Genomic DNA, 72,089 nt, shown 5'->3' with positions numbered 1-72,089 from the left:
CTATGATGATTTCGCCGTTACTTCATATAATTTTCTCACATCATTAGAAGTTCCACGTTGCACTGACACAATCCAGTTGTATTTCAGCATTTAGCATCTCAGTTTTGGTCTTATTTGAGTTGCTTGGAGTAGCTCATTCTCCATTTAGGTCAGCTAAACTAAGACATCTGGGCTCTGAAATTATCGTTAACCAGACTGACAGGCTAAAACCGGAAGTGTCGTGGTTAAAAACAAGCACAAGTTACCCTCGGATGGCTGATCTGGAGTCAGATTACTCTACACCAAATCTAGATTCGAACACATGGGGAACAAAAAGTAAGTCTGGCTCAGGATCAGGATCAGAGCGTTGTCATTATAATTCAAACGGTTCCTCGGCTTTACGACACTTGAGGTTGGTTCACAGTTAGCTTGAATTTACGTATAATAAAGGTGTCCCTGTAATTCTGTAGCAACGTGAGCCTGTTCCCGCAGTCTGAAGTCGAGAAACCTGTAGCATGACCCTGGAGCCTCAGAAAAAGTAATCTCCAGACCATGAGTTTGAAATATGTAATTTCATAGACCACAGAACTGATCTCAGATATTTGAAACTAGGAGAGCCTAAACCTACCTAAGCCTAATAAGAAAGAGAGGACATGTTTCTATATTATATTATATGATATGATATTATAGATAGTTATAAGATATATGACTATAATCTATAACAGTTATTATAATCTATTATATATAAGGTATACTTACAGATATAAGTGTGTGTGTGTGTGTGTGTGTGTGTGTGTGTGTTGGTAGAAGACAGTAGCAGGATATATCCAAAACCTACTATAGGGGACTAGTGTAGAAGACAACCATATGTAACACTGAGATAAAGAATACTACAGTAGACGGGGCATTACCAGTTTATTACTTAGATGTTAACAGGTAAATTTTAACAGTTATGTCAGTAGACCGTTACCCTAGCCCAGGGTGTGCTTAATAGGTCGCCTATTTGTAAAACCGGGAAAATATGTAGATCTCCAGCATGTGGTACTGCGTCACGTTCATTCTTCATAAATAAAGTGACCGGTAAGTTAAACAACACAATCAAGTTTCCTATCAGATCTTGTTAATATTTTATATTCGATAAACTCACCAAAACATTAAACGACTACGTTCTGTGTCTCTTATTTCTGCAGAAAATACATAAGATGGTTCTCCAGACACAGACATGCGATGAATAATAAAGCTGAAATATATGATTGTATGGCTGTGGGCTTACACCAAAAACAGTCTCATCAATATGCAGATGCTCCTTGTTTTCTAAAGCTTTGATAGTGCAGTCTCATTATTGCCATACTATACCGCAGTATCTGTGGTGGGCAGTTTCCTAAGGATAGCCTCAAATTACTCTACGAGGCGTGGAAAGGGAGGGGAGTTTAGCGTCTCCTTTTTTGGCTTTTTTTTTTATATTAACCGGAGGAGCCCTAAACTCAGTTTGTCTTCAGTTGTGATATTCTTAAGAAAGCTTGAAAATAGCAAAGCTGGGAGGTAAAAAATGAGAATTTTTATAGTGACGCTTTTGTTTAAAATAGCTCTTTCGCTACTTCCTTTGATACTCGGCGAGAAACGGACCCCCATTCCCGAAGGTAAGACCGTGATTTAGCTATTAAAATAGACCATTTTACATTCTGTGATATATTACAGTAGGCCTAGTGCGCGTGCAGCAGGGCAGATAATAATAGGTGCTGTCGTTGCATTCTGATATTTAACAGCCTACATGATAACAGAATCTAAGTTTGCAAATATCAAGCATGCGAATGCAGAGAAAAAGTTGGTCGGCTTAAAGTGACATTCCCACGCCGCTGACGTGGACTAGCTTTGGTGTGCTGCGTTATCCGGTTCGAAAGACCGTATAACAACATTGAGATCAGTAGAGGAATAATGTCACTGTTTTAACTGCAGTGCAGTGCTTTTGTTTAATTGGCACATCGACAAACTGACATAGAATTAGCGGGCTACCGTCTTGCATGCCTCTAAGACGTTCGTATTTAGATGGGCTGAGCAACTGAACAATTAAAGAAATGCTCCGTCGTGCTAATTATGTTAGAGTGTGATTATTTTCTCGTTACCGTTTTCTCTTGCAGGTAGGAAAAAAATAGCTAAAGGCAACTTCTGTAGCAAAGACACATTACAAACTGGTGTTTTTGAAAATTTCACTAAAGCACTGTTTTTTTTTTTCAAATAACGAGTTTTGTTATATATGTTATATATACATTACCGAGATTGTCCGTGATTTGTTAGGCAAGTTCTGTTCAATTCTGTTTCAAATCGGGCAGACAAGAACTTGACTAGAACAGAGAAAACACTTTGAGAAAACAGTCAATGGACCAGCGCACCCATTAGGCAGTTCTGATTCAGCACGTACATTCCTCGGGTAGGTTAGTTCCGCGAACCCTTTTGCTAAAGTTTCTTTAACTACTTGGAGGTTCCTGTGTTGTTTTCTTCCTCACAGAAAACCTCCTTGTCCTGACTGTGGCCACAAAAGAGACGGATGGCTTCAAGAGATTTCTGAATTCTGCTCAACACTTTCATTACACTGTCAAGGTATGGATATGTACTTATCAAATCGATCTCTGAACCATGCTAAATATATGAAGACATTTCCCTTAGTTTAGTAATATCTGTATTTTTATTTCTAGTACCTGCTGACGAAGGGGGATGATTGCCCACTCTTTTAGTTTGTGGAGTGCTTTAGCACACCTCATTTTCTTCAGGAAGGGAGAGTGCTGTGAAAATGCTGAATGATGGATTTGATAACTGAAAAAAATTATTTTACAGGTTCTTGGGAGAGGAGAGAAATGGAGAGGTGGCAACTACATGTCAGCTCCAGGAGGTGGTCAAAAAGTGCGTCTCCTCAAATCAGCACTGGCAGAAATTCAGGATGAAGACAAAGTGATCCTGTTCATAGACAGGTCGGTCTAATCATAGTGGTGATGTGACCTAATCACAATCAATAGACTGATCAAACTTTGATTATAAGAGAAATTAGGATGACAGAAAAGTATACTGTAATGCTAAAATCACAGTTGAGTTCTGCAGCTTGACAAATTCTGCATTAAAGTGGAATGCTGAATGTTTGGGCTTCAGCAAAAGACAAGATGAAATGCCTGAGAAGACATATTTGTCTCAAATAGAGAACACATTGTATTGTTTTTGCCTCTGTCAGCTATGATGTGGTCTTTGCCTCGGGTCCTAAAGAGCTTCTTAAGAAATTCCAGCAGGCCAAACACAGGGTGGTGTTCTCTGCTGAGACCCTCATTTGGCCAGACCGACACTTAGAGGACAAGCACCCTCATTTCCGAGAGGGCAAAAGGTTCCTTGGAGCAGGAGGTAATGACACGCCCAGAATCCCCCAAACACAATGAGTGTAAAACAAGCATATTATAGCTTGTCATATCAGTATTAACTCTAGCTCTCAAAATCAAAAACACTTTGTACAACTTTGCAGCATTGCTACGCATTTTTCCGCTTGGTATGGCAGATCTCCATTTACGCTTTCCCTTCTTGAAGAGTGCTTTTGGAAACTTCTTTTTTGCAGAAGTTGTGAACTACTTTTCTGAGGTCACATAGTGCTCATGTAGCAAACAGTAAACACAGATTTGTGCTGACAAACAGCAGCCCTGCAGACAACAGCCAAAGCCCTTCTGTCCTGCATGGTGCATAGCAGATATTAGAACAACGCAGCTGTAAAGCAATCTGGGCAAGATTTCTCCCCTGCTGGGACAACAGATGTTTCTTTTCCACCTTTTTATGAAAGTTAAATGGCTGGGTGAACTACAGGAAGAGTTCTTGTAACATGGACTTGCTTTTTCGTTAGTTAGAAGTCACACTTTTTCATTTTATGTGTAGTTTTGGGTTTTTGCAGTTGAGTATGGATAATTCACACCACCAGTTTCTATGATATGCACAGTTAATATCTTTAGCTAGACACAGATGATATACATTTGACCAATCAGCACCCTCACTGCTAATAGCTCAACCCCATAGTTTCTAATACCCTCATTTTGTTCTCTGGAGCAGGACTGTGGATAGTCCACCGGTAATGGAAACAAAAGAGAAGCTGTGGGGTTGCTCACTGCGTACCACAGTACAGCACTGCAGAATGGCCAGTGACCTGTTCTCTTATATTCTGTGCCCCAAGTAAATGATCTCCTTGCTGAGAATTGTTTTCTTTATTTATCCACTGGCACATATAAAGCAAAACCTGGAAATTATGAAATATTTCATGCAATAAATGCATGTCTGTGAATGCTAGTTTTTGTCAACTTTTTTTATAAATTCTAATGGTTCTAAATTTAACATTTATAGTTTATAAGTTCCAGTGTTTATGGATGTTGTTGGCTCCCCTTCTGGCAATTGGTCTTTTCTACTTTCAAAAGTTTCAGAACAAATTTCTCAAATGCATACAAAATTTCACATTCTATAAGTCGTCAGGTTAGAAGAATGCACCCAGCATTGGAATCAAACTTATGTGCTGTGACAGGAGTCTGTCTGGTTGGCTTTTCTGGAAAGGATGGCAGCCTTGCTTACTTGCCCAGTAAACAATCAGAGCCCCCAGTGTGTGCAAAGCTGTGTACAAAGGCTCTTTGATAAATAATAAATATTTTGAAAATATAAAGAACTATTTGGAGACTGTATGCACTTCCCTTTGGCACAGATTCTCATTGTGTCTTGGTTGCTGTGTTGACATGGGAAAGGAGCTCATGAGACATCCTAAAGTTTACTCAAGTTAAAACAGCATCTATCTATCTATCTATCTATCTATCTATCTATCTATCTATCTATCTATCTATCTATCTATCTATCTATCTATCTATCTGTCTGTCTGTCTGTCTGTCTGTCCACCAGACAGACAAATAGATAGATAGTTCCCAACTGTAAGGCAGGGGAGAATGGCATTGCTTTCATATATTTTGAATATGAATACAAAATCTCTGAGATGCTTGTATATACCTGTCCAGATATGCACAAGGTGAGGTTCCTTAGAAGTGTCTGCAGACACCTTAAGTAGCCATTTTTCTGCTGTGTCTAGGCTTCATTGGCTATGCTTCTAACCTCAAAGAGATGGTCTCAGAGTGGGCAGGACAAGACAGCGACAGTGATCAACTTTTTTATACCAAGATATACATCAACCCAGAGAAACGGGTGAGCAATTCCTTAGTATACAGCTGTAGATTTTTTTAAATATATGAAAGTTACAATGTATAAACAAAGTGTACTGGATGCTTGCAGCATAATTAAGTATTGCATACAATCCCGCATGGTCAAATGTCATAATTTGTTACAGTCAGTATTTCTGAACAGTTAAATGTGTATGGCTACGTGTATGTTTTCGTATGTGTTGCTCTCATTGTGATTTTACCCATGCTCCTCTTCTCTTACTTTTAGAAATCTGTCAACATAACTTTAGACAACAAGTGCAGATTGTTCCAGAATCTTCATGGATCACTAGGTGAGTGTGTCATTCTGTGTCATGAGAAATGCGGGGTAAACATCTTTGGATGTGCTATTGTTAAATGCAGTGGTATAGGGCATTCTAGAACAGTTTCTGTGAAGTATAACTAAAGTCAGCAAAAAAACCTAAACTTGCTTATATCAGCTTTTTAAAGTAGTAAAACTTCTGAGAGGCTTCCTTCAAAGAGCTCTGTCATTATAGTTCTGTTCCTTTATGGGGAAACCTGCTGTGATTTCAGCACAGGGAAGTGCAAATTGAACATTTGGTTCCATGAAGTTGCTACTCAGTGCTTACTTAATAATCATTTGAGTTAAGATAATTTCCTTATGGTATCCACCCATCCTCTTAGATTTTCTAAGCTGTCTCTTGTAGTGGATGTAAAACTCAGTTCTGGTATTAGACTGAAGTATGACTGTTGAATGAAATATACGTGTCAGTGTTGCCTTTGGCTTCGTTTGTGTGTGGAATGTGTGCGCGTACTGTAAGATGTGCCTAAGCACATGCTGCCCAGAGGAAGGAGGAAAGGACACACCCCCTACCTATTCATGCTCTCTCCAGATGTGGGACATTCTCTCCATTTTATTTGAACAGAAACACCTTGACTTTGCAACAGGGATTTTGCAGTTTGAAGCAAGGCAAAAATTTTGTACCCCCACCAAGCAAACAAAACAAAGCAAGCAAAAAAAAAGATTTGATCTTCACTCTTCGGCTGTGTTTAATTTCATTTAAAATACCTCATACAGAATAGGACTGGTTAAAGTAGTCAGTTTTCTGCCTCATCAATGTGGAGAGTAGAAGTTCATTTCTGAATTAGAAATTACCATTTTAAACTGAAATATGCAAGACTAATGACATTGTTTCATTAATGGCAATATGAGAGAGGATTGACATCTGCACCGTAGGGGAACCAGATGGGCACAGAAACAGCATTCCAGTTTCTCTAGAATTTCCCCAGAATTGAGGGAAAAAAACACTATACTGCAGAACTCAAACAATTTCAATAGTAGCCACTAATTCTTGCTGAATTACACAGTCCTTAAGGGCGTTGTTTTCCTGATATTACAGAAACTTTTTGTCCAAGGATTGTTCATTTTTTTCCATGGAAATAGAAGTAGAAATAATCAGATTGTCACATGTTAGCACTCACACACTCACACCACCTCCATGGTCTGTCAGGGCAGTCTCCGTTCATGAGCCTTGTACGTCATGAGACAGCTGTCACTGAACTTAACTGGAACCCATTAGTATCTCTGCTTATTTTTTTGGTTTTGGTGAATGGAGGGGATATTTGATTCATTTTGTTTCAGTCTCTGTAGTGCCATCTTCAGCATGGCCTTGTAGTGTGTTTTGTCAGAGAGGGCCGGGGCACTTATATCTGGTTCCTGTCTTCTGGATTTTCTGAGCAGATGAAGTTGTTTTGAAGTTTGAGGATGGCCAAGTTCGTGCCAGAAACGTGCTGTATGACACGCTTCCTGTCATTGTCCATGGTAACGGGCCTACTAAGGTACAGCTATTTCCTCATAACAACAGCTTACGATGTAAAAAGCAGATGTGTTGCTAGTTTGATCTCCTTTAAAAAGCTTTCATTCTCATTCCTTTTTTCAGCTCCAAATTAATTATCTCGGGAATTACATTCCCAGTGTGTGGACATTTGAGACTGGTTGTACAGTTTGTAATGAAGATTTGCGCCCACTCTCAGGACTCAAGGTTGGTGATACTTTGAGGCCCTGCCTCGTGCTGTGGTAGATATACTGTATGTACATGCAATCATTGCAACGTAAGAAAACATCTGACTTTACTCGTAAATCCTTTTCAGAGAGTTTGTAAATCAGTTTTACAGTGGTTTAAACTGATATCGCTTTGCAGCCCTCTGTTACTCTGGCAGATATTGTTAAATCATTAACAGTGCTCATTTGCGTCTGACTTGTCAGTGAGAAGAAAAAGCTGTTGAATTGCTGAGCTTATATTATATACATATATTATATACATTTATATATTATATTATATTATATTATATACATATTTTTTTCAAACACAACCTTAAAATTGGATGGAACTTTAGCTCTAAACAGTGGCTGATACACATATGTTAGTAGCATTCATGTAGTACCTATATATCAGGGAAAATACATTTTTCAGTAATAATGATAAAATAACGTAATATATATAAAAGATTAACTATGTAACTATATATTTATATAAAATAAAATATTAATATTAATTTGTAGCCAATGACCAGTTCACATTGAAACTGACACAAAGTTCTTTTCTTTTTGTTTTCTGTAGGAGAGTGAATATCCTCTAGTGGTGATTGGCACTTTTATCCAGCAGCCCACGCCTTTTGTCACTGTGTTCTTTGAACGTCTACTGAAACTCAAGTACCCTAAGAGCAGACTCAAGCTTTTTATTTACAATCAGGTGAGATGTTACAGGACTGGCCAAGCTGTTCATTTACAATCAGGTGAGATGTTACAGGACTGGCCAAGCTGTTCATTTACAATCAGGTGAGATGTTACAGGACTGGCCAAGCTGTTCATTTACAATCAGGTGAGATGTTACAGGACTGGCCAAGCTGTTCATTTACAATCAGGTGAGATGTTAGAGGACTAGCCAAACAAAAACCGTAGTGATACAGAGTACTGACTAGTGCATGGGCAACATTCTCTGCATTCAAATTCAAGAACAGGTGAGTGGTGCACCTAGTTAAGACACCATTTCAAAATGTGGAGGTGCATCCTTATAGCTGGGATTCAGGAATCACCACCCAGGGGTGTGACACTTGCTCAGAATGAGTCTAGTGTAACAGAACTGATTGTGTTTGCTTTGACAGTAATACCAGGAGGTGTCAGCCTTACTCTCAGTGTGCGTGTTAGCTATTGTCTCACAAATACAGGTCCCCAGATTATGTGAAAATAATGTGCATTTCATGATGTGAAAAGAAACAGTGGCTTGGCTTCACATGTATTGGAAGAATCATGTGAAAGCCTCATTCATCCCGATTGAGCTTCCCACCACAGGAGTGTGGGGTCACTACTGAGAGATCATAGGTTATTGGACATTCCAAACTGGACAGAAGAAAGGGCAGGGATATGAATCAAACTAACAGTACTGATGAAAATTCATGAATGTCATTAACAGGAAGAGCACCATGAGAAGGATGTCCGGTCTTTCCTAGAGCATCATGAGAAAGAGTATGAGGCCGTGAAGCTAATAGGTCCACATGAGGGTATAGACGCTGTGACATCACGCAATTTAGGATTGTGAGTGTACAAAAATATTTCATTTTTAATTCAACATAGAATTAACATTTTTCACTGGAGTCAAACTTTGAAGTTAAAAGAATTATAAATAGCTGTTTTGTGCATGAAAATAACTGTTAGGGACCTTAACAACCTGTAACTCTTTACTAAATGTTAAGTAAAATGTTGTTGTAAAATGTCACGGTTGGCTTTGCAGACTTTAATGCTTTGGGATATTCCTCTTGTTCCTCTTCTTTTTGTGTCAGTGATATGTGTCGACAGGACACTGACTGTGAGTACTTCTTCAGCGTGGACATTGATGTAGTTCTAAAGAATGAAGATGTTCTGAGGATCCTTATTGAGCAAAACAAGTATGTGTGACCCTGGGAGAACCACTGAAGTGACAGACTTTTAACATTTTTATTTCAGTGTTTCACTTGATTTGCCAAGTTAAATTCCTTCTCTACTAAATGGCAAATAAGTCATCTGTGTGGACTTTATTGTTTGTTGATTGTAATTTGCAGTATTGGTCTTGTAGGAACTTCATAGCACCTATGATGACTCGGCCGGGCAGACTGTGGACAAATTTCTGGGGAGCGCTCAGTGCAGATGGCTACTATGCCAGGTCGGAGGATTATGTTGACATTGTTCAGGGACGCAGAGTGTAAGTCCACTCTCAGAACTTCTTTTACATAATATGTTTTTTTTTTCTACGCTTGTGTTACTAAAGGCATGTCTTTTTTTAGACAGCAGGACACTGCTAACAGGCTTCAGATATGTCGTGCTTATATTGTACTGTTGCTGTATCCAGAGCTGCACGGATACATATGGCAATGTTAACAGATATGTTTCCATTATCAGCGCTGTTCTATCAAAACTCAATAAGACTAATCAAGAAGTCTTAGTTATTTATCAGAGGTGTAAAACTGGCAAAGCTGTCAACTGTTTTCTAACTTTTTTTCATTAACTTGCATTTACTGTGAACATTTGGGATGACATCCAGTTTTAACCATATGAATGGAGAATGTTGAAAGATTACTGTGAACTGAAGTCTGTCTGATGTCCTCATTGCCCTGCAGTGGGCTGTGGAATGTTCCGTATATATCTCATGTGTACCTGGTGAGGTCCAGTGTCCTGAAGGACGACCTCAGTGCTACTGACCTCTTCTCGTATGAAACTCTGGATCCAGACATGGCCTTCTGCGCTAATGTTCGAAACAAGGTCAGAAATGCTCTTATAAAGATTAAGTGGAGGATAATGAAAGCATGTAGTGAAGAAATAATCATTCAACATTTCTATGAAGCTGCTTTATTGAATAACCCATGTGCTTCATGTTGTAGTGTAATTAACAGAATTAAAACAATTAGTGTAGCTCTGCTCCAGTGGTGTATGATAATGGAGCCCTTAACTGTCTCCAAATCACAAAATATACTTTTCAGTAAACTGATTTTTTTTCCCTTAACAAGTAGTGCTTTGATGTAATCCCTCCATTTTTGTTCCTCAGGGAATCTTTATGTTTGTATCGAATATGTTCAAGTTTGGACGAGTCCTGTCCACAGAAAACTACCAGACAAACCACTTGCACAATGATCTCTGGCAGATCTTCGAAAACCCTGTGGTGAGAATAATCCCTAAAATTACTATAAGAATTTGATTTTCACACACTCAGTCATGTACTGTCTCTTGTCCCTCAGTCATTTACTGTCTCCTATCCCTCAGTAATCTACTGTCTCCTGTCCCTCAGTAATCTACTGTCTCCTGTCCCTCAGTAATCTACTGTCTCTTGTCCCTCAGTAATCTACTGTCTCCTGTCCCTCAGTAATCTACTGTCTCTTGTCCCTCAGTAATCTACTGTCTCCTGTCCCTCAGTAATCTACTGTCTCTTGTCCCTCAGTAATCTATTGTCTCCTGTCCCACAGTAATCTACTGTCTCCTGTCTTTTTGAACAGGATTGGCAAGAAAGATATATCCACGAGAACTACTCACGGATAATGAAAGATAAACTAATAGAGAATGTGAGTAAATGCTTTTTATATTAAACACTGTTTTCTTTGTAAATTTAGTGTCTAATCCCATTTGGTGTACTCATTGATATCACCTCCTAACAGTGTTTCCAGTGTACATTGAACTAGCAGCCTAATGGGGGACCTTCCAGTCTATGTTAAATCCATGTCTAAATAATGAAGGAGATCACAAATGGGCTTGTGACATTTTACCGTGCATTGAGATTTGTGAATAATGAAGGTGTTTCAATATGCTTACAATCAGCTTTCATCAGGGCCCAGTTGTTCAAAAAGTTCAATCTGGATCAGAATGATCTGGATTTGGAAATCCCTTGTTTTGCTATCCAGGATCAGGTAATCCATCTTACTTTTGTACCGGTTTTACAAAGCAACATTGGATTGGATCGTTCTGATCCAGATACAAACTTTTCAAGATTACCAAATCCGGATTACCAGTGCTCTAAATGGGACTACATATCACAATGCAGGCTCCAAGCTATGCAAAGAACAACAGGTAGAATAGCCAGTGTGGAGTCACTTTATTTGAAGAGACAGAAAACAGCACAATAAAACAATACAAACATTCCATTTTCAATTTTTTTTAAACAGTCAGACCTCTCATCTGACTCACAACAGATAAATAAAAACAAACAAATTATTCACAGATACATTGTGGATATTTTGAATATGTGTTTTAAAATCATAAAAAGGCTAAATGTCCAATAGTTAACAAAATAAAGAATGAGGGTGTCACGGTGTGGAGTGGTGCAGGACCCAAGTGCAAGACACGATGATGAAGGTGACAAAAGGAGGACTTTACTTGGAAAATGAAGATAAAAATACAGGCGCAAACAGGAATGAAAAACCAGTAACAAAACGGTACAGCCTAACAGTGTGCATAAAACACAAACAACGATAGACAAAGGACAGATGAAACACAAGGGCTTAAATACAAGAGGAAAACTAAACAGGGCAAACATGATTGGATGAAATTAACAAGGGGGGAATGAGGTTAATAAATGCAACAAACAGGATCAGGTGAGGGGTGGAAACACACACGTAAGAGGAGCACAAGACATTTCAAACTAAAAGTCCAAAAGATGAGGTGCAGGCTGTGACAGAGGGACAGAGTGGACATGCAATAAGGGATGCAATTATTAGAGACTACTTTTGACTGGTTCATCTCTGGTGATTGTGTCATTGTAATTAATATTCAGTGATAAATGACAGTTAAAACTAAATATATTATTTTTGCTTGATATTGACAGCTGTTTGGAAGAATATTTTATGGGGGACACCCCCCCCTCCTTTTTTTTTTAACTTTACTGTACTGAAAGGCTTAGGTAGGTAGCCTAATAGGTAGCCTAATGTCTATTTCATCTACTTTATCAATGCAACAGTTAACCAAATCAAGTGCAAAATAGCAAAACAAACATATATATATACTACATGATACAAATGTTTTATTATTTGACCAATTTTAAAGTTTTATTACATTGTGTTCCTGAAATGCACTCTGAATCCACCCTTCTGCTGTGATCAGGATAATCCTGATTTTTTGGATCAAAGGTATCCCAACCCTACTGAAATGTTTTGAACAACACGTACTGAAGGTTTGATCCGGATCAAAACCAAGACTGGATTACATGATCTAATCTGATTTCAGAATCCTTTTTTTCCGTTGAACAATCTATTTCCAAGATTTGATCCAATCTGATAGCTGAAATCCAATGAGATTACTTCCAAACAACTGGGCCCAGGAGTCAGGAGTTTCTTTACCTGGAAGACTCAAATAAAACAAAAAATTCACAATAAATGAATGCATCAGAAATGAATGCCAATTCTATGCAACAACAACATTGTTGCATTTGTGTTGGTAGCAGTGGCATTTATTGCACACAATGCTGAGATTAAATCTCAATATCATTTCACTCTGTGATGCCCACTGAAGATACTGAAGCTAACTGTCCTATGGGTACTAAGACCACAAGTAAGATATGCTTCCTTCACTGACATGGAGTGGGTTTCTAACAGCCTCAAGACACTGGAGTGGTCAAGAAATAGAGTCATAATGAACAACAATTAAATCTTAAGCTATGAACTATTAAATATTGTTTGAGCACCAAAAAGTTCTCTGTGAAAACAGGGAGGAACATCCGATAATATTGTCTTAACTGATAACTGTTTTTTTTTTTTTTTTTTTAAGAAAGTTTTTTTTTTTTTTTTTTTTTTAAATAATCATACTATGTTGTGAAGTCCTGATTCTCCTGAACTGCACTTTAATTGCTTATTGGGCTGAGTTGAACATGCCTTTTCATCATCTTTTTCCTTTTTGCTGTCTGTCTCATTCTGATTGTTTAGAAATATGACATATTTCATTTAGCTGAAGAAAACCCTGGAGAAACAGGAAGTTTCAGCCACGTTTCCAAAGAGCAAGACTCACTTACACTTTGAAATGTAAAAAAAACCTTCTCAAACACATCCCAAACAGGATGGTTAAATAGACAAAAAGGCACAATCTGCTCTCTCATGTACAGGCTTATACTTTACTGTCAAGCTGGGGTAAAATTTCAACCTCTCAGCTTCTACAGTCAGAAACAGTGAAACCTGGGGGTGGTGACAGCTTCCAGTGTGCCCTGGCTCAGAGAGTCTGCTCACTGTTCATCGCTAAAACAATATCTTATCTTAATGTCCTCACTGGGAAATAATACAGATTCATTTTCTTATTGCTCAGAATATCCATGTACAAAAATCATATGTAGTTTGTGAAACAGTCTGAGAACATTAAGACATTTCAGTTTTGGTCATGAAAATCAGACTGATTAGGCAAACACTTATGTATTCTCTACATACACAGGAGAATGTAGACGTAATGAAACAAATATACACAATTTTTTTGTTTCAATATTTGAGTAGCTATCATATTGTCTGGTTTGATTTACATTCAGAAAATATCACTGAACCACACAGCACAAAATCAGTGTAGGTTCCATGGTTATACATGTTATTTTGAGATGTTGTTGCACGTGAACGACAAATTACACAAATGCCTTTTTGCAAATGCATGTGTAGTCCCACTCTACCACCTCTCAAGGTGAAGCTCCTTTCAAGGTCATTGCTGCCCTAGAAAATTCTAACAGGTTGCATGTTTTTAACCCTTCTCTGTACAGCCTTGCCCAGATGTATACTGGTTCCCTATTTTCACTGATGTTGCTTGTAATCACCTTATTGAAGAAATGGAACATTTTGGCAAGTGGTCCGGTGGTGGAAATGTAGTGAGTTTTTTTGTCATTATTATTGAAATAGTTTTCCTTCCAAGGATTCTTTCTATTTCCCATTTCTTTTTAAATTCTTTTTGTTTGTTTTTTTCTTACAGGACAAAAGGATCCAAGGTGGCTACGAAAATGTTCCTACAGTTGACATTCACATGAACCAGGTGTCTTATGAAAAGGAGTGGCATAAATTCCTTTTGGAGTATGTAGCTCCCATCACCGAGAAGATGTATCCAGGCTATTACACCAAGGTAATGCCATTAAACTATAATGACATTCAGCAGTGCTGTAGGGGAAAATGTTATCATAGGAAAGACAAAATTCATACACTCTTCTGAGAGGAAACTAAATGGGTAGTTAACAAACTAACTAGACAAGCCAGGGACGTTGTCAAATATTCCACGGCCAGTTCTTCTTTTAAGCATAAAAAACTGTTTACAGTAATGTAAATTTTATTATTTTGTCATTGTGCAGAGATGTGAACTGATCAAGATATGTTGCTGATGACTGTCCTGTGTACATTTAATGGACTAATTTTTATATAATGTTACCAGACTGTGAACATCTTTATTTTTTTGTGTGTAAGCTCAATTTAATATGGTGTTTGTTTATTACTCTGTGTGTAAGCTCAGTTTGATTTGGTGTTTGTTTATTACTCTGTGAGTAGGCTCAGTTTGATTTGGTGTTTGTTTATTACTCTGTGAGTAGGCTCAGTTTGATTTGGTGTTTGTTTATTACTCTGTGAGTAGGCTCAGTTTGATTTGGCATTCGTTGTCCGGTATAAACCGGATGAACAGCCGTCATTAAGGCCACATCATGATGCCTCCACTTTTACCATAAACATCGCACTCAATCAAGTTGGAGTTGACTATGAGGTAAGTACATTTACAGGTTTGCTTGCTTTCAGTTGGTTTTCTTTTCTCCAGCTACATCTCTCTGCATCTTTCCTCCCTCCATTCCTCCCTCCTTACATATTAGCACAAAACTCTTACCTTTATTACTGTGAGGACTCGAAATACTTGTGTATATGCTATATGCTTGGCTAATCATGTCAACTTATGCTTATCCTATTTTGCGATAATACATGATCAGTTATCAAATACACACACACACACACAGGTCTATCTATCTATCTATCTATCTATCTATCTATCTGTCTGTCTGTCTGTCTGTCTGTCTGTCTGTCTGTCTGTCTGTCTGTCTGTCTATCTATCCGTATATACATGTATGTTCATTTACATTTAGCTGCTGTAGAAAAGACAGAACAAAACCTTTTGATGTAAATACAGGCACGTCATGTCACAATACAGTATATACTTGATTTCAGAGTGTCACGAAGTCACCGGAAAACCAGACGCAAGTGCAGCGATTGTATTTTTAATCAGAACCAGGCGAATACAAAACTGAAACACAGATTCCAACACTTTCCAAAACTAAGTAGAAAACAAACAGAAAAGCAAACGGCAAACTTAAACTGGAATGTAAATCAGGACTAAGACTCAGTATAACACTTGGAACAAGACTACGAATAATACTTAGATAAATACAGAGCGCTCAGAATACACATGGTCAAGTGTAGACTTCGCGACGACTTTGGGAAACACTGAGGTTTATAAAGAGGGGGGAATCAGGGAAAACAAAGTGAACAAAGGTGTGAATGATGAAGGGACAGGCCGATGATTAGTAAACTGGCGACGCCGATCGCTGAATGGCTGGAGTCGGTGCGGGAGGAGACGAAGTCGTTACACAGAGTTACTGTCATCATGTTTGGCTTAAATGGTTTGCATAAGGGATCACAGACTTCAAGCAGGACCTGACTATGGATGTTTTCAAGTCTAATTATTTATTGCTGTCTAAACTCTGTTAATCAGTACTTCAGTCGGAGCAAAATTCAATTAATTGAAGTATCAGAGATCAGCATGCCAGAAACGCTGAGTGACAGCTGTTTTTTACAGATGGCATCACACCACTTGCATTGTCACAGAACATTGACAGTCAGTTCTGTTGCTGTTCACATTATTGTGTGTTAATTTCAAAAGTTAAAATGTTTAACTTGTAATTTAAGAACACTTAAAGACTTAGATTCTCCAGAGCAAACGATCAATTAATTGAGCACTCTTAGCCAGGTTTAGAAGAGATATGTTCATCATTCATCATCATAGACATATTATTTGTCTTTAAGATATTGTTAAAGATCATCTTCTTTAAGATAGCTGACGTGTGTGCAGTCAGTGCAGTAAAAACAGCAAGAGACATCCAGACCGTTGACAGGGTGGAGCGTGTCTTAACACGCAGCCGTCTGCAGTTACAGAGTGGAAAACTACAGATCTGCTCAGATGTTTGTCATTGTTCTAAACATCTTGTCTGCCTTTCACATGAACTTGGAGAATAGAAACTAAAACACAGCACATTCCAGAGATCTCAAAGGAGCCATTCACTTAAATTCAGCATAATATTAGTCTGAATGTTTATATTACTTTGTGAACAATAAATGCCATAGATGTGGTTTATACCTTGATTAATCTAACAGTCCTCCTCGTTTTTTGTTGCGATTTTACTGAGTTTATTGAGTTTACTTATTTAATGCTGATTTCACTCTCAGTCTTTTAATGTGTTGATTTGAATGACATTTGAAAGGTGGTTAATGAGTTAATGAGTGAACAATTTGAATTTGAATGAAGTTTTAATATATACCCAAATACTGTCTGAAATACACACTTGACAACAACAAAAGTGTTAGGGGGATGTAGAAACATTTCAATTAATAGATTCAAAACAATGAACTTAAGTGTTTATAAATTCAAATGACTGGATATTGAAACTCATCCTATCAGTTCAGTGTGTATCTGATTTAATTATTGCTGGTTTCAAGTAAACGGAACCTTAACCGTTATTTCATGTGCTGCATCTCTCTCATTATGTATACTTATAGAATGTAAAATCTAGTGTATAGAATCCTTCCTGCTCAGTTGGTAGTTGTGTCTGTTTCTTTCAGGGTGGAGGCTGCAGTTTCCTGAGGTACAATTGCTCCATCAGAGCTCCACGCAAAGGCTGGGCCCTCATGCACCCAGGCCGTCTCACCCACTACCACGAAGGCCTACCCACCACCAGTGGAACAAGATACATCGCTGTCTCATTCGTTGATCCCTGAACACTTAACTCTCTGACAGTTGGTTGACAGAGAAACCCTGCATTCTGTGTATTCTGACAAGTTATAAAAAGACAATCAGTAGGACATTTTCCTGAAGAATAACACGGCTTTAGAGAGACAAAGCCCAAAGTTGTCATGTGAATTTGTTAATGGAACTGTTGATTTTTTTTCATAGTAGAGGCATCGCCTCTGGTGTGTGTGACGGTTGTGAACTCAGGCATACCATGAAAAGCAATACACAGTGTTTAGTTCAATACTCAGTGTTTAGTTCTTACACAAATACATTTTGAAGAATCTGTCTTATTTATTAATTGCGATTTTTCTAAACTTTCCTAAGACATCTTGTCATTTTTTGAAACATGGCAAATCTGAATATCAAAAAACATGTACAAACTTTCTTTGTTTCAGTTTGTATTGGTTACCAAGTCAGCTTTGTTGTTTTTCATGTTTTTCTTCTAACCGTCAAGGTGCTAACTGTAAAATTTGTAAGATGTAAGATATTTTTGCTCAGGATGGTCTTCATAAGAATAGTGTAAGTCAGTAAATGCCTTGAGTCACTGGCTGGGATCAGAGTAGAATAGACGTACGGTAAATTTGTGTCCTTCTGGTTTCAGATTTGCCAGAGTAATGTCAATGACTGAATGCTTTTACTTGAATAGAATAGGCTGTCTGTGCCTTTCTTATTATTTGATTTCAAGCAATATGACAGTATGTTTAATGAATACTCAGTTTGTTTTTATTTTCTAAACACAAGTTTCAATCACAGTACACTTGAATCACATGATCATGGTGAATTTTTAGAAAGTGTGACGCCAAACGCAAGTAGAGGTGTCCTTCTAAATGATCCCTGGCAGATTAGAGATATACTGTCACCATCTACAAGTAACTGTTATACCAGTGTAGCTAAGCAAAGTGGAAAAAACTGTCTTATTAGTGTAGCTACACTGAGTGAAAACTAACTGTTATACCAGTGTAGGTAAGATAAGAGGAAAATGACTGTTATTAGTGTACCTGAAGTAATCTGAGTGGATTATAACTGTTATTCCAGCAAAGTTAATCTGAGCAGTTTGTAATAGGTGTACCAGTCAAGCTGAGTGGAATGTTACACCACTTAGGCTGAACTGAGTGTAATGAGCATTGTCAAAGCAGAAGGCAGAGGGACAGTATCCACTAACCCAGTGGTTCTCAACTCCAGCCCTGGGGGGGCATGTCTTTGTTTTAACTCTCCTCAGCTCAGGACTGACACACCTGATTCCACTGATCAATGAATCATCAAGTCCTTGATTAGCTCAATTAACTGTGGTAATGAAGAGTTAAAACAAAGACGTGCAGGACAGTGGCCCTTCAGGGCTAGAGGTGTGAACCACTGCACTAACCCTATGGCTGTATTCCATGCTATCAGCTGGTCTGATCAAACTTGAATTTGGTCACAGCTAACTTAACTGAATGTCAGAGACCAGAAGAGCTTGCCCATGTGTGGTGGAAACGGAGATGAGAAGAGATCACCTATATGTGGTGGAGGACAAGAGTGTTCAGAGATAGTTTTGCAGGGTTTTTTAGAGCTGGGGACACACAAAGGAATGTGTCAAATGTATGAAAGAGGCTGGCTGCAGACAGGAGAATAATTCCTGACAATGATGTCTCTCTTTACCAGCTCTGATATGCCCTTCCAGCTTTTCATTGTCCCCACTAACTTCCTCAGAAGACCAAAGTGGTGAAGAATCTACAGCTGAGTGATCACTCCTTTTACGTTTGTACAGATGACATGCAGTGCTCTGCTTAAGGCTCTCCAGAAGAACGCAAGCCTCTCTGATGTCTATTACAGATGTTACTGAAAAAAACATAACAGAAACAAAACAGATGTGTGTGTATTAGGAACAAAGAGAGAAATTGACCATATAGCAAGTCACTAAGAAAAATCCTAATTTCGCCGTAGAATTCAATGTACATATCAAAAAGTCTAAAGACACTGATATGTACTTTAAAGCACTTTAGAAAGAAATATTTTCTAAAGCAATACCAAGAAATATAAGTACTCCCTCTTTTTATTACAAGGAAACTAGATTAATGCTATTTAAGATTAAAAAAAAAACTATGTAACTTACCTATGACTAGTACAGAAACTGATCTGCACTGAAGAGCTAAAGAGAGCGGATCAGACCCATTTTAAAGTCCCCATGGTGGATACCTTTTAAATATAGAATTGATTTGAAAAGCCCCTAGTTAATTTTTAAACCACTGCATGGCCAATGCCCTAGGTATATCTCCAGTGTCTTCTAGAAAAATCCCCCTTTTGATCCTTGCATCAGGAGTCGGAACAAAAGCACATTCAGGATTCAGTCACTACCCAATCAAGTCTGTAACGGCCTGGCTGAGAGCGTTAGAGCATCAAAAGATGGCAGACACTTTCAAGAAAAAGTAGACTTCTCTTTTGACATATACCTTTCCAACATCTATTTAATGGTCTTTTCTCTGAAATTGATTTTTGATTTTCCTGCAATTGTACTTCTATTTCATTGCATTTTACCTGATCATCTCATATTTTATTTATTTCATCCTGTGTCATCTGTGACAAACGCTAGGGAATTCATCTTTTCCTGTGATGTTTTATCCTGTTGTTCAGGCTGTTTTCATCTTCCATTTACCCTGTGAAGCATATAGCACATTTTGATTGATGTAGTCCTGCATCAATGACAGCAAGTAGGGCAGCTTTTGACAAGAGTTTGAGTCATATATCTTACATCTGGGAGAAAAAAAAATCAGGTGAGTAGGAGATGATCGTAGTCAGTGTTGGAATTTTAATACATAATGGATTGGTTATTGAATGGATATTCAAATATTTTAATCAGGAACTGTGAATACACATCATCAATATGCTGGAATTAATTATACATGATGTTGCATTCCAGGGATGAGCTGCCACTCGTGCAATTTCAGTTTAATGCAAACAGACTTATGAGACCAGCAGTGTCAATCACAGCAGCTGCCATACAGTATACAAAACAGATCACAGGAATGGTTAATGAGGTAGAGTTACAAAAACAGATTACACAAATGGATCCTGATGTAGAGTTACAGAAACAGCTTACAGAAATGGATCCCGATGTAGAGTTACAGAAACAGCTTACAGAAATGGATCCTGAGGTAGAGTTAGAGAAATAGATTACAGAAATTAATCCTGAGGTAGAGCGTCAGAAACAGATTACAGAAATGGATCCTGAGGTAGATCTGGTGGGGAGGGGGATTAGGATTACATGGGTTCTGTGGGACTCAACATGAATATTGCTGGTCTGAGACAAGTTTGCTCTAGTGCAGAAGGGGATAAGCAGTCAAAATTAGGATCATGAGACAAGGATAACAAATGTAATAAAATTTGCAAAAAAGAAACATATCAGTGATTTAAATATGCTTGCACACCTGTGTATATACCATATCTGGCATGTGGAAAAAGCTAAACGGGCTCAAGGTAGAATGTGACAGATGTCACTGGCAAAAATGAAATACGTTACAGTATGTTCATACATATGCCAAATCAGACACTGAAATCATAAGGCTCTATATCAGAATCATAAGGTTCTACATTAGAATTTGGCTGGTGGTCTGACTTCCCATCGTGTGAAAACTGACAGCAATAATTCCTGGCAGTAATACGCCTGGCAACTGTAAATCTACTCCACTGACTTCTCATCTTTGCTCATGGAACAAAACATATTTGACATATTTTAGAAAGCATATATTAGGAATTGGGGATCCCTTCTTGCTACAGCTTTTGTAAATGTGGAATGATTTTGGATACAGTTCAGAACTTTGAAGCGCATACGGTGTGAATGAATTAAAGTTTTCAGAGATATAGTCCCTATGTTGTGTATAAATGGTTGTCTAAACATGCCACATGATCATAGTACCAATAACAGGATCATGTACAGCTGAATAATGGATTTTCTTTTTGGAAGACTGTGTGAGTCTAGGCAAGGATCTCTGTAAAATGTGGAGACTGGTACACTACACGGAAGTGTCATCGTCCCACTGGTATTTAGCTACGTGAGAAACAACATTTTCTTATTGGCTGAACTTGATGCTGGTACATGGCTATGTATGTGCTGATGATGGGGCCTGGTGGAGGAGGAGCTGGAATGTTTCCTTAGTTGCCAAAATGCAGATTGCATGCTTTGCTAAGAGACCCAACAGATGTGATCTTGACCTGAAACAAAATAGACAGTCTTTACAGTTTTTAAGCTTATTGTCATGTGGTTGGATATGAAGCTGACAATGGTGCTCATATTGATTACAAGCAATCTGTACTTTGTTAACTTTGTCAGAATATTGTTTGAAACTGCTTATGGGTCATTCCGTGTCAAATCAGACAGAATCCAGGAAAAACTTAGTCCTGTAAAATATTTTTGTTCAGTTTCAATGTCTGTGTATTTTTTTGGCCCGTGATATTTTTTTTTTTACGCTCACAAAAGCACCTTATCTAGGAAGACATGTTTGGGCATTAATATCTTGAAAAGTATTATTCCTAGCCTCACCAAACTTTGTAGGATGGAGAACAAACATGTTCTCAGTATGACCGAACTATTAAAAATTCGTACTGCCCACTGATTTTCTATAAGGCCCTAAATTTGGAAAAAAGTGCAAAATTCCTAAATGAGAGTGATATTGAGGGTATTATAAACCCATTTTTTTTGCATCCATATGGTATCAATCATTATTTTTTCTTCAAATATAATCTTTTATCAATTTTGTGCCAATATTTGAGGTCTCTACTGCTAATGGACATGAAGTTATTAAAAATAAAGCAAGGCTTGGTAGCATTTTTCAGTCATTTTCATCAGACCAAAATGACATGTGAGGTAGTTAGTAGGAACATAAAAATGTGGAAATTGCTTGATGTATGGTTATTAACATTACAAAGTGCCAATGTCCTTCTATGTTCCCTTCATACAAGTCTTAATTAGGACCCCTGCAGTCCCCCCCTGCAATTCGAACCCTGATTGCTTGCAAAACATATTGTACTACACTGCAGCAGCTACGACCATGAAAATGTGCAGTTATGTCATAGACTTTGGGAGCTGGGACTAGAAGATGTGGAACTATTCAAGTAGTATAAAGAGCCTGCTGGACATTAAGGCAGGCTAGAAAAGGATACATGTGCTCTTTTATTTCACCGGCGAAAAAAAAGGGGGGAAAAAAAAAAGACCATGCCCAGCGTACCATGCACTTGTTATGAATAATCTTCAATCTCCACGCTATACTCCAGCCCAGTAGATAGCAGTAAATCACTTTTCGTCTGCGCGCTTACGCAATTAAAACACATAAATTATACGAAGAAGAAGAGGAAGCGGAAGAGGATGGAGAAGCAAGGGCAGGAAGTGTTCTCTCAACTAGCGCCCGTACTGTAACTGTTAGACTTGCTGCTACAGTCACTCGCATCTCCTTCTTTTTAATGAAGGAATTAGGATTTAGTGCTCGTAACCCTGGCGTTTGAAGAAACTAACACGAGAACTGCATTTACTAATGAGTAACGTCATCTTACCCTGCCCCTCGGCTTATGTAACGTCAGTTAAGTTTTTTTTAGGATAGCTTGTTTGCCGACAATATTTATTCATTATATTTGTTAGTTTTTGCCAGCGCAGTGTCATATAAGAACTGAAATTAATTAGCCATTGCTGGAGATTCAAGAATCGCGCCATTATTAACTTGGCCCATGTTGTCTGTCGTCCCTGACAATAGCTAGTCGGTTTCGAAAGGCAAGGTTAAATATAAACTACAGGGGCTACTAAAGATTCGCTCACGCAGCCAAGGGCAAGGACCAAGATGCTTTGAAACTTCGCATAATCACTACATCTTGGTAAGTGAGGTAGTCAGTTGTATTGTAATATATATATATATATATATGTATATATATATATGTATGATCATTTTATTTAGTTGCTGTTAGCTCCCTGCATTCAAACAAGGTAGTTTCAGGAGGCTGAAATTAAAAATTTAATGTTGTACACACCATGACACTAATTTGTTTCCTTCATCCGTAAGAAGCTCGGACAAGACATGACATACTTTGCCATTAGCAGTGCGTCAAGAGGAAGTGCTTGCTGACAAGGTTCGTGTGGATAGTTTCGAAAATATGTGTTTATACGGAAGGCACGTTTAGTTCGTCGTCAGTACACATAAAATTGGGCCTGATGCCCATGTAGTCACCTGCTCCTTCGAGGGCATGCCGATCTCTAATAACTGATATACGTGGATATGGCCAATGCCGCTTGTTCATTACAGAACATCATCTGTCTCAGCGTTATATAACCATGTTTCCCAGCCTGGACTGAACCTGTGTGGACCATTCGTGTATAGATGCCAAACACGATGGGCCCCCATGTGCATGAATGATCGGAGTAACGTCCGTTTGGCTTTTATTGTTGGCCTATGGCTTTTTTTAGAGTCCTCATAAGAGGCAGCGGAAACGTGCCGAGTGAAGCATCAGTGATAAGAAAGCTGTAGCGGGTCTCGTGGGGTCTGCGATATTCCCTGCGTGTGCAGGGTGAATTCCCCGTATTTTCATTTTTCCCCCTCAGATCGTTTCTTTGAACTGTACACACTTTCTTTCATTTTCGATGTCTGTTGAACATGACCTTTGTATCTGATCTAGCCAGCATTTGAGGAAGACAGTGATGTTCGCTAGAGTACGTGCGAAATAACTAGTTTTATAGCATACATTGTCCGCGAAAAAGTTGCTTTCTCACAATGAGGTAAGGACTGAAATTACTTGTAGCATGTTCTTCCGCATTAAAGGCTGCAGGTTGAGCCGTGTTTTTGTGAATGTTCATGACACTCTAAGTGTCCTAACCTCGGCAATGTTAGCGCTTTTACGTATTTTTAAAATAGCACATGACTGCTCCAGTACCCTGGATACCTGTAGATTAACTTTAAGAAAATTTACAGCTGTCGTTGTGGATGATTGAGTCATATAATGTAGGCCATACGATATGTATAATATTCTGTATTGTGCACAGTAGAGAGTCCACGATTGCAAATGAAGTCAAATGCTAACCATATCACTTGAAGATAAGTGCCAGTGACGCAGAAGTACAATTATTTCAATTTTTTTATTGCTGAAGCTGTTTGTTTTTGAAGCACAGATATTCAAATAATTTGGTTCTTTTTGCATTAGACCGAGTGAGTGAAGTCTGTTGCAAAACATTAGAAAGCTTTTTGTTTTATAAGAGAGCAAGAATATAGCTTTTTGGGAATGGGAAAAATGTGTGTTTAGTGGCACGTTAGTCCTTGAAGGAAAGCATTTTAATGTGTCTGTGGACAGAATTAAGGGATTGGAGCAGTAAAGGGTATTTCAGCTGCTCTGTGACTCAGCTGCAGGTTGTTACACAGATCATCACTAATAAGAAGATATTTCCCAATGCTTGGTTTGTCTCTGTTATTTATCATTGTTATTTATTAATATATCACAGTTTGGTCATTTGGCTATTTCTCATTTCTCTTGATAGTTCTGTCACTAAGGTGATGAGTTGGATCCTGTCCTGGCTTAAGAGGAAAATATTCTTTCAACAGCCATAGGGTGTTAATTTGTACATATCAAATCAAATGTAGGTGCACAGGAGAAACAGTCTGTGTTTGATTTGTTTATTTCACATCTTGTTTTCTTCTGGGTGTTAAAGGAAAGAGAGAAATTTACCTGTTAACTCTGGAAAAGTATCAGATGTTTTGAAAACTCTGAGGTTTCACCAGACTGCATAGTTTGTTTGACTTCACTTAACTGACATTGAGTGTCAAGCATTGTCAAAGAGTTATGCCTTTTTTTGCATTTTGTTTTTCCCCAAAAGGAATACCTTTTTCTTAATTTCTGTCTGACTGCATGTTTACCAACATTACACAGATAAGAGACAGATCCTTGAGTGTGCAGACAGTGCTGTGTGCAGTTTTCTGTCGGTGTGCCTGTAGAGCGACACTGGCCCAGCTGTGGGGCAAGGGCAGTCAGGTCTTGTATAGCCTCACTGCTGTGTGTCATCCACAGATCACAACATCATTTCATAACAGCACTGCTTTTCTCCTCCCCATGTCCCCTCATACTGCACTTTTATTGTAACGTTGGGTAGACACAATCAAATGAAGAGATCCTGGTATTTTTGCAATTTAAAATCATGTCAGCAAATCATTTCTTATTTTCAGTCATATCAGTGGCTGTGGAGAAGTTGAAAATGGTATTTATAGCATAAATGTAATTCTGCTTAGTGTTCTGTTGTGTACGCTGATACAGGATCTTGTTTGTATTCCATTTTATGGCATTAACTGACATTTGATTCATGAAGGTGAAAGGTAGTTGTCTCTGGCTACATTGTCAGTTTTCCAGTCAGGTGGAGCAGCGCAGTGCAGTGCAGAGGACTGTGTTTCCATTTGACTTTACACATGACAGAGTCTTCTGAATTCAGGCAGGACATGGCCTTCCTTTAGGAGAGATGACATGGAAAACATGTAAACATGGAAAACATGTCTGTGAATTACAGACAACAGGAGCAGTGAGTTTATTGGAAAGTCTTGAACTCTCCTCAGATGTATCCACCCTCTTATCTGTGTTTGCTTTTTTTCCTCTCCAAAGAAGCCAAATGTGACCTGAACTTCACACAGACATGAACACTGTCCAGTGAAAGTTTAGGTCTCCAGCTCCATTGTAAAGTTATAGTTTTGACTCCCTGAACACTGCACTTTTGGAACATGCATTTTTGGTAAAGGTTTACATGTATGAGAACAACAACCACAGAAAACGGTGAATAGAGGCATACGTTACACAGATGCTGTCTAAGCCTGATCCCTGATTTAGATGCTGACTATGTTTTCAATTTTCCAGTTCACCAATTTCACCAATCACCCATTGGTTTGCGCATGCATTTAAAATTCATACAGTAGAAGGAAAACAGGAGTAGGGAGTGTCCCCTCAGCTTGTGCCTCTTGGCTACTTATTTATCAAAGGGTTGCGTTTGAACACACTAAAGATGACGAGGTGACAGCATTTACTGATTAATGTAAAATGTAGTGATAACTGTTATTTCTGGCTTATTTGCATGTGTGCTTTAGTCTTTTTCACGCATGTTTAGTGTAGTCTTTTCTATGCATGTGTGATATAGCACGTTTGATCTTGCACTGATGTTGATTTTGGGAATAACTGTTCTGTCTGGATCACATTATAGAATATTAGTATTTTTGCATATTAGTTCATAAATCAGTTGACATTCAGTCGGATTTCAGTGAAAGTGGATGTGAAGTATGATGTGAAACAGTAAAGACACCCTGGAAAACTTCCCCGGGCAATCAACTGTACACAACGCGCAGCCCTGTTATTCTGTGTGTCAGCTGTGGAGTGCCAGACATTGATTTGACGCATCAGTGTCTGACACTAAGGACTAGGACCCTGGCCGATAAATTGGTGTGCCGATATTGTCGGCCGATATGAGCTAATTGCAGATAAATCAGTATCGCCGTTTATAATGGCCGATAAATGACAATTAAAAAAGAAACAGAAGATGGATCCTTCAACCATGGTATGACATTTATGTCAGCCATGCCTGGCTTTGCTGCTGTAATGTGAAAGCTGGTATAGCTGGTCAAACATTAAAATTACGTTTAACGTTACGGTAGTTGAGTGGTTGACAAACTTGATTGTAGGTTTACTTATGAAACAGCTTGGCAGTTCTAGCAAATAAACAAACAATGGCCCTGTCATTTCTCCCTTGTCACTTCTAAAAATTCTCTGGCGACATCGCTTACAGCAGCTTATAATGCTGTCTATTGCTGGTTACTAACAAAGCTAGCTAATACCATGTTTATCAGTGGAAGACCGCTAATGTTAATGAGCGATTAAACGGTAGCGTTTAACTTATTCTGCATAAATGGAGCAATGGTAAATATGTCTGCGACTCGAATGTCTGTAGTTACAGTCGGTGCATTGGACATTATTAGGCTAAACCAGAGGGAACCATGGGTGACACCAAGGAGGGGCTTGGGGGTGCTGTAGCTACCCCTAGGATAGCTATAGCACCCCCAAGAAATTTCTGTGGTTTATTTAGAATTTTTCATTTTTAGCGTGTGAATACTATCACTTATAATTTTAAAAAATAAATAACTACATTAATAAAACAAACTGATTATTTTTAGACTAAAAAACATAAAGCCAACACAGGTGATCTGATTCAGCCAATGGGCGCAGCACACATTGAACTTTTTGGTTTGATTTCACGTGCTGTTAGCGAGAGCGCAAATTTTTTTTTGTAACTTAGTATTAGCGAAGCATTAGCAATATCATAATGGATCGTTTTTTACTTCATAAATGTTTTGTTATGAAGATGTCTGATGGTAAGGACAATTCTGACTTCTCATAATTATATCTATACGATGCTCTCTTTTCTTTTCTTTTCTTTATTTAAATTTCTATTGATATTTAGCTTTTAGTACAGTTACAGGAGTTGTTGCAATATATGTCACTGCTGGTGTACTTGTACAATCATGCATGTAACAAATAAATGTCTTGAATCTTGAATCTCATTCATACAGCATTAAATCTATGGAATTCATTAGTTAAGATGTTGGTAACTGGCAGCATGAGTTTGTGATCTCAAAATCTGCATCTGAAATGTGCACAAACCTGTGTCTGTTGCTTGCTGCTTGTGTGCAAGCCATGGCTGTGGCATATTTGTGTGAAATTTTATATTCAGAGGTGTGTTGATGTAGGCTGGCATGTGAACCTTATGGCATCTGTATCCCATGAGCTGAATATCTTGCCTTATGTTTAATACAGAATGGCATTGTAACTGTCGAGGAGCAGGTACTACATATGTGTGCGCGTGTGTGTTGCTGTATGTGTATGTGTGTTGGGGGTGTTGCAGTAGAATTTAAACTGTTGCGACCAGCACATTAATGGGAAACCCTGAATTTTAGAGCACCCTTGCTGAAAGGTCAAGCAACCCCATAGCATAAAGAAAAAGAAAATCTCTGGTGCTGCCCCGGAAGGGACACGTAAATAAATGTGAGCTGAACAAGTATCTAACATGGGTAGGTAGCCAAACAAAGTTATGTAGCTTCTCTTTCAAACTTGTAGTGTGAAATCCCAAAGTGGCAAGTCCTCGATATGACATGACAACAGTCATGTAGTATTAGATGCATTCAACAGCAGCATTCACTCTAGGTCACCATCAATTTACTACATTATTTATCAAAACTTATTTTGTTGTACTTTTGTTCAAAGTACTATTTATGACAATAAAAGAAGTTTATTCTTAAACTGCAGTATGTCATGTTATCTTGTTGAGGACTCTTAAATAACTACACATAACAAATGTTAGGGAAAATGTTTGTTAGTGTTATGTGTTTCTGAAAAAAAAAAGAATATTAGCTTATATATCGTTATTGGATTTTTAATTAATCAAAAATCGAAATCAGTATGAGTCTGAAAAATCCTATATTGGTCAGGCTCTACGCAGAACTACACAGCTAAGAACTCAAAGTCTGACACTCAGAACAACACGGCTCTGAACTCAGAACTACATAGCTCTGAACTCAGAACTACATAGCTCTGAACTCAGAACTACATAGCTCTGAACTCAGTGTCTTACACTCAGAACTACATAGCTAAGAACTCAATGTCTTACACTCAGAACTACACAGCTAAGAACTCAGTGTCTTACACTCAGAACTACACAGCTCTGAACTCAGAACTGCACAGCTCTGAACTCAGTGTCTTACACTCAGAACTACACAGCTCTGAACTCAGTGTCTTACACTCAGAACTACACAGCTAAGAACTCAGTGTCTTACACTCAGAACTACACAGCTCTGAACTCAGAACTACATAGCTCTGAACTCAGTGTCTGACACTCAGAACTACACAGCTCTGAACTCAGAACTACACGGCTCTGAACTCAGTGTCTTACACTCAGAACTACACGGCTCTGAACTCAGTGTCTTACACTCAGAACTACACAGCTCTGAACTCAGTGTCTTACACTCAGAACTACACAGCTCTGAACTCCACAATAAAGTAAACTCCACGTCCATATGGAAAGTGTCCAAAGTACACAAGCACGTACCTGTAGGTGCAACTAGGCCTGTAACAATTATTTAATAATTGTCTAACCGCGATTTTTAGACGTGATGGCGGTTTCTTTGTTGAACCGCAGTTAAAGCATTTTCTTTTTTTTTTTGGCTGATGTTTTCTCAACAACAACAACAAAAAAATAGAATAAAATAGAATAAAAGCAGTCTTGGGCGACAGAGACAGATTGAAGACGAGACGATGTGCATCAGGTTTAGCATTTGGGCTTCAGGATAAAATTAGCACGATTAATCAATTGCGTTAATTTGATTCATGAACATAACTGCTGACAGAGGTTCAGAAATCATGTTAACCTAAATCTAACTTTCTGTTTATGAAACAAGCTTTGTTTAATGTATTTTCATGCACACACATTTAACATACAACACGATAATATTAAATAAATTAATTCTTACCATCTATTGTTGCCTTGCGTTGCACCATGTCTGGTTAGTGCCATCCCCCTCTCTACGTCACAACTCGGGTATCAGAGTTTCCCACTAGTAATTAAACTGTGAGTGCCTGATCCGTCACCTGGAAGCACGATCCGTTCTGCACATGCACGCGCTGACGATTGGGATTAGGTTAGTTGACCTTTGCGCAAGTGCGCGCATATGCAGAATCGATTGTGTAGCCGGGTCGGATACTTGCACTTTATGACTTTGTTTGACCATTCATGTGTTCAGAACTCGTAATTACGATATTTCCGATAGCACATGAAGGCTACAACAGTTGCGAAGTCAAGTTGCCTTTCGAACGTTAAAAATCCAAACAGGTTTTTGTTTTTATTTCATTTTTATTTTAAAAATCCAAACAGAAGCAGTTTCATGAGAAGCGGTGTTGTACTTTTGAGAAATGCACATAATATTATACTGGTACATGCTAGGGCTGAATGATTTGGGGAAAATATCTAATTGCGATTTTTCTGACAGAAATTGCGATTTCAATTTGATTTGCGATATAATTTTTTTAGAGTGAAGCTTCAGTTCAATATTCACTGTGTAATAGATTTAAAACATGTGATGGAGCATTGCCACATGAGATACCATCAAAAAAGTAACTGCTCTATGTTCTAATGCAAAGATGATAACTTAAAGATATATAAGGAATTGCTTACAACATTTTTTACATTTTTACATTTTTTAATTGGCGTAGAACAATCGAACATGTAAGGGATAATGTAGAGTCCGCCAGTCATTATCGAAAAATAAATTCCCACAGGACACAAACGACCGTGCTTATTATACAGTTACTTGCCAAAATGACAAAAAGAAACTTTGTTTCATTTTAATAATTTTATTTTATTGTTTCGTGGCTTCCGCTGAGAAAAATAGTCCCTCTAGCAAACAGAACTTTTAAGTTGCAAGTGTTGCGTAGCAACACGTTAGGCTACCTGCAAACTAGTCAACTTGTTGCAGATAGGCTGTTAAATTCCGTTACAGTAAGTGAACGGACTACTTGTGGAATGGTATAAAGATGTGAATCAGAAGCACAAAACCTGTTCCCAGTGGCAGCGGTCATTATTCTTTTTCAGCTGTCATTATCAATATCGCACCTCCGAACGTTGGGATGGCCCATTCAATTCAAAGGAACTTTCTGCAGCATGCTGAGGAACCGTCAGACGCGATCCATAACGTATATCCTAAATCGCAGCCTTTGCGATTTGCTAATCACACTGTTTCAAATCACAATTTCGATTTGAAATCAATTAATCATCCAGTCCTAGTTTTCACTGGAGTTTACATGTAGTGTTGGTAAAAAAAAATTGCTTGACACTGTCCCGTTGGTCATGTCAAAATGTGGGGAGTCTGCAAGCCCAACTGAATTCAGATTAACTACAATTGGACGATCTGTCATTTTGGGAGTAGAGGGATAGAGGGATTAGATTCAAGATTCAAGAGATTTATTTGTTACATGAATGATTGTACAAGTACACCAGCAGTGAAATGAATTGCAACAGCTCCCGTAACTATACTAAAAAGCAAAATATCAATATAAATTTAAATAAAGAAAAGAAAAAGAGAAATATATAAAGGTACACACAGGAGGTAACGAGAAACAATATAAAATAACAATATAAAAATAATATAAATAGAAAACAAAATAAAAATAATAATAGAAGCTGTTTACAAGGAGGTAAACGGCTGTAAGTGTATGATTAGTTGCACCGAAGTATATACAGTTGCAATGAAGGTGGTACAAAAGATTCAAAGTGCAAAGGTGCAGGTATGTGAACGGTTGTAAAGTATTGCAAAAATGGAGTGTGCAAATAGGTGCAGAATATGTGTAGGATGTGTGTTATGTTCTCCGTATGACATGGGGGAAGAAGCTCCTCCTCAGCCTCTCAGTTCTGGCCAAGGTGGAGCGGAGACGCTTGCCAGTGGGCAGCCACTGAAACGGATTGTGGTTGGGGTGTTGAATATCCATGATGATCTTATTAGCCCTGGACCTGCACCGCCTGGTATAGATGTCCTGGAGGAAGGGCAGAGCTGTCCTGGCAATGTGTTCGGCACACCGGATCACTCTGTGAAGAGCTTTCCTGTACAATTGCCATACCAGGCGGCATGCACCCAGAGGGCACAGACTCTGCTGTGGCGATATAGAAGGATTTCTGCAGCACTGTAGAGATCTTGACTGTCAGCCTGCTGTCAAGCAAAAAATACAATGTTTTATGATCATTTAGAGGTGTGGTTTACTTCATAGGATGTGTACTTGTGTTATTACATTATCTGAGTCACATAACAGTGAAGTAACCAAAGGTTGGATCCAGGGATTCATTCAAAACTTTAATTTGTTTGAGAAATAATAAATTAATAAATATGTTTTAAATTTGCCCAGAGGAGACAATTGAAATTATTTCTGAGACAATTCATTGTACAACAGCATTTTGAATTGTTACATCTCTAGGTATAACTGACTTACTTTACAGTGCAGAGAAATACACTGCACCAGCGTTTGTTCTGGTGATTTGACACAGGCTGAGTTAAACTGGTAGAATAGATGGAAGTTTTTAAACTGGAGGAGAGCAGGTGTGAGGTGGTATTAACACACATCCTTAAGCCATGCCGTTTATAGAAAACAGTCGCCTAACGCTCCTGCAGCCAGTGTGTTTGTGTTTATGGAGCTTGAAATGCAAATGTCATTATTACTGCAGCCCCAGCAGCCTTAGTGTTGGTTTACAGCAATAAGACTTCAATTTGCATGTTAGCCACTCCACTGCAGCAAGTGCGTGAAACTCAAAACTTTGAGTGTTTTTTTACAATGTTTTATGACAGGGTATTTTTGTGATATCTGAACCATTGGCTAACTGTTAAGCAACATATTGTAGACATAAAATGAGCCAGTTTGTATCGTTGTTTTTGAATGGTTTGATTGAGTTGGCTGATTTTTTTTTTAAACGAATAATTATTTTTTCCCCACAGTGCAATGTCTTTGGTTTTCTCCCGACCCAACACAAACGCAATAGGCAAAAAGGACAAGAGACTCATGGCAGAGGTGAACGCGTCTCCGCTCAAACACTTTGTCACTGCTAAAAAGAAGATCAACGGCATCTTTGAGCAGCTAGGAGCCTACATCAAAGAGAGCTCTGCCTTTCTGGATGGTGGGTGGCTCTGAAACTCTTGAATGACCTGAGTGTTTAGACCAAGACCTTAGTGCTTGTGGAGGCTTACCTGGATGCTCTGTGTTTGGTGGCTTTGTTTTACTGAGCAATGAATGGAGTCAGAGCTATGCTGAATATGAATAAAGAGGAAGGACTCAGTTGTATATGGTTGATTTGTAATGTGTGGTTGTGTATGGTGTTTGTTTTGCAGAGACGTATAAAAATGAGGACCTTGACCCAGTCACGACTGAGGAGCAGGTTACCGATGTACGGGGTTACCTGTCCAAGGTAACAGGGATTGGGGAAGTGCTGGCACGAAGACACATGAAAGTGGCTTTCTTTGGCAGGTACAGGACAATCCATAGGCATTTTCTCTTTGTTTGTGAGTGTGTGTGTTTTGTGTAAACATGGTAGATGGACTTTCCCACTGTTTCCCTAACCCCTAACCCTGCTCTGTTATGTGTTGGTCTGTGGTGAACAGGACTAGCAATGGGAAAAGCTCTGTGATCAATGCCATGCTGTGGGATAAAGTCTTGCCCTCTGGCATTGGACACACCACCAACTGTTTCCTGCGTGTGGAGGGCACAGACGGTAATGAGGCCTTTCTTCTCACAGAAGGCTCAGAGGAACGGAAGAGTGTCAAAGTGAGTATGCTGGGTGAACACTGCATTGCGGAGCCTGTAGTTCATTTTCAGTTTTTCAGTTTTTTTTATTACCTGACCTGTTTTGTGCTGCATAGTGAGTCCATTCAAGACAATTATGACAGGGCTTGTGCTGACGACGAAAGCTCATATGTTTCTGGCCTGTTTATACATTTAATTCAGCTAAACTGAAATACAGCCATTCCTTGACATACGTCGAAGTTCCATTCTGACCGACCGGTCGTATCTCGAAATGGACATAAATTGGACGTATTTTAGCGTGGTATGTAGAAGGCGTATACGAATGGCAACTGAGAGATGCTGTGATGGACCCAATGCCTGGATATCGTCTGCCGGTCGCTATTGTGCGCACGCAGCCGTGAGCATTGGCTGTTTCATATGACCAGAAGACTTGACATATATTGTAGAAATTGTAGGGAAGAAGAGACCAACAATTTCTCTCACCGACTACGTGTGTGTCATTTATGGAAACACACACAGCTAGCGAGCTCAGGATGGCGCTGCCCAAACAGTAACAAACGTAGAGGTCATGTTACCCCAAAAAGCATTCTTTCTTAAAGGGACTCTGTCTACCTAACACAGAAAGGCACACAATATAACCATGTATGTAGAACATACACCAAACCACCGATTATGGTGAATTATGTTTATAGAGTCCGCTACAATATAATGAATATCCAGAGACTTGACTTTTAACTGTGTGAGCTCAACATTTAATGAAGACACTTGTGTACCGCAGTACATGAACTCTGGGAGAAACTGGACTAAGCACGCATTGTGTTACTCCGCTTCAGTAAGTTGGTTTTTTTTTTTTTTTTTGTTTTGTTTTTATACACAGTATTGTTTTTTCGGTCATATATATGGATGGTCGTAAGTTAGGGAGAGGCTGTATGTTTATACAGTCTTTGTTATTTTATGAGAAAAGGAAAAAGTCTGAACCATGACTTTATTAACATAGAAATGCTTTTTCGTAGGAATGAGTAACCCAACATCACGTGTAGTATAAATTAAATAAATCATTATCATATGTGGTAATTAGTAATAATTGGTGTTTTTTTAGGCAGTGTTCTACCTGTTAATTATTACACATTATATAATATGTATTATTATATAGTATTTCAGTGAAATGGACAAGGGAGACTTCTTGGCTATTGCTTTGTTATGTTTTTGGTTGACTTAGTTAGTTTAGTGTCATCTGTATGTGTGAAATACCGTAATGACAGGGTCAGATTGTTGGGTGTATACTCAGAAAAATCTTATCTCTGTTGATTAGCTATTGCACACCAGCTGTGTCCTGACACTGTAAACTGATGGCATGCAAATCATGCTGCAGCCAGCTGTGCAGTAATTGGCTCATTTCCATGACTAGATCCTGTTCACATTTCCCTGTGTGGGCGCTGTCACATTGTGTGTTGCATTGTGGGCTAACTGAAAGAAGGAATTGCTCAGAATGCAGTCTACTGCAGTTATACCACCCTCATTTGTTGGTACTACCAGTGTCTCATGCAAGAAAAACCTGATCATATTGGTCGCTGTCAGGAGCCAAGGTTAAGAGATGGATTATTATTTTTTTAAACAGCAACTATTCAGCGGCAGTTTGTCCTTTGTGTTCTTTCGTGGAACGTTTGGAATTTGTAACTCCTTCAATCATCTTCCCAACACTTTAACTCTACTCACACAGTTCATATGCACAGTTTTGTCATCTCCATCTAAAATTTATGATTGGCTGAGTTGGTTTTATGAGTGTGTGTTAGTCCGTTGGCATTGTGAGTATTTGTTGGTCCCACCATCCAGAAAACACCTATGCACGCACCATAGGTGTTTTCATTGATGTGATCTTTTATGTCAGCATTTCCACCGTGCGCAACCAAAAATTTACTCCTGCAGTGTGTGCAGAACGCAGCTTTTTTGTTGCCAGCAACTTTATGAAGAAACAGGTAAGCCTTCTGGAGGTCTTCAGTCAAGATGCTCTTTGGCATTATGCTAACCGTTAGTGTCCTTACAGATTCTGTCACACAGAGCTACAAGTGTCTTAGCAACACCCTTGACAACGACACATTGATTGACACACAAACAAAGGGTTAGGTAATAATGAGTGGGACAGAACATGATAAAGTCTATGTAAGCACTGAAAACAAGTATAATACTGTTATTATTATTATTATTTTAATTGTGTTGAAAACCGGGACAATTTGGTAGTGAATGTTGAAAACCGGGACATTTTAGTGTTCTACAGATATTTGTTGGGACTCGGGACACCCAGCTTGAACCCGAGACAAGCCCGGACAAACCGTATGTGTAACATCACTGGTTAAACAGTATAATATTAATCAAGTAAAAATATAGTACAAGAATGTGCTGATAAAATGTATTTTGCAGTTTGCCTTTATTGATAGCCTACATTTAGCAAGAAAAATAACAAAACAAAAAAAAAACCTAATATCCAAAGCCCAAAATTGAAAACCGAATACCTACCCAACGAACAGATATCCGAATAGTTGAATATTCGGGTCCAGCCCTAGTTCTAAGTGAGCTAAGTGTCTGATGAATGTTATCAGTGTGCCGTGTTTTTTTTGGTGAGGAAAGAGACTTTGGCCATGTTGGTGGGGTTGATCTGAGGCTCACAGGGCTGGGGTGTGTGTGTCCCCGTGGAGCGCTGTGTGACATCCATAAATGCAGAGTTATGCGCACACAAATATAGCCTGGGGACAATGTGCCACGCCGTGTGCTGACAGAGGTGACATGTTAGGAATGTGTGCACCGTGGATCTGGGGCATAGCTCTGGTCTGAAGTAAGCCCTGTTACTCTGGCCAAGGGACATTTGACTAAGGGAAGCCATTCCCACTGCTCTGTGCTGCATATTACCACATAATGACTAACTCACATGCACTGTGTCATGGGAGTGGGTCAGCTACAGAGCTAAAGATCTGTAGAGCCAAAGAGCTCATATTTCATATGTCAGTACAAAACGTTTTTTTTTTCTTTCTTAATGCCAACTGGAATACTATGACTGCTAATAATAATACCAGAGTGGAACTGAAATTAATGTTTCAAATAATGTTTTGTCTCTTTGTCGCTTGGCTTGTCAAAAGCTTCTGTGAAGTCAGATTATGTAAAATTTGAGTAAGACATGCACATGAATATCTTTAATGGCATTTGTAAAGATGATGTTAAACACTTGATAAGTCTCTGTGATTGCACACACACACTGTGAACAGCGAGCAGTGAATTTGTCTCTGCATGTGACCCATCCAACACACCAGTAGTGAACAGACGCAGGAACCCGGGGAGCATTAGGGTTAAGTGCCTTGCTCAAGGGCACACAGCCCTTGGATGTTGGGCCTGGGAATCAAACCGGCGACCCTCCGGTCACAAGCCCGGTTCTCTAACTTTTAGACCACGGCTGCCCATAAGATTTGACAGTGGCATGCTTATGTAAATGTTTTATTACATGTTGCTTTTTGTGCCGTAGAGGGAAGATTAATCTTAAATGGAATATTGTTGACTAGTGGTATAAACATACGCGAAAGTCACGGTCAGGTATGTACTTTGGTTTTGAAGTCACGGTTTGGTACGGTTTCAGTACAGTGAAAAAAGACATGCAAAACGTGAAATTTCCTTTCATTTAATATGACTTTACTTGTAAACTTATAAACTTACACAAACGTATCAACAATGGTAATATTCACATTTGGATGATGCCGTCTCAAATTAGTAATCATATTTGATATTCACATTTGGATGATACCGTCTCAAATGAGGTCATGTTCGACGTACTGCTAGCAACATGCCCGATTTCAGTTTAACAATGCCGGCACGCTGCCTTAGTCTCATCCACTTGTCTTTGCCCATTGCTACTGTAGTTCACTGGAGAACCGAAATGTTCCCAAAGGAAAGGAAAATTGAATGAGATCTTCCTAAAAAATGTACATCACAATAGTCTGAGACTTTCAGATTGTTTGTTATGGCCTACTACTTAATTATATAACCAGCGGTTGTGTAAATAAAGTACCAAATAGTACTTAATGTAAGTTTTGTTAATTTTGAACAGTTAATCTAATAATTTTGGCCAGTACTGTATACCATAAGAAAGTGTGTATGTGTGTGTGGTTTGTTTGGTAATTATGCTATATAAAAGTGTGTGCGTGTGTTTGGTAACTCCACCATAGGACAGTGTGTGTGTGTGTTCAGTAATTATGCAACATGAAAGTGTGTGTGTTTGGTAAACATGCCATATGAAAGTGTGTGTTAGGTAACTCCACTATGTGAAAGTTTGTGTGTGTATGCGTGTTTGGTAATTATGCCATATGAAAGTGTGTGTTTGTTTGGTAATTATGCCATATGAAAGGCTGTGTGTGTTTGGTAACTCCACCATATGAAAGTGTGTGTGTGTTTGATAATTATGTTATATGAAGGTGTATGTGTGTGTGATTGATAATCATGGTTTGATAATCATTGTGTGTGTTAAATAATTGTCATATGAAAGTGTGTGCGTGTTTAGTAATTATGCCATGTGAAAGTGTGCGTGTGTCTTTGGTAACTACACCATATTGTGTGTGTATATGTTTATAGTTATGTTATTTGAAAGTGTGTGTGTGTGTGTGTGTGTGTAGTAATTATGCCATATGAAAGTGTGTATGTGTTTGTTTGGTAATTATGTCATATGAAAGTGTGTGCATATTTGGTAATTATGTCATATGAAAGTGTGTGTGTGTGTGTTTGGTAATTGTGTCATATGAAAGTGTGTGTGTGTGTGTGTGTGTTTGGTAATTATGTTATATGAAAGTGTGTGTGTGTGTGTGTGTGTTTGGTAATTATGTCATATGAAAGTGTGTGTGTGTGTGTGTTTGGTAATTATGTCATATGAAAGTGTGTATGTGTTTGACAGACGGTGAACCAGCTGGCTCATGCTCTCCATCAGGATGAGGACCTGGACGCCGGCAGTCTGGTTTGTGTCATGTGGCCCAAAGCCAAATGTGCATTACTGCGGGATGACCTGGTGCTGATGGACAGGTAAGAAATCCTCCTGCCCCTCTGCAGCCTTTATTTAAAGCATGGGATTTTCGACCAACTGCCTGATGTGATACTCTCTTCAGTCATGCCACTTCATAAATCACCCTGATGCCCAGTGGTCCCTGACTGGCCGATGTAAATACCATAATGCAAACACCTCTTTACACTGGAAATTGTAAGAAAAAGATAGATGGTAAAGCTGAACAGGTCTTGTGTCTAATGTGCTTGCTGACACTGAATGCTGCATACTGGTCTGGCATGCTGGTTGCTTACCTCAAGCAGACCTGTGGGTGGCCATCGGTTACTGTCAAACGGAATTCTGATTTTTCTAGAAATGCCTCCCTGATGATTTGTCCATCACCCGAAAATATGTTTTGCCCCTTAAGGAAGTGGCTCAGCCAATAAGATGCTACTGTTTCAGCATCTTGTTCTGTGAAATGTCTCAGGAAAATAGCCTGCTGAGTGGCCAGCTGAGGTTAAAGTTCAGTGACCTTTCTCCTACTAAGGTCACTGTGAGCTGGTTAATCTCACACATGTTTTATGCATAGATCTGTCGTGCCATCCAGTATTGCCTCTTTTTTGGCATTTAAATAACTGCCTTAGGTATCAGGCATGCATTTGCCATTAGTCACTGTAAAAAAGAAGTTCTCTTCTCATTCTTGATGAAAGAAAACTTGTTCTTTCACCTGGACTCATTTCAGATCACTTTTTCTGCTGTCATAGAACTTACCAAGACTACTGTAGATACGGTTATCTATCATAGTGTATGCAGGTCAGACTCAGCCCTGTGTGAGTAACTCGATGACTAAATGGGCTGTCACGCTGCTGTGGGCATATGAATATAATTTTCAAATGACTTCAGCATGGAGCATCATCAGGAGGTGTGCGCTCTCATACAAAATAGACGAGAATCACCGTTTTCTAAAGTCATTTGTGTAGTTCAATATAATGGGGTAAAAATTGTAAAAGAAATATATACTAAGTCAACACAGATGATAATCCAGCAGCTGGTGATGTTTGTTGGACAGCCCCGACTTTAAAATGTGTAATAAAGATGACTGGTTGAACATCAACATCTGGAAATGATTTTTAATGTTGTTTGCTTTATGAAATAAAGAGGTGGCTGAATGAGTGCTCTGAGAAAGTAGAAGTGTGTGTGATAGTGTTTTATTTTGTTATATTTTGTCACATTTATGTGACACACATTAATCAGAGTTGTTGTTTTTTTTGTAGCCCTGGCATTGATGTGACTACTGAGCTTGACAGCTGGATCGACAAGTTCTGTCTGGACGCTGATGTTTTTGTGCTTGTTGCCAATTCAGAGTCTACTCTGATGCAGACTGTGAGTTGAAAGAATGATTTCTCCACAGTTGTTTTTTGAGTGCATACAGCAGAGTCCAGGACTTGCATGCATTTGTTTAACATCAGCTGGAGACAAGTGAGATGGGATTTTTCAAGTCAAACTTCACTGTAAATGGAAATCTTTCTAATGTGGTACATCAGTAAAGAGATGGATTTAAAGTACATATTAAAAAAAAAATCTTGATGGCACCATAATAACAGTTTTGGGACTATGTCAGATTAGCCTTTCACAGGCAGATGCCTGGGGAAATAATGATCAATATGAGGAATCTGGGAGTGAATGTACATTTTAACCATCTGTTTAAAGGTCGTCTCAGTCAGATCAGCGATATTGCCTTTTTTCACATGTCTGCTGCAGATAAGAGACTGTCTCTGACAATACATAATACTGAGGCCTTTAGACTCTGCTTTGCTTTAGTCACTGAGACCCAGGCCACTACAATTCGTCTTCGCAGATGCACTGCACTCAGAGTGCTAGATATGATCATACACGGGCACATATTACACATTTTTAGTTTGTTCTCCCAAAGGCTTTGAACCGGTTGAAGGAACGAAAACGAAAACCAGAAACAATGGATATTTCACTAGGAACAAAAACGAAACCAGAAACTTTATATTTTTAATGTTGTGGAACAGAAATATTTATTTGAAATACTCATAAGAGGTTAATAACGTTATTTTTTTATTCTTATATTTACTACAACAAATTAAAATATTTTCTGCACAGACACCAACTTCATAAATGTTTGATAGATAGGCTACCATGTTAAGAGAACTAATGTTGGAAATAGCCAGTTAGCTCCAGTTAGGCTAAACATGATGTGCCGCACATAGCCTGTTAGCAAGCTTGTTTACTTTGGCGTTAAAATAGTTTTTCATGACCGGGAAGCCACAGTGGATTTCGGCCCAAGGACAGATTGGACTACAGTGCTCCTGGTTAGTGATGCGGTGCATTTTTGTAATGTTTTGTGACAATAGCAACAGAGATTATAAAGTAAAATATCTATCAATAGAACTTTTTATACCGCCAGAAAGATACATATTGTCATGTTGCACAGTCCTACATGGAATGTTATTAACCGGTATTTTATTTGATTCTAACTGGTTTGGGAACGATAATTTTAAGGTGGAACGCAAAACCGGAAATGTTAAAATACCGATTCTGCTCAGAACGAGCTGATTGAAAAAAAAAAAAAAAGTTCTGGTTTGAAGCCCTTGCTCTCCCGTGATAATGAACATCTACTATAATTCATAGTTGTTCAAATTATTATTTGACAGGTCAGTAAATATTGGCTTTTGTTCTTTAATTGTGGCTTTACTTTTAAATGCCATAAGTGAGGTGAAAGAAAGAGTCTGATTGTCTTTCTGTTGCAGGAGAAATCATTTTTTCACAAAGTTAATGAACGCCTCTCCAGTCCCAATATCTTTATCCTGAATAACCGATGGGATGCCTCGGCCAACGAGCCAGAATACATGGAGGAGGTAAGACCACACACATACACACACACACACACACACACACAGACAGAGCTTTATGAGACACATACACACAAGTGTGCACACACAGCTTTACAACACACACTCTCACGCACACACACAGCTTTACGACACACACACACTCACATGCACACAGCTTTACCACACACACACAGCTTTACCACACACACACAGCTTTACCACGCACACACAGCTTTACCACACACACAGCTTTACCGCACACACAGCTTTACCGCACACACAGCTTTACCACACACACACACAGCTTTACCACACACACAGCTTTACCACACACACTCTCACACACACACAGCTTTACCGCACACACAGCTTTACCACACACACAGCTTTACGACACACACACACTCACATGCACACAGCTTTACCACACACACTCACATGCACACAGCTTTACCACACACACAGCTTTACCACACACACAGCTTTACCACACACACACAGCTTTACCACACACACAGCTTTACCACACACACAGCTTTACCACACACGCTCTCACGCACACACAGCTTTACCACACACACACAACTTTACCGCACACACAGCTTTACCACTCACACTCTCACACACACACAGCTTTACCGCACACACAGCTTTACCGCACACACACAGCTTTACCACACACACTCTCACACACACACACTCACACGCACACACAGCTTTACCGCACACACAGCTTTACCGCACACACAGCTTTACCGCACACACACAGCTTTACCACACACACACTCACACGCACACACAGCTTTACCGCACACACAGCTTTACCGCACACACACAGCTTTACCACACACACTCTCACACACACACACTCACATGCACACAGCTTTACCACACACACAGCTTTACCACACACACAGCTTTACCACACACACACAGCTTTACCACACACACACAGCTTTACCACACACACTCTCACACACACACAGCTTTACCGCACACACAGCTTTACCACACACACACAGCTTTACCACACACACACAGCTTTACCACACACACACAGCTTTACCACACACACTCTCACACACACACAGCTTTACCGCACACACAGCTTTACCACACACACACAGCTTTACCGCACACACAGCTTTACCACACACACACAGCTTTACCACACACACACAGCTTTACCACACACACACAGCTTTACCGCACACACAGCTTTACCACACACACACAGCTTTACCACACACACACAGCTTTACCGCACACACAGCTTTACCGCACACACAGCTTTACCACACACACACAGCTTTACCACACACACACAGCTTTACCGCACACACAGCTTTACCACACACACAGCTTTACCACACGCAGCTTTACCACACACACACTCTCACACCCACGCAGCTTTACCACACACACAGCTTTACCGCACACACAGAGCTTTACCACACACACTCACACGCACACACAGCTTTACCGCACACACAGCTTTACCACACACACAGAGCTTTACCACACACACTCACACGCACACACAGCTTTACCACACACACAGCTTTACCACACACACGGACAGACACACACAGAGCTTTACCACACACACTCACACGCACACACAGCTTTACCGCACACACAGCTTTACCACACACACAGCTTTACCACACACACACAGCTTTACCACACACACTCACACGCACACACAGCTTTACCACACACACAGCTTTACCACACACACAGACAGACACACACAGCTTTACCACACACACACTCACATACACACACAGCTTTACCACACACACTCTCACACACACACAGCTTTACCACACACACACAGCTTTACCACACACACTCACACGCACGCACAGCTTTACCACACACACACAGCTTTACCACACACACACAGCGTTACCACACACACACAGCGTTACCACACACACACAGCTTTACCACACACACTCACACGTACACACAGCTTTACCACACGTACACACAGCTTTACCACACACACAGCTTTACCACACGCACACACAGCTTTACCACACACACAGCTTTACCACACACACTCATACGCACACACAGCTTTACCACACACGCAGCTTTACCACACACGCCGCTTTACCACACGCAGCTTTACCACACACACAGCTTTACCACACACACAGCTTTACCACACACACGGACAGACACACAAAGCTTTACCACACACACACTCACATACACACACAGCTTTACCGCACACACACACTCACATACACACACAGCTTTACCGCACACACACAGCTTTACCGCACACACTCTCACACACACACAGCTTTACCACACACACACAGCTTTATCACACACACTCTCACACACACACAGCTTTACCACACACACAGCTTTACCACACACACAGCTTTACCACACACACACACCCACACCCACACACACCACCTTACCACACACACACACCACTTTACCACACATATACACACACACCTCTTTAACACACACAAACACACACTCACACTACCTCACCACACACACACACAACACTTTACAATACACATACACATGCCGCTTTATGATGCACACAGCTTTTTCAGGTAAGTAAAACTATACCTGAAGCATCAGACCGAACATAAAATAATATGGTTTTCAAAACTGCAGTAACTATTAAGGAAGTAGTAAGAAGGGAAATATGGCAATTAGATAAGATTATGGTTATCATAGATTATTGTTGTGTGTGGCTATAATATCTCTGGTTGGGAATATCCAGTTAAAGCTAGCATGAGCAATTGTTCCCTGGAAACAAATTGAAGGTTTAAATTCAACAGTATTGTCTACATACATTTTGATGAGTGTGTTGAAGTTCAGTAGACAGTGTCTTCTCTGTGAGTATGTTTTGTAAGCAGACGTGTCCTCCCTGTGTGAGCGCGCTCAGTGAGCAGGCATGTCCTCCCTGTGTGAGCGTGCTCAGTGAGCAGGCATGTCCTCCCTGTGTGAGTGTGCTCAGTGGGCAGGCATGTCCTCCCTGTGTGAGCGTGCTCAGTGAGCAGGCATGTCCTCCCTGTGTGAGCGTGCTCAGTGAGCAGGCATGTCCTGGGAAGAGGTATTTCTGTAGCTAGAGAGTAAAATGTGTCTGTGTGCCCACAGTGACGTGCTTCTTCATTAAATTAAGTCCATCGTGTCTCTAAGTTTCCAACTGTTAATGTGGAAACGTTTATTTATGCAAAAGGCAGTTTGTAGACTCAGTTATAACTGTCACTCTGAGCAGTCATAGTTTTTTTGTTGTTGTTGTTTATTGTTATAATTATGTGTCTGGCACAGCCTGAGAGGTCTTGTTCTCTACCAGTACACCCAGTCACTGTACATTCACCCAGTTTCTATAGATATTTACCAAAGAAAAGATCCAAATCATGCTTTTGGCAGTCTTAGCATGGTGTTTTGTATGTCACGTTGTGACATACTCTCATGCTTAGGCCAACACACCGCTGGTTCTTTCAGTGGCAAATAGTGTAACGTGACAAAGGAGGTGGAGGACAGTGGTTTAGACAGTTTAGCTGTATTGAGCAGACTAAACCAGCAAAACCACTGCATGGCTCATAGCCCTCTGCTCGTGGTGCACGCGGCCAAGCCAGGTGATTGCGGCTTTTCTGATGCGATGGCAGTCATCAGAAGAATAGTTTCAACAATGATAATGACCTGCTCCCAGCACTCAGTGCACAGCAGCAGGCATCAGCTGAGAACAGAGTCACTCTGCTCATTCTCACAGTTCAGTGTTACAAGACCTCACTCTCACAGTTCACAGGGTTAAAGACCTCACTCTCATAGTTCACAGTGTTAAAGACCTCACTCTCACAGTTCACAGGGTTAAAGACCTCATTCTCACTCTCACAGTTCACAGGGTTAAAGACCTCACTCTCTCTCTCACAGTTCACATGGTTAAAGACCTCACTCTCACAGTTCAGAGTTAAAACCTCACTCTCACAGTTCAGAGTTAAAACCTCACTCTCACAGTTCAGTGTTAAAGACCTCACTCTCAAAGTTCACGGGGTTAAAGACCTCACTCTCTCAGTTCACAGGGGTTAAAGACCTCTCTCTCACTTTCACAGTTCACAGGATTAAAGTCCTCACTCTCACTCTCACAGTTCACAGGATTAAAGACCTCACTCTCTCTCTCACAGTTCACATGGTTAAAGACCTCACTCTCACAGTTCAGTGTTACAAGACCTCACTCTCACAGTTCAAAGGATTAAAGACCTCACTCTCACAGTTCACAGGATTAAAGACCTCACTCTCACAGTTCACAGGATTAAAGACCTCACTCTCACAGTTCACAGGATTAAAGAACTCACTCTCACAGTTCACAGTTCACATGGTTAAAGACCTCACTCTCACAGTTCAGTGTTACAAGACCTCACTCTCACTCTCACAGTTCACAGGATTAAAGACCTCACTCTCACAGTTCACAGGGTTACAGACCAGTTCACAGGGTTAAAGACTCTCACTCTCACAGTTCACAGGGTTAAAGGCCTCACAGTTCAAGGATGAAAGAACAGAGCACCCCTGTGAATCCTTGCTGAGCCAGGGAGTCCCTTTACTGACGTGAGCCAATCCCTGTCATACCTATTTTTCCAGGTTATTCCCATTAAAGGGCTAATAAAGATCAGATTAATTTAAAGTCAGAATTATTACACAAAGAGCAGTTAAAGGAACTGTGAAGAAAGTCTTAGAAATCAGAGATTTCAAGTCTAAAGAGGGAGTGAGATGCTGGTCCTCCCATACTTGCACTATGAAGCAGAATATGTAAGTGGTAATGAATGGGTGGGTTCACAGTGCACAGATCACAAATAAAGAGTATTTCTGATAAGGTATAAATTCTCTAATCATATGTGATTAATTATAGTCAGGGATTATAAAGGATCAGGGGAATTGCTGCCAGGGCATGTGCCAAACACTTTGAATATGAATGAAAAGTAGCATGTTCATTCCAGGTCAGACGACAGCACATGGACCGCTGCACCAGTTTCCTTGTGGACGAGCTGGGCGTGGTCGATCGAGCCCAAGCTGGTGACCGAATTTTCTTCGTCTCAGCTAAAGAGGTCCTTCAGGCACGTGTGCAGAAAGCCCAAGGCATGCCTGAAGCAGGTAAACATTCAGAGGAGGCCTGTCCTGTGGTGAAATATCTACCATATGACTTACTGACACACAGGACGCACAGTACAAGACATGTAGGACACAAACAGGACAGTCTTGAGCTGCACTCTAATAGGGTTTTTAAGTAATGTAGCAGTGTCCTTCACAGCAAGGGTTCAGGTGAGTGCATTAACCAGACCCTTTCCACTCTCTGTTCTCCAGTAAAGAGCTCTTTATGATCAGTTTTCTAAGGTGACTTTATCACATGCACCACAGTAAGCCCTAGGTTAGCAGTGCTTAAGCCAAACTAGACAGAGTTAGGCTCTCACGCCAGCTGGTTGCAACACATAGGAACATAGAGGGGTTTTGGAATCTTACTGTGTTTCTGTGCACAATTAATGCACTATGACCTAAAAATTACACCTTTTCACAGTGTCAGTTGGTAAACAGAGGTTAACTGAGAGCAGTCAAGCTGTATAACTTGGTGTGTGAGCCTGGAGGAAGGGGTGGAGCTGTTTCATTTGAGGAAGAGTGTGAATTCTGAAGAGTGCATTCATCTGTGCTGACACTGCATGTAACATTTACATAAATCTGTTCCAGACAATCGCAGTCACTGGCTCTGCAAATACTTGAAGTTGGAACAGGTTCACAGCTGTGTGGTGACTGTGGCAGAAAAGGGCTTAGAGGGAGGAAACTGGGTTCACTATACTGAGTACACTGTCTGAATCCAGTGCACTGAGGAGTTCAGAGGACAGAAGTTTAAATGGTTTTAATAAACTTAGGTACTTTCTTTCTTAGTTTCATCACTGGTTGTGTTCCTTTAAAGAGCTGATACTGCCCAGTGCTCAGTTCAGACCTCTCGCGCACACTGTGTAACCAGTGCCGTTTCAGACCGCTCACACACACTGTGTAACCAGTGCCGTTTCAGACCTCACACACACTGTGTAACCAGTGCCGTTTCAGACCGCTCACACACACTGTGTAACCAATGCCGTTTCAGACCGCTCACACACACTGTGTAACCAATGCCGTTTCAGACCGCTCACACGCACTGTGTAACCAATGCCGTTTCAGACCGCTCACACACACTGTGTAACCAATGCCGTTTCAGACCGCTCACACACACTGTGTAACCAGTGCCGTTTCAGACCGCTCACACACACTGTGTAACCAATGCCGTTTCAGACCGCTCACACACACTGTGTAACCAATGCCGTTTCAGACCGCTCACACACACTGTGTAACCAATGCCGTTTCAGGTGGTGCTCTGGCTGAAGGCTTCCAAGCAAGAATGTTTGAGTTCCAGAACTTCGAGAGGCGCTTTGAGGTATGTGTTGTAGTCCTTTTATTTAGGTTTTAAATGCGATAAGGTGACAGAGCCTTGAAGCTCCCATTTCATGTGTCAAGTGTAGTTTCAGTGCAGTTCTGTTTCCTAGCCATTAAGGGCTGCATGCATCATAATATTTTCTGTTATTCTGACTGTAATATGCACTTTGTGTGTGTGTGCGTATATGCGCGCTTGTGTGTGTGTGTGTGTCTGTGTGTGTACATGTGCGTTGTAGGAGTGTATCTCCCAGTCGGCAGTGAAGACCAAGTTTGAGCAGCATACTGTGAGGGCCAAGCAGATCACAGAGGCCCTGCGGCAGATCATGGAGTCAGTTCACATTGCAGCGCAGGAGCAGAGGTTAGCACTCCCTCAGGGCTTTGGTTTTTTATTCGTCTGTTTAAACCTGTTTTCCCTCAGGACCTGTTTTCTCAGACAAGGAAAAACAAGCACCGGGACAAACTTGCATTCTGACTTTAGAACTTTTCATAGAAAACATGAAAAATGCAGTGTAAAGTTGGATTTTCTTATGGTGTTTGAGATCATTTATGCCCAACATAAAAATATTAGTGTTGCTGTGAAGTCTCCATGGTGGAATGACACAAATCACTTTCATCAAAATCTGGTTGGAAACAGTCATCAATGTATCAGAGTTACTCAAGTTAATAGCTACTTGATGGGAAAAACACAAATGTAAATGTCATGTTTTTTTTTATCTGTTTTGTTTAGGCTGCATTGCCTGGAGATGAAGGAGGAGAGAGAGGATCGGATGGAGTTTATTGAGAAGCAGTTGGACCTGCTCACCCAGGACTGTAAAAGCAAGATCAAAAAGATCACAGAGGAAGTGGAGAGACAGGTAACTAACTGACCAGATAGCCATCTTAACTAACCACTAACTAGCCAATGTGCAGTAACAGTAGGGTTGGGTTCTGAAACCTGGTGCCAATATGGCACCAGTTCCTTTACAGTCACTATCTACTAAACCAAATCGCAACGCAGATTTCAGTGCCTCATTTCGGTGCCACTTAAATGCCTGAGCTGTCGGCTGAAATATTTGCCATCTGGTGCTCCGAAACAGACGTTACAGGCAACAGAAGCATAACTGCACGTCCTGTGCCATCACTAGTTAACATTACACTTGCTCTGATGGCAGCAGACACCTACCATTACCTAGTTGCTACCTTAAACACGGTTAAAATGCCTAAAGCTAAACGTTCTAAAGTGCGGCTGTATTTCACTCGAAAGGATTCCAATACCAGGACGTGCAACAAGTGTTTAAAAACAATTGTGTGTAAAGGGGGAACACATCAAATTTAATGATGCATCTGGTGACACACAGGATACAGTTCAAAGCAGAGGGATGCACCATGTTACAGAACTTAATATTTCTGCGAAAGAATTGCTGAAGTTTGAAGCTGGAGTTGGTAGAATACGAAGAATTCCAACACAAAATTTATTTTGCTGTTATTACTAGTATAACTGTTATTTAGTGTTAAATTATTGTAGTTGGGTTAGGTTTTATTTATTATGTGAATTTGTAATGTAAATTTGTTAAATGTTTTGTATCTATTTATATTTATATATTTAGGGTGTTACGTTAATATATTGTTCAATTTGAACTTCAAATTTGCCTTAGAAATAAAAAAGCCGTTCTTTAATGTCGTTAACCTTTGTTTTGTGCTCTTTTTTTTGTTTTAACTATTGGTTCAGGCACCATTTAGGCACTGGCGCTGTTTTAAAAAGTATTCTTTTAGTACTGGTATCGGAAAAAACCCAAACCAGTGACAGTGGCTTAGCTCTCTGTCTCACATAAACCTGTTCTCACTGAACCTGACTGGGAAATGTATTATGTCTTACATAGACCTGTTCTCACCAAACCTGACTGGGACATTTATTAAAATGACGAGATCTTGATCTTGTCATTTGAACTTGAGCCTGACTCATTCAGCATGAACTGGCCAGTGTGAGGAGGGACCGTAACACTGTTTTTTGTGAATAGAGCATTTTTACAGCCAAATGCAAGGTGACAACACACACACCATAGTATTTAGGCCAGTGCTGTGTGGTCCTGGTTATAAGTGTGGACAGTATGAAGATGTGGAAGGTATTAAAGATAATAAGCGTCCATTCTAAACTCTCTGTCCTCTGTAATGCTGTGTGACAGGTGTATGTTCTAAACCCTCTGTTCTCTGTAACTCTGTGTGACAGGCATGTGATGTTCGAAACCCTCTGTTCTCTGTAACTCTGTGTGACAGGTGTATGTTCTAAACCCTCTGTTCTCTGTAACTCTGTGTGACAGGTGTATGTTCTAAACCCTCTGTTCTCTGTAACTCTGTGTGACAGGTGTATGTTCTAAACCCTCTGTTCTCTGTAACTCTGTGTGACAGGTGTATGTTCTAAACCCTCTGTTCTCTGTAACTCTGTGTGACAGGTGTATGTTCTAAACCCTCTGTTCTCTGTAACTCTGTGTGACAGGTGTATGTTCTAAACCCTCTGTTCTCTGTAACGCTGTGTGACAGGTGTATGTTCTAAACCCTCTGTTCTCTGTAACGCTGTGTGACAGGTGTATGTTCTAAACTCTCTGTTCTCTGTAACGCTGTGTGACAGGTGTATGTTCTAAACCCTCTGTTCTCTGTAACTCTGTGTGACAGGTGTATGTTCTAAACCCTCTGTTCTCTGTAACTCTGTGTGACAGGCGTGTGATGTTCTAAACCCTCTGTTCTCTGTAACTCTGTGTGACAGGCTGACGGGTGTATGTTCTAAACCCTCTGTTCTCTGTAACTCCATGTGACAGGCATGTGATGTTCTAAACCCTCTGTTGTCTGTAACTCTGTGTGACAGGCGTGTGATGTTCTAAACCCTCTGTTCTCTGTAACGCCGTGTGACAGGCGTGTGATGTTCTAAACCCTCTGTTCTCTGTAACTCCGTGTGACAGGCGTGTGATGTTCTAAACTCTCTGTTCTCTGTAACTCTGTGTGACAGGTGTAGTTCTAAACCCTCTGTTCTCTGTAACTCTGTGTGACAGGTGTCGAACGCCATGGCAGAGGAGATCAGGCGACTGCACGTGCTGGTGGAGGAATTTCATTTGGACTTCCACCCCTCACCCGTGGTTCTGAAAGTATATAAAAACGTGAGTCCTTCCACATTGTCCTATTATTTTTTGATGTGTTGTGTTCATACTTTTTTTTTTTAGGGCTGTACATATTTTTTGCACATATTTTACACATTTAAAGTATTAGGAATCTGTGTTAGTGTTGCCAAATTACGCAACTGAATGTAATGAAACACTGTGATGAGGAAAACACTGAGGATGATCAAACACAGGCTGATATTTATAATGTATTGAATATCGCTGTTACATTAACTTGGAGTCCATAATATCTTAATTTAGGAAAGAGATTCCACAGAACTGTTCTTGGACAAAACAGATTACCCAGGCATTAGTTAAAATAGTGCAGTAGTGAATGGTGTGTGACGTGTTTTGTCTGTTAGAAGTGGAGCGCAATAATGAATGGTGTGTGTTGTGTTCTGTGTGTTAGGAATGGACTGGCTGAATGGTGTGTGATGTGTTCTGTGTGTTAGGAATGGACTGGCTGAATGGTGTGTGATGTGTTCTGTGTGTTAGGAATGGACTGGCTGAATGGTGTGTGATGTGCTCTGTGTGTTAGGAATGGACTGGCTGAATGGTGTGTGATGTGCTCTGTGTGTTAGGAATGGACTGGCTGAATGGTGTGTGATGTGCTCTGTGTGTTAGGAATGGACTGGCTGAATGGTGTGTGATGTGCTCTGTGTGTTAGGAATGGACTGGCTGAATGGTGTGTGATGTGCTCTGTGTGTTAGGAATGGACTGGCTGAATGGTGTGTGATGTGCTCTGTGTGTTAGGAATGGACTGGCTGAATGGTGTGTGATGTGTTCTGTGTGTTAGGAATGGACTGGCTGAATGGTGTGTGATGTGTTTTGTGTGTTAGGAATGGACTGGCTGAATGGTGTGTGATGTGTTCTGTGTGTTAGGAATGGACTGGCTGAATGGTGTGTGATGTGCTCTGTGTGTTAGGAATGGACTGGCTGAATGGTGTGTGATGTGCTCTGTGTGTTAGGAATGGACTGGCTGAATGGTGTGTTTTGTGTTCTGTGTGTTAGGAGCTGCATCGTCACATTGAGGAGGGCCTGGGCAGGAACATGTCTGAGAGATGCTCTAGTGCTATTACCACAGCCTTACACAACACACAGTCTGAAATGATCGGTTAGTCTCTCTGTGTCTGTCTGTCTGTTTCTGTCTCTCAGTCTGTCTGTCTGTGTCTGTCTGTTTGTCTCCATCTCTGTCTCTCTGTTTGGCTGGCTTTCTTTCTTTCTTTCTTTCTTTCTTTCTTTCTTTCTTCTGTGTCATTCGTGTCTCTTGTTTCTTAACTGTTTTGCTCTCCTAATTCATTCTCTCCTGTTGTGTTTCTAACGAACCGTCAGAGAAGGTTTTGTGTCTGGTGTTGATGAATGCACTGCCTGGTCAGTCTCGGTCTATCACACCAGACGTGTCAGCTGTGGCTCAGAACTGGCATTGCTAAATGACAGTGCTGATATGTGTGTGTGTGTGTGTGTGTGTGTGTGTGTGTGTGTGTGTGTGTTCATGTGTGTGTGTGTATGCGTGTGTATATATACAGTATGTGGGACTGACGATGCTATGTTGTGCGTAATGTGTATGCATGTGTATATATACAGTATGTGGGACTGACGATGCTATGCTGTGCGTGTGTGTGTGTATGCGTGGGTATATATACAGTATGTGGGACTGACGATGCTATGCTGTGCGTGTGTGTGTGTATGCGTGTGTATATATACAGTATGTGGGACTGACGATGCTATGCTGTGCGTGTGTGTGTGTATGCGTGTGTATATATACAGTATGTGGGACTGACGATGCTATGTTGTGCGTAATGTGTATGCGTGTGTATATATACAGTATGTGAGACTGACGATGCTATGCTGTGCGTGTGTGTGTGTATGCGTGGGTATATATACAGTATGTGGGACTGACGATGCTATGTTGTGCGTAATGTGTATGCGTGTGTATATATACAGTATGTGGGACTGACGATGCTATGCTGTGCGTGTGTGTGTGTATGCGTGGGTATATATACAGTATGTGGGACTGACGATGCTATGTTGTGTGTGTTGTGTGTGTTAGAGGGTCTGAAGCCCCTCCTACCATCTGTACTGCGGGAGCAGGTAGATAAAATGGTGCCCAGGCAGTGCTTTAACCTCAGCTACGACCTGAACTGTGACAAACTCTGCAGCGACTTCCAGGAGGACATCAGCTTCCACTTCTCCCTGGGCTGGACTATGCTGGTTAACCGCTTCCTGGGCCCGAAGAACACACGCCGCGCCCTCATGGGCTACAGCGACCAGGTACCGCCCTGCTCCATCAGTGCTTTTCAGCTTCTGGGTTGCGTTTCAGATGACGTAAATGTTTAATCCTTTAACAGTGAAAGTATGATGAAAACCGCTGTCTGTCTGTCTATGTGTCTGTCTGTCTGTCTATGTGTCTGTGTCTCTGTGTATGTATGTGTATGTCTGTGTGTGTGCATGTGTGTGTTCTCAGGTTCCTCGCCCCATGGCCATCACGCCGGTCAGTACCAGCATGCCCCCATTCCCACAGGGCTCCATGACGCAGGAAGAACTCATGGTTTCCATGGTGACGGGACTGGCCTCCCTCACCTCTCGAACTTCCATGGGCATCATAGTTGTTGGAGGCGTGGTAAGGACAGGGAATCGATGTTTCAACAGGAATTATGTATATGGTTTTTTAAAAATGACTTTGCCACAGTAATGTTGTTACTGTTCAGAATGTTAAACCTCCCTCTTCCCATCTCAAGTCTCTCTCTCCGTCTCTCTCCCTCTCTGTCTCTCTCCCTCTCTGTCTCTCTCCCTCCCTGTCTCTCTCTCTCCGTCTCAGATTTGGAAGGCAGTCGGTTGGAGACTCATTGCTCTGTCAGTGGGACTTTATGGCCTGCTCTATGTCTATGAAAGACTGACCTGGACGACTAAGGCTAAAGAGAGAGCTTTCAAAAGGCAGTTTGTGGACTATGCCAGTGAGAAACTACAGCTCATTGTCAGTTACACAGGCTCCAACTGCAGTCACCAAGTTCAGCAGTAAGTCCCTGCTGAAGCGCATCTGGGCTTTTCCTCCTATAAATGTTTTAGACAAATCCCCTGGCTCTGTGTGTGTGTGGGTGATTTAACATAAAACTTCAGTTCAGCCTGTAAATGTGATGTGTTAGTGGTAGATTTCTATGACTGTACTCGAAGCTATTGAAAAAGTGTGACAGATGTTAGGGAAATGTGCACATGTGGACAGCTGGTTGAGATTTGCTCATAGGCTCCATCTAGTGGAGACAGTAATGTGGTGCGTAACATTGACTGTGGCCAAGAGCAGAGCATGTAGTCCTTTTTAATATTATTTTTGTATTTCAGACTAGTTCATACAAGAGGAATCATATTCATTCAGTTTAGTTTTCTTTACTGTCCTAAGCATTGGCCATATTAGTTTTGGTCCAGTCCAGATTCTGTTTTGCGAAGTTAGCTAGTTTTTAACCTATCCCTAAGATTTTGGTGGTTATCTGGTCTGAGTGTTTTTGGTGGTTATTTAGTTGGGTCTGAGTGTGTGAATGTATGTAGGTTTGCGTGTACATGTTTGTGTGTATATGTGTGTATGTTTCCGTGCATGTGGTTGTATGTATGTGTGTGTGTGTGCGTGCGTGCAGGTGCGTGAGCACTGACATAACTCTGTGTGTCCCACAGGGAACTGGCCGGCACCTTTGCTCAACTGTGTCAGCAAGTGGATGTGACGCGTCAAAACCTAGAGGATGAAATCAAAGACATGAACAGTAAGATTGAGCAGCTGGATGCTCTCCAGAGCAAAGCCAAACTCCTGAGGTAAGGAGAACTTTCCTTGTCCCCTCTTTTAACACCTCTTAAGTGTCAGTAAATTAATTGACCGTCTTATTAAGTGTTTAGCTTTAAATTTAATCATTTTAATGTAATCTAAGTTAAGTATTTGACTAACACACTCAGACACACCTCTGGCCTTGTCCAGCTTTAACTACATGTTTAGACTGTAAACTGGCTATATTGTCATTTCAGCCATATACATTTAGTACACGGTGAGATGAAACAACGTTACTCTAGGGCCATGGTGCTACATAGAACAACACAGAGCCACATGAGTCTACACATTTAATATATAATGTTTATAATATTAGTCAACAGGCACAAGAAAACAATGACATAGACTGATCTGTCATATCCTAAATGAATGTTTCTGTAGATATAAGTGATGTCATTTGATTTTCCTCACTTATTGTCCTCCGGTTTAAGAAGTGATCAGCTGAATTTGTAGATGGGTGTTTTGTGTTATGTCACTGTTTGATTGAAGACTGACTGACGTGGCTGTATGTTTTTGTTTTGTTCTGTAGGAATAAAGCAGGCTGGTTGGACAGTGAGTTAAACATGTTCACACAGCAGTACCTGCAGCAGAGTCGATAGAGAGAGCAGAACCACACTACCCAGACTGTCTGAAACGCCACATACAGGGCTCTGATGTTTTCGCTGAAATACATGTAATCTAGCAATTAGGCAGACTTTATGAGACATCAGATTAGACTTCAAACATATTCCCTCACAGAAACACACTGTTCCCAACATCATCGCGGCTTCCCGCGTGGATTAAAGTGCCCTTACAGGTCAGTATTTTGCCATGGGCGTTTAAAATGAGACCAAACAGAATCCATCATATCGCCCTCAAATCATAGTACCCTCAAATCAGCTGCCGCTGAAAGTTAACTCTGCCCGTAATGCTGTTTGCTCATCATTTTGATGGAGAGCTGTGTGTGTTTTCCAGCCATGCCTTCTCCATCTGTGTCCCTCTTTTCCTTTTGCGTACTCTTAATTACAGCGTACTCCTATTAATAGACTTCTCCTCGCTGCCCCCTCAGCTCCTCTGACATCAGTAATGTGCGAAGCATCTAAAGCCAGGCTCTGGCCCTGTCAGGTAGGAGCTATGTTTAGCTTTGCCTGCACTGGAGGTACAGAAGAATCTTCCAGCAGAACCCTGGCAGGCTTGATAAACCAGAGCACATCGGCTACAGCCACCAGTTAATTTATTACTGATTTCTAAATGAAGAGCAGGACATGGCTATTACTCATGAAATGCTCTATAAAGGACAAGTTCAGGAAAGTTTCAGTCTGAAATTAGTCACAGAGTGTGGGGCACAACACCTCTGACATCAGGGTTTGGTAAAATCTGTACAAATGTACAAAGACTCAAAATCCAATCCAGTGTCCAATTTGTACTTGGCATAGAGATCAAAATCTCTACTTTTTTTGTTTAGTTGCTTGCAGTCACTTTACTGGTGAGAATGTGTTAAAATGTGTATTGTCTTTGTCCTGTCGTCCATTCATCCAACTGCAGAGAAAACCTGACACATAGGGACTTAGATGACTCACTCTGTTTGACTCTTAGAGTTGTCTGTCAGTATAGTTCATTAACTTTCACTTACACTGATCATTTCTTAAATACCAAATCAAGCTGAAGTATGCATCTAGAGTGAGTTGTATGTGTGATAGATTTTGGAAAGTGTGACTGGAGCAAAATGTGTCATGTGGGAGAAATGCAGTGGGCTGAAGGGTAGTTTTGTAAATGAGTGATGAGGCAGACGACAGTTTTCATCTGTTTGTTGTTTAGTTTTGAAACAGGTTCAGTAGACAGAGCAGTACCAGGAGTTTACAGACTTGGCTTTCGGGAGGATGTGCCCTTGGCATCCTTCATCTGTGTGTATATGGCTCAGATCACTGGGAAAAGCCCCAGTGCTCACCCGGGCAGGCAGCTGCAGGGTTTTTATTTGAGATGTTAACTTTTTGGCACATTAGGTAATTATGGTGGAACTGTTCTCAATGATTTGAGATTACTCATGTGCTGAGTGACTGTGGTAATGTTAGCAGGAGATGTAGGAGCTGTGTATGAGTGGTGATTGTAGTGAGGCTGAGATGAGGTCTAAGTCTGAGATAAGAGAACTTAGAGCATTAGGGTCACTCTTGTTACAGTAGTACTGAGCCTTGGGCTGTGGAAATAACCAGGCCAAATTGGACAAAAACCCTTCAATCTTCTGTCAGCACTTCAGATAACAGTTTGGAGTCTACACCAGTTAGGCCCACACATCTGTGGAACACTACATACACACTCATGGGTCTGAGCGAGCCAACCATCAATCTGTCCTTTTTCCCCCCTTGAATATTCCTACAAAATCCCACAGAATAGTGTATATTTCCACAGATTATCATGTGGCATTCCAAGCCATAGTAGCGCCCTAGATTACCATAGACATGTTTTATGAAGGCTGATGCAAATGTTTCTAACCTTTATGATAGGTTTTTTTTTTAAACATTCATGGGGGTTATGAAATCTGATTATAGGCAGTTTTTGTTAGCCCCCTTTATATAAAATGTTGCCCATAAAACACAGTGGAACATATGTTTGAAAACATGTTCTCAGTTGGTTTAAAGCCAGGCAGATATGCTTTATTGTAGAGTCTTTAAAGAACACAAAATGCCTCACTGACCTTTATCTCATTTGACCCTGGCTGTGTGGACAGGTTTAAAGGGAGGCCTTTTAAGATGTACAGATGGAAAAAGACGAGAGAAACGTGTGCACTGATTAGATCAGCTGCGGTGTCAGTAGCCATTGTCTGTGAAGCGATGAGATGTATGTATGTATGTATGTATGTATGTATGTTATCTACTGATTGATCTGCAGTGCTGTGTTATGTCAGTTTCATAGTAAAGACTTTCCGCACTCATACAAGCAAATGGAGTTCATGTCAGATTGGCAGAAAGTCACATACTGTGATCAATGTAACTATGTGAAATGCATATTATTCTCTGTCTGCATTCATCTTTAATGTTCCACATATGTAAAGAGTAATATTTATGGACTGTGGTTGGTGAATTCTGAAGTGGTAATGTGCACTTTATTTTTTTTTTATTATTATTTTTTGTAAAGTTTTGGCTTGTTTTGGGGCAAGTAAAGCACTAATGAGAGAAAAGTGTGATTAGCTACCAGAGGTTTCCCTGCAGTGTTGACCTGTGGACTGTGGGGGTTCCTGTAGACTGCAGTGTTGACCTGTGGACTGTGGGGGTTCCTGTAGACTGCAGTGTTGACCTGTGGACTGTGGGGGTTCCTGTAGACTGCAGTGTTGACCTGTGGACTGTGGGGGTTCCTGTAGACTGCAGTGTTGACCTGTGGACTGTGGGGGTTCCTGTAGACTGCAGTGTTGACCTACAGTGTGAACTGATGTGCATGCAGTAACTGCTATAACATGTAACCCTGTCATTAAATTAATGGTAAATAAAATGTTCAACAAAAAAGTTTAGTGGTTGTTTATTTTTTTGAACTATGATTCTTTAGGCACACCATTGACACAACTAATGTGTTTTATTTCAGTTTATTACACGGCTTTGTTGAACACTCGATTGTGATTGGTAAATTACAGCATTCTATGGTAGCATTCACTGCTATGAATAACAGACCGTTCCTATAGAACAATTTTTTTTTTTTTATTAGCGGAAGTAGTAAAATCATTTTTAAATCAATATTTTGTGTCAAATTACTGATTTCGCTAATAATTAGCTGTGTAATAAGTGGGATAATGTACAGCGAGCTGGTCAATATAGCGAAATAAACCCCTTCAGAGTGATTCAAGACCCGTCCACGTCCTGCGTCACCCTGTCGGGGTTTATTTTGCTATAATGACCAGCTCGCTGTACATTATCCCTTATATAGAAATTAGTGTAAGAGATGTAAGAAGAGTGTTTTGATGAAACGGTGATGTAAGCTGGTCTCACCTGCTCACAAGGCTTGTGGAAAATTTGGTCTTTGTGTAGCAGTGTAGTTGGACAAGCACTGAAAAGCTGACAATAGAGAAGAGAGTCGTGTGTAGTGCTGAGGTTTGTGAGAGCGTTTTAGAGAAGTGAATCACTGTTCCTGTTCTGTAGATATGATTATAGCAACAGGTCAATGGAAATTGATGTCAAAACTGGTTTGACATCTGAACACAAGCTAAATGTGTATGAATGAGTGTAATGGATATAAATAAATACTTAATTAGTGAATAATATTGTCTTTTATTTACAGTAAACCTGACAAGCCTCTCTCTTATTACACCAGTGTGCTTCATATTGGTGTGCTTACTTTTTATGATCAGTGAGCAAACAAAAAACAACAAAAATGAACAGAAATCCCCAGAGAGCACTGCAAAGGACGTTACCAGGATAGTATTCAAACCAGTGAGTGATGTTTAATCTACTGTTTTTAGAGAAAAATATGGGCTTAAAATTTGAAAAGGAAAATATATTTTTGAAAATGTAAAGGTGACAGAGAATTTCCCGATAACCAAATCTAAGAGCAGCGTGCTGCAGCTCTGCTCTGAGGAGCATGCTGTTAAAATGTAACCACGCTGCAAATGTATTGTAGTACTGAGTAGTCCTGAGAATAAAATCATATAAGTACACAGATTAAGTGTTTTATTAATTATAAAACTGTCTATAGATTACAATGTCATTTACAGGGTATACTATATTCTGACCTCATTAAGGAGACCATATCAGCTTCTCTCAACACAGCACCACATGGAAATGCACTAATGGCAGCTTCACTGCAGCTGCCTCTGACTGGCTGACTGGAGCCACGCTTTGACAAAGGCCATACCAAATATATATATATGTGTGTGTGTGTGTGTGTGTGTGTATGTATGTGTGTATGTATGTATGTGTGTGTGTGTATATATATATATATATATGTTGACTGGTGGAGTGTAGGCAGTGAGGAGTAAACTATGTTGACTGTTGGCGTGTAGGCAGTGAGGAGTAAACTATGTTGACTGTTGGCGTGTAGGCAGTGAGGAGTAAACTATGTTGACTGTTGGAGTGTAGGCAGTGAGGAGTAAACTATGTTGACTGTTGGAGTGTAGGCAGTGAGGAGTAAACTATGTTGACTGTTGGCGTGTAGGCAGTGAGGAGTAAACTATGTTGACTGTTGGAGTGTAGGCAGTGAGGAGTAAACTATGTTGACTGTTGGCGTGTAGGCAGTGAGGAGTAAACTATTTGACTGTTGGTGTGTAGGCAGTGAGGAGTAAACTGTGTCGACTGTTGGAGTGTAGGTAGTTGATCTGTGAAATATTACTCTTCAATATTCATCAGTTAGTAATACATAATTAATAGATTTTTATTCATTGAAATATTTAAGTATGGCTGAATTACATCTGCTGCTCCAACACAGATATGAATTTTTTGTTATGTGTGTTCCCCATCCCATCCGTTACAGTCATTACACACTTAAAAACGTTTGACACATCACTTAAAAACTAGTCCTCTCAAAAAAGCACATGATACTCTCAAACACTTCCATGTCATGACTTAGCTACTGCATTGACCTTAATGCACATCTCTATATGAAAAACACGGTACAGATCATTCATCTCAGGGCTGCTGCAAAGCCTGCTGGGATAGCAGCAATAACAAGTGGTTCAGATGCTCTTTTCCACACAGAAGCTACATCCAGACTGAGTAGGATGGCGGCAATATCTCAGTCTCTAATGCCCTGTTATCGTCGCGTGCGTTAGTACGTCCGTTTACATCTGGCTTTGGAATCCGTGGCCTCGAGTGACCGCTTATGTTCGGATTGCACTTCCCCCGCTCTATATACAAATAAACACGTATAGTTTCCAACACGTTACCCCTTTCATTGGATTTCGGTTTTGGTTTTCTGATAGGAGATAGCTTAACGTGCCTTAGTGTCCCAAAACAGCAATCAACGATCACCAAATTTGTCTGACATCTCACATGTCATAAGCACTGTTTCCTTATACTGGGCGTCAATGGAGAGGAAAACGCTTAACGTAAGATAACGACCATACTCCTAGGATTTCGGTTTTGATTTTTTTGACAGGACGAGATGTTCCTGACAAGAGATGTCCGAGAGAAAGTTGGTAATCATTGATCGCAGTTTTGGAACGTTAAGCCACATTAAGCTTTTGCACGTTAAACGTTGATGTTTTTAACCGGCGGGAGGCATCCACGCACTTCTCGTGCCAAGTCCGTCGGAAAGTAAAAGAAGAAGAAATCAAAACAATATCCATTTTGCCTGTTGTTGTTGTTGCCTGTTGTCGTACTTTAATATGACGGCGTTGGTACGGGAATGAGTACATATGCGAAAGAGTGCGTACTTCTGCAAGAGCAGAGCAGAGGACGTAACAGTCGTGTAAAAATGTGGTCGAGTTCGCATTGACGTTCATACTGCTATCAGAAGTTGGTCATATGCGGTCCAAACCACCTCTGAATGTGGTCTGAGCGATTGGATGTCGATAAATTCGCATTAGGTGTGTTTATACTTGTACTTTAGAGCTGTCCACTTGTGACTGGATCACCAAAATCGGATATGATGCAAGGTGTAAACAGGGCCTTATAGAGACTTCCCACAAAGAGTGTCAAAAGTAATGACCACAGGCATGAGGCATGTAGACATGAGGCATTATTAAGATTGTGTGGGTTAAATACCGTGTCAGGCAAACTGCTGTATTGTGGACATGCTGGAAAGGTCCAATGACAGGGGTAGGGAGCTTGGCCAAGAGAACGTTCAGTGGTCCAGTTTGGAAATGTCAATCACTCAAATTAGGTGTTATGGGAAAATAGTGAATTATACTGATGTTCCACGGTGTATCAACTGAGGACTCGGCTGTACCTGAGATGAGAGAGGTCAGTGACGGCCAACTGTGCGGGGTTACTCTGAGACTCCCGGTCATCTCTGCCTTGTTCATATAGAGATGGCAGAGCAGACAACTCTGTGTCACCTGGACATCTGTGGAGATACCTGGGCAGACAGCTCCGAGTCAGTGTGGTTCATTTTAAGATGAGGAGTGGGCATCCAGGCTGATGTATGAGAGTGGTGTGCTGCGGAGCTGAAGGAAAGGAACACAGGTGTGATGTGTATAAGAATGATGCAAGAAAACACGCAAAGCAATGACAGAGCATTCGATTCTGTTTAACTACAATGTCACCACAAAATCAATACTGATAGGGTTTGATATTGGGTGATGAAAAGGCCTCCAGTGTACTGAGTAGAGTGAAAAGATCTTGCTGAAACATTTTTGTTTATTGCGTATCTTTGCCATTTGGAGTCGCCGTTTCACCTGTCTGTAAATGTTTCAATATGCACTGTGGAAACTGTTTGTTGAGATTTGCACATGCCTAAGGAACATTTCTATACATCCCAAAACTTGTGTGGAAAGTGGCCAACGTTGAGGCCAGTTTTGTTCTTTGGTGCAAGTGCAATAGTTATTCAGTTACATGGTAGAAATCAGAATGTGTCCAGACAACAGGAACCTCTGCAGTTCTATACACCTCCCACCCCTGACACCACCTCTTCCATAAACCGCCCCCCGACACCACCTCTTCCATAAACCACAGTACAATGATTGGACAAAAAGGCAAATCATTCAGGAGGACCTGTTCTAGCACATGAAAGATTCACCATTTTCAACATGACAATGACTCCAAACATATAGCATTTTTCATAAGATTTTTTACACAAGAAAAACCCTTCTGTAGCTTTCCCCTGTTGAATACGGTGTTTGAAAAACATTTAATGCTTCATAAACATACAGTAGTTCAAGCATGTGAAAGCCTTCAGGAATCAGTGAATCTTCATGCCTTCATGGCCTTTTTGGACAAGCTTCAACAGGTATGAGGGTATAAAATGAAGGCCAAAAGCCAGTATACTACTCAATAATGTCACACAGGTAACTGATATATTTTAATGCACCAATCACTGGTTTGGAGTGTAAAAATAAAGTTTGTGTGTGCCAGCTGGATTAGTAAATCCGGAGCTTGGTGTCTCCTTTTGACCAAAAGATGTGGAGGAAATCACCATTTGTGTAATTCTCCCCACAACTACTACACTGGTGGCATGAAACTAAACCACTGCTGGCAGGAGCAGAGGGAAGCAGGTCAGCCAACAATGTGTCCTGCCCCGCCTGGCAAACTTGGCACGGCCTGGGTTTGGAACCACAAATCCCAGAGGCAAGAGGCACCTTTGCACTACTGGACCACACCTTAGCTAGGGTACAATTTGTGATGTCAATCAAACTGTTGCAGCTTTAAATTTCACTTCTGCACTGTGGAAGCGTGCAGTACAAAGCAGTAAAGTTTTTCTAGGGAGCAGGATCACATTTAACACCAGTTGTTTGTACATCTTGTTCACGGTATAGTGATTTAAGCTCTAAACTCTTTGTGTGTTGCTGCCTGGCACAAAGCGACTACACCCCTAACAAAGTAATCTACTCTACTCTTCTGACCGACTGCTCTTGAGTTCTCTGAGATACTTCAAAAGTCAGGACTGTCTTCAGCACAAAAATACTGATAGGTTTTTTTTTTCCCCATGAGAATGGATTGTGGAAATTCAGTTCTATGGTCAGACTATATACACCTGTATATCAGGGTTTCCGCTAGGATTTTTTCTTGCCAGTCTGGTGTTCGGAAAGAATTTATTTTACTGGACAAATTTGAAACTTATTGGTCATGTTTCAATAACAGTCTACGCTACAAACGCAAATATAATGTACACCTAGGTTGATGAAAGAATGACAATGACCTCAAATCAGTTCAACTTTAGTCACTAAAATGTAGGCTATCATGAAACATCTGTGACCTGTAACATCTGTAGCCTGTTTCTGCAGAGAGAAGTCCGTCTCTACTGGCATGCTTGACATGGGCAGAACACAGGCAATTTTAGCGAGGGCAGCTCAGTAGTAGTACAGCTTGCTGAACTCATAAATAAGCAGTTTGCAAGCTGTTGTAAAAGTTAAACCCCCATAACCATGTATGAGCATTATTACTGCACATTTTGCCTGGCAAGTTTTTAATTTATCGTTGTCTTTTTTTTTAATACCAGGCAGAAACCAGAAATTACTGGTGAACGGAAACCCTGGTGTATATATATATATGTGTATGTATATATATATATATATATATATATATATATATATATATATATATATATATGTATGTATATATGTATATATATATACACATATCAGAGGCTTGATAAGTGTGGTGTGTAATGTTAGAGAGGGAGGAGCAAAAGGAGAAAATGTTGTTATGAGAGTTTGTACTGAAGTGGTGATGGCAGGTGAAATAAGTGTCTGACACATCCTTCAAGCACAAACGGAGTATCTTAAGATTACCGCAGTGTCAGGATTAACCCAGACAACTTCTGTAAATATGGAGGGGCTGGGGAACTGTACCCCTCTGCAACTGCAACTCTGAGAACTGCACTGCAACCAAGTACACACTGTGGTATCAGTAAAGGCTGAGGATGATCAAGTTAGGACAGAGAGGGGTGCACACAGTGGTCAAGGAATCCATTGTTCTGTATTAATGCCCCATCTCTCTAAGAATCTGCATCATGGTTGGTGTGAAACTGTAAATATGGCCTTATTGAGAGAATACCTATGAGGGAGAAAAGATTGTCTGAAAATTACTGTTTAATTACGTAATATAGTGAAATACTGAAAGTTACATATAAATTACGCTGTGTTTATAAAACTATGACCCATGCACCTGGATCCGACCATGTAGAGCAGAACTTGATCCTCAGGCAGAAGAGAATCGAAGTCAGGGAGTTAAAACGGAGATGAGAGTGAAGAAAATTCCTAATCCATATGCTGTTTGAGTAAGATGGACTGTAGATTCCACCAGTCATAGTTCTAGAGAGACAGAGAGATGCTGACTAATGACAACTGAGCTGTGTATTTGTGGAACTCAGTGGATAGAAACAGACCAGTGAGTGAATGGCATTTACCCAGACTTGTGATCTACCTGTGTCTTACTCAGGTCCTGTTGAAACTGCATGTTAAGCTCAGGTGCAGGGTTTGAGAATGAGCTCATTAGCGGAGACAGGCATATTAGAAGAGTGAGCAATGAACAGCCTGCAGAAGCAGATCTGGGAAGTCTGACCTACTGTGTTTAAAAAATCCCAAGCAGTGGTGGCTAAATAATAAACGAACACTTATGTTTAATTTTATAGAACATATCTGTTGGGGTTTTAACTATCTGACTGTGTAAAGTGAAAAAGGTGTGAGTGTGGTGAAGTTCTGATCCCAGACAGCTGTGATCCATTTCTAGGCGATACATACCTCCAGAGACATTCCTGTCTGACTGAGGTGAGATAATCAAGGACTCACCTTAGGAATCTCCGTAAAATTGAAAAAGTGTGTTTTGTCTCGTCTATTCTCTTCAGGAAAATGTCTCCTAAGAACTTCCTGTCTCGTATGTTATGTTCTGCTTGCCACTGACATACCTCTTATGGTTCTCTGTCCAAAACAAACAGCAGGAGATACTCTTGTCCCGTATCTTACCCCCCCATGCCTTCTCTCCGCTTCCATGTTCCAAAATGGCCAATCCCAATCTAATTTACGGTATATTTTTAAGGTAACACTATCCGTCGTCGTTGGTGATAACATCTTGAGGCCCCCGCGACAGGCAGGAACTGTGCGGCACGCTCTTAATAACATAAAGTCCTGAGAAGGCCGAGTCTTTCGGAAACATGGCAGAGAGACTTGGTAAGAAGGGCCAGTATAATTCATAATTGGGACCATGTGAGCATGAAACCCTCCCCCCCCACATGCACACAAAAACACACACACACACACACCACCCCAGTGGAGGATTAGTAAAGAAACGGAGCTCACTAAACCCGTAGCTCGCTTCCAATTAGATGTGCCCTGGGCAAAGCAAGAAGTACTCACTTAAAGATCGGAACAAGGAGAGGGGGCACGATGAGTCCCCTTAGACGGAGCTGTCCCACGCGAGTCAGGGTCATGTCTAAGTGGCGCTAATGGAGAGCAGCGAGCTGCATCATGCTTGTTGGCCAAACCAAGGTGATGCTACGTGAGCACACAACTTTTTCAAAGTTTTAAGAACATGATACTCGGTGGGACCGACCCAGATGGAGGGGAACATGGGAACAATGAACCCGGTCATAAAAGGGTCAACAGATAGGATCAGATCAGCAAACTCTGTCCAAGCTGGAGGTAATGAAAGATGACACATGCATAATTTTTGACTTACCATGCCAATTGCACCAGTCAAAACAGCCCTTTTAAAAACATGAATGGGTTCAGCATGGACTCGGCCGTCTAAATCATTCCACTAATGTCTCTTTAATATATAACAGTCAAACTGCCCCAAGTTATTACTGCCTACTGACTAAGAAGAGAAATGTGAGTTCATGTTGAACTGATGAAGAATTAGCTAAACAGTACATGTAGTCAGACAGAAGGGCAGAGAAAGTGCATGTCAGCAGACTGGAGAGGAAGTTACAGTGAAAACATTGGCTTGGTCTTAGGCAGATACCTGGTGCGAATGTTAAGGCATTGCACGGACATGCATCCAGTGTACAGACATGCATCCAATGACACACTTGTGGGTTTGGGTTTTTTTCTGGTCCAGCTGAGAGCAGATGGGTCTGCACATTGACTCGTGTCCCACTCTGTTAAAGATGCACATCCATCTATTCCTTTAAGGAATCAGTCATAGCCTCATCCAGCAAAATACAAAAGTGCCCTGATTCACTAAAGCCTTCAATCTCTGCAAGTATTTCAAAACTCATGCAGCTACCAAAACATGGCCGACAATAGCAGAAAATGTCTGTAGTAACTTAGAGATGGAAAGCATTCCCAAATTTGGAGCATTTTCATCTCCTAGGAGCTTAGTACTTCCCTCTAGGATTTCCGAGATTTCCCGTAGAAACCAGATGTGTCTTATGTAAGAAGGGGCTAAATTAACAGAGACACTAGATAACTGACTGTAACAGTGAGATTAGACTCATTTTTGATTGGATTTTTACTTCCACAATAAAGAAATATTTTGCTTTCTCAAAGAAAAGTAGCACAAAACGATAAAGGCATGGATCTGAAGAAGAAAAAAAAACTGCTCCTGTGACAAGTGCAAAATAGTCATTGGGCTAAAAAGCTTCAGCTTACAGAACAGACATTCAGACAATTTATTGTCTGTAGTAATATTTAAAAGGCAAACACTTAAACAAAGACTAATCCACTTTATATTCTTATACAGAGAGAAAAGATTTGTTTAAAGTAAAACAGAAAATTCACTGTTTTCAGTGTGTTTATGAAGTATCACAGGTAAGTATTAGGGTCATGCCTTACCTCTGTGGTCTCTTTGCTGTAACAGAAGAGCAGATTTGGTTTCTGACAGATATAATCAGATAAAAACAGAAGCCTCATGCTGATGTTGTAAACAAAGACTCCCTTACAGAATGCCCCCACTGGTCCTTCTCTTGCCTTTGTCTGGGCATTACCAAAAAAAAACCTTCTGGAGTGTTTTGCCTTTCATCGGCCGGCACTACAAAGCTTCAACTGTTTACACCTAACTGTTTATTTTCCCACAGGGTTTTTTTTCTCTAAACCTCTTCATAAAAAATATAGCGTGCCTGACTGTGTTTTTCTTTCAGCACCATTGACTTTAAAATGTATGTTTTATGTGCACTGACACCGTAGAGCATGCTGTGTATACACACCAGCTCAATAAGCTGTCTTACTGATCCATGTTAAGAATAATTTTATGCTTTATATTTCTTTTTCATTGGCTCCCTAGAAAACAAACGTGTATGTGTACGGTCGGCTCATGTTGACGATGACTTTTGTTCTGATTGGAATGATTTTTCATTCCATCTCACAAAATAAATGCTTTTCATTCAACAATCCAGACAACAAAATCCTATTTACCATGTGTCACCTCCTTTTACAAATAATTTTTTTTAAAAAATGGCGCTGGGAATATATAAGGGTGCTGGGTTAAAGGCAGTTCTCTCAATGAGGTCATTATGGTTTTGTGATTATACAGTATATTCTATGTCTCTCTCTCTCTCTCTCTCTCTCTCTCTCTCTAACCATTCCTCCTTCTCCACCCACTCTTTTTCCTCACATTAGGATTCTCCCTGTGGAAAGGGGTGCCTGGGACATTGGCCTGGTCATACATCTCTGTCAGAATCTCTATGAATAAATTAACCTTTTAAAGATTAGTGCACTTTAATACCGCAGGGTTTTTAAACAGAACAAACACCGAAAAATGTTTTTTTTTTTTCTGTAGGCCTCCACTCCTACCCCCAGTGCCTCACCATATTATCTTCATCTTACACAGAAAGATTTAAAGGCAAAGACTTCCTTTTTCTGCATGTGTTTGAGACAGAATGGTCGTGCACAGATAGTTTGCTGCATTAAGTCCTCACGACATGTGACATTACAAACAAATCAAATAATTACATATAATAGCTAAAATATATAAAATAAGAATTATAATAAAACAGAATTCTGTTTAAAAAAAAGGATTTTGTTTTCATCTTTAAGTTCTGGAGGTATGTGACAGTTTGTGATGTTTGTGTCTTTGTGTATTTGACGTGTGTGAGTTTGGTCTTGTAGTTCATTGTTATGTCCTGTGAAGTATTTTTTCAGTTCTAATGAAAAATAAGCTGTACAGAATGCCTTTGGCTCAGAGAGGTTTGATCTTCACACACGGCTGAGAAGAATGATCTGTTTTCAGATTACTGTTGGGCTGTGTTTTTTAATCCCTGTAAATCTTGGAAAGGGGGCTAAAGCACACATAGTCCAATATCTGCAATCGTTTTTCTCTTGGCAGATTACAATATTTTTGTTTGTCTCCTCAAAAAACGAGAGACTCACATTTTATAGCCAATTTCAACCTTTCAGTTGTACCAGTTTAAACATGTTTCCTACAATATATTTCAACAGAGTACTGGGAAATTCTCCAATTTTAAGAGTGGATGTAATTCTGTGGTTCCCTTTATAAGACTCTTTGTGAGATGGAGGGGCAGCTTTTGGATCTGTGGGGCTCTTGCACTGACGGGTTTTTAGGCTTAGAACTGCAGACCCTAAGGCTCTAACAGAGAACATCACACCCAGATTTAAGGGTTAGCTGTTTAAGAATTTCTGTCCTGCACAGTTACATTTTTGTAGACTCTGCATGTAATTAAAATGCCTTTGGAAAATGTATTTCTTGCTTTACATATATTAATAGTTGAAGATGTTTTATCAGTGTAATATTTTCTACAGTTTCTAAATAAGCGTTGTTGAACTGGGATTTAAAAAACCAAAAAACCAAACTCAAACTCAAACAGAAACAGAAACAAAAAAACAGTGATTTCTTTTTGGTGGCTGAGCCAGGACTGTCTACCTGGGTCTTTAAACAAATCAAAAATAATTATGAGAAGCAGGTTTTACGTTAGAATCCCAGAGAAAATAAACTCTTCACGCAGACTGGAGAAACATGACATGTATTGGCTATGTCACCGGTTTTAGGTTACACTCGCAAGATAGGCAGGAGGCGTCTCCTACACTTCCTGAGTTCTTGCTTGTGCCAATTCATGCACTGGAGGTTTTCCCCTTAAATTTGGGGGGTGGGGGGATGAATCCACTCATGTTTTCATCTGTTCCAACAGTTCACTGGTCTCTCTTGTTAGACTTCATCGCTCAATCGTTGTTGAGCCTTGGCACTCTAGGTAAGCACTCTTAGGTTTATTTATGTTTGTCAAGACAATTTTAGAGAGATGAGCACTGAGAGAAGACCAGGGCCTCAGAGACTGACCAATGCTGTGTTAGGAGGAGACTCTAATGGGATTTTTTTTGGCAGAGGAAAGACTGGCTGACTGCTGTTTTGTACCACACACCCCATCCTTCATACAAGGGAAAGCAAAAACGCTCCGCTCAGAATTTGTAGGATACTTTTGTGTTCCATCTATCAGTTCATGAACTTTCTTTTTTTCAGTGAAATATAAACATGGTCAATCATAAATATGTCATTCATAATGTTGCACATACAGTCACATCCATGATCTGCTAAAGCTCCTTATCATACTAGCTTTAAAATACAGACAGAGCGTTCTCTGTTCCATTTTGAACAAATTCTTGATGACTAGAAGTTGTTCCTATATCATACTTGATGAACGTAAATCATGTCTTGCTTCTGTCACGCTGAGTCTCATTTGAGTGATCTTTGTTGAGGTGTGTGATTAGGAACAGATTACCCAGGACTCCAAACGGCCAGCCACAATTGCCAGGTCTCTGATACTATTTGTTCTTTTCTGTTTTTTGTCCTCTTCTTCTTTGTTCATTTCGGTGAATAATAAATGAAAGTCCACAGTATGCAGTTCAGTTTCCACTTTACAGAGAGTGGTTTCTGAGACTCTAAACTGTGGTAATTACAGTCTATAATCCAGACTGGTGTTGGACCTAATCATTGGTAATTCCACATTTTAGGATGATTGTAAGTGTTTTTCACCAAAAATTTGTTCCTGTATGAAATAAAAGTTAATTATGGTTAAAGTCATGTATTTTAAAACTATGGAGTAACTACTGTGGCCAATAATGTGTTTATGCATAAAATCATAATGATGGAGTTAATCATAAACACACTATTCTGCAATAACAGATACACAGCTAATAAAAAAAAATTAAGCCATTTTAGCATTGTCATTCAAAGTAATCAAAACATTAGTACAGAAAATGTCTGTAACAGATAAGTTAATGTAGGAGATCTCTGTGTTGGCTCTGTGGTAACATGCATGTTGTCTCAGGAAAGGCAAAGCTGTACTCACGGCTGGCCCATGTGCTATTCCTCTCTGCTTACAGTAGGTGGCACCCTATGCCCTCAGATGGATTCACAGTCAACCAGCTCCTTCAGTGGGCCCCGTCAGCAAGCCACTGCTCCTCCACACACCTGGTGCACTGCGGCCGCCGCGGCAACAGCAGCAGCCAACATATGGAAATGCTTGATTTGATATAGTGTCATTTTACATTGCAGAAATGAGTGCATGTATTTTTTGTGCTCTCCATAACCCTATGGAGTGAGAAATGTGATCCAGGCTTACTACCAGTGTTGAAAATAAAAAACAGACCTGATATTAAAGCATTAACAGCTGACCAGAGGAAGTGGGGAGGTGGAGATGGAATTGTGTATCTTATGCTCAAAGCTCCTTCTAATCGTGGCGATGTGCTACTGAAATCAGAGGAGGCAAAATGTGGGTCCCAGTACTAAATCTACCAAGGAAAAAAAGCAAACAAGCAAGCAAACAAAATTAAAATAAATTCAATTCCAAAATCAGATGATGTAAGAGTGTTACAGACTCAATCACAGTTAAATCCCCCCCACCTTAAAAAAGTGACATTGTGTCACACTGTAGCATAACAGAATGGCAAAGCCGCTTTCATGGCTTTCTGAGACACATACAGGGATTTCTACCCTTTAAAGGTTAAAAGTCCAGATGAATTTGCATACTTGCCCAGGGCTGCTCTCTAAATGTCAGTTGCTCTGGGGACCAGCTGTTTGAGTGAGATGTGTGAGAGCTGTGTGAAATTCTGGCCTTGACAGGACAGTTAAACCGATATTGTTCTGAGCCATCCACACTGGCCTTTAGCTGATCTGGGATCATCCTTCTCTCAGTTCTTCCCACCCAGCTGTTCCTCCATACACACATCCCGTCCGGCGCTCCCTCCATCATGTTGGTCAGGTAGCGTGGAGGATAGAGTGAGGAGAAAGAGAAGCAAAGCCTTATTTTAGTCTGTAAATGGACTAGGATGGGTTTCCATTCTCAGCTGTACGAAGACTGTGATAGGAGAAAGATGAGACGCCAGAGGTCTGATTCAAGATGGCAGTAACCAGTGAACATTATCAGTGAACATTACCAGTGAACATTATCAGTGAACATTATCAGTAAATATAACCAGTGAATATTATCAGTGAACATTACCAGTGAACATTACCTGTAAACATTATCAGTAAACATTATCAGCAAACATTATCAGTAAATATTATCAGTGAGCGTCATCAGTAAACATTATTAGTGAACTTAACCATTGAACGTGACCAGTGAACTACTGGCGAACATAACCAGTGTACATAAACAGTGAACATTAATCAGTAAAAATGACCAGTGTACCAGTGTACATGTATCAGTGCAACAAGTAAGACAGTGTGCGTGTGTGTGTGTGTGTGTGTATGTGTGTGTCTGCTTATTTGAGTAGAAAAACAGCTGTCCCTAGCTCTCATGAGCTTTGCAGAGTGTGAACAAAACCGGTAAACTAACACACTAGTCCCAGACCAGCAGTCCCCAGAGACAGGGAGGGGAGAGTGCAGTCATCTGTTCATATGTGTTTCATGCTCGTC

General features: G+C 40.3%; 3 protein-coding genes across 3 annotated transcripts in view; 2 read left to right on the top strand and 1 right to left on the bottom strand.

Annotated features, from left to right (window-relative positions):
* kiaa2013 (KIAA2013 ortholog) overlaps nucleotides 1–165 on the bottom strand; it is a 4,585-nt gene extending 4,420 nt beyond the window's left edge. The window contains exon 1 of the mRNA XM_030784935.1: nucleotides 1–165. This exon is cut by the window's left edge and continues 1,437 nt beyond it. The gene's annotated coding sequence lies outside the window, so the exon portion shown is untranslated.
* A 1,257-nt stretch (nucleotides 166–1,422) lies between these two features.
* plod1a (procollagen-lysine, 2-oxoglutarate 5-dioxygenase 1a) lies at nucleotides 1,423–17,875 on the top strand. Its single transcript, XM_030784978.1, has 19 exons — nucleotides 1,423–1,619; nucleotides 2,486–2,577; nucleotides 2,812–2,945; nucleotides 3,200–3,363; nucleotides 5,066–5,178; nucleotides 5,422–5,485; nucleotides 6,895–6,992; nucleotides 7,094–7,195; nucleotides 7,775–7,906; nucleotides 8,627–8,748; nucleotides 8,994–9,098; nucleotides 9,266–9,391; nucleotides 9,807–9,948; nucleotides 10,232–10,345; nucleotides 10,677–10,742; nucleotides 13,901–14,005; nucleotides 14,107–14,253; nucleotides 14,752–14,877; nucleotides 16,998–17,875. Exons 1-19 carry the CDS (start codon nucleotides 1,529–1,531, stop codon nucleotides 17,151–17,153), a joined length of 2,199 nt encoding a protein of 732 aa, XP_030640838.1. The 5' UTR covers nucleotides 1,423–1,528; the 3' UTR covers nucleotides 17,154–17,875.
* A 4,699-nt stretch (nucleotides 17,876–22,574) lies between these two features.
* mfn2 (mitofusin 2) lies at nucleotides 22,575–58,159 on the top strand. The gene is made up of 18 exons (XM_030784977.1): nucleotides 22,575–23,004; nucleotides 32,670–32,848; nucleotides 33,060–33,195; nucleotides 33,330–33,492; nucleotides 38,399–38,523; nucleotides 39,757–39,865; nucleotides 41,260–41,367; nucleotides 46,326–46,479; nucleotides 47,727–47,794; nucleotides 48,030–48,151; nucleotides 48,521–48,647; nucleotides 50,817–50,921; nucleotides 51,933–52,035; nucleotides 52,972–53,192; nucleotides 53,386–53,541; nucleotides 53,740–53,936; nucleotides 54,585–54,719; nucleotides 55,259–58,159. The coding sequence occupies exons 2-18, from the start codon at nucleotides 32,674–32,676 to the stop codon at nucleotides 55,326–55,328; spliced, it is 2,274 nt and encodes a 757-aa protein (XP_030640837.1). The 5' UTR covers nucleotides 22,575–23,004; nucleotides 32,670–32,673; the 3' UTR covers nucleotides 55,329–58,159.
* The last annotated feature ends 13,930 nt before the right edge of the window (nucleotides 58,160–72,089 follow it).

Source organism: Chanos chanos, chromosome 9 (genome assembly GCF_902362185.1).
Source record: "Chanos chanos chromosome 9, fChaCha1.1, whole genome shotgun sequence".
Classification (NCBI taxonomy): Eukaryota; Metazoa; Chordata; class Actinopteri; order Gonorynchiformes; family Chanidae; genus Chanos; species Chanos chanos.
Note: the sequence above shows the minus strand (reverse complement) of the source record. Positions and strands in the feature narration are given on the sequence as shown.

What these genes read in the sequence shown, in the direction of transcription:
- plod1a (XM_030784978.1), top strand. Translation starts at nt 1,529, where the DNA reads ATGAGAATTTTTATAGTGACGCTTTTGTTTAAAATAGCTCTTTCGCTA. An exon ending in GAATCTTCATGGATCACTAG is followed by an intron (nt 5,486 to 6,894) that starts GTGAGTGTGTCA and finishes TTTTCTGAGCAG; the next exon opens with ATGAAGTTGTTTTGAAGTTT. An exon ending in GCGCTAATGTTCGAAACAAG is followed by an intron (nt 9,949 to 10,231) that starts GTCAGAAATGCT and finishes TTTGTTCCTCAG; the next exon opens with GGAATCTTTATGTTTGTATC.
- mfn2 (XM_030784977.1), top strand. Translation starts at nt 32,674, where the DNA reads ATGTCTTTGGTTTTCTCCCGACCCAACACAAACGCAATAGGCAAAAAG. An exon ending in TCATAGTTGTTGGAGGCGTG is followed by an intron (nt 53,542 to 53,739) that starts GTAAGGACAGGG and finishes TCTCCGTCTCAG; the next exon opens with ATTTGGAAGGCAGTCGGTTG. An exon ending in TGCAGTCACCAAGTTCAGCA is followed by an intron (nt 53,937 to 54,584) that starts GTAAGTCCCTGC and finishes TGTGTCCCACAG; the next exon opens with GGAACTGGCCGGCACCTTTG.